The sequence below is a fragment of the Lacerta agilis genome, chromosome 2, assembly GCF_009819535.1.
Source record: "Lacerta agilis isolate rLacAgi1 chromosome 2, rLacAgi1.pri, whole genome shotgun sequence".
NCBI lineage: Eukaryota > Metazoa > Chordata > Lepidosauria > Squamata > Lacertidae > Lacerta > Lacerta agilis.
The window spans coordinates 106440287-106511774 of record NC_046313.1 but is presented as its reverse complement, the minus strand read 5'-3'; the positions used below and the strand labels follow the sequence as shown (position 1 = coordinate 106511774).

Genomic DNA, 71488 nt, shown 5'->3' with positions numbered 1-71488 from the left:
GAGGCTGACCTGAACTTGTGCCTTTCAGAGCAGCTTGATCTGCAGAAACCGGCAAGCAGAGCTTCTCAAGGTTATCAGCTGCTAAGATCTGCTCTGGAAGGCAAGGGAGCAAGGGTTGAGTCAAGGAGATCTGGGAAGTGTGGGAGACAAGATGGATTAACCCACCCACCCCTTTCACTCCTGCCTTGTCTCAAATGTTACAGACCAGAGGAGGAGCGGAACCCTTAACAATGGCAACTCTCTGAGCAGCATTTTAATAAAGCATCCCCAACAGCCAAAAATAGGGGCAAAAGACAGAGAGTGGGGGGAAAGACAGGAAGATGGGGGGGTAGAGGGTCTCTTGGCCTTCTTTCTTCTTCTTCTTCTTCTTCTTCTTCTTCTTCTTCTTCTTCTTCTTCTTCTTCTTCTTCTTCTTCTTCTTCTTCTTCCCCCCACAAAAGCTTATACCAAGAACAAACTTAGTTGGTCTCTAAGGTGTTACTTGGACAATTTTTTAATACATTTCGACTGCATCAGACCAACACGGCTACCTACCTGAATCTATTATTATTATAAGTAAGAGCTGTTGGACAGTGGAATTTGCTGCCAAGGAGTGTGGTGGAGTCTCCTTCTTTGGAGGTCTTTAAGCAGAGGCTTGACAGCCACCTGTCAGGAATGCTTTGATGGTGTTTCCTGCTTGGCAGGGGGTTGGACTGGATGGCCCTTGTGGTCTCTTCCAACTCTATGATTCTATGAAATTTTTCTTAAACAATCTCTGCCCTTTTCTCTGTAATAGATTCCTTGTCTGCAACAGCCTGGGTTCCTCTTTGAGTAGAATCAGATGGGCTGAGCACATGAGTTATACCCAGTGACTCAGCGGTTGTTTTACGCAGCATAATTTGCCCATGCAAATTGGTAAGCAACAATCACACCGATTCCCATCTTTAAAAGCTGCTGCCATGCAGAAGCAGGTGAAACTTGCCCAAAGGTCTTAAGTACATATGGGAAGTCCTGCTCGGTCAGACCAAAGACTGTCTACTCCTGACAGTGTCCAGCCAAAAGCAGGATATGAAGCCCTCTCCTGCTCGTGAGATGCAGCAATTGCCCCCCAGGCTCCACCCACGACTGCCAAATGGCCCCCATAAGCTTGCCCATGAAAGAATGTGGTCCCCAGGCTAGAAAATGCTTCTGCGCCACTTCCCCAAGGCCTTATGGGGTTCACACAGAAGTGGGGGGGAGAGTGTTACTCCTGGATCTGTTGCAGTCACTTGAGGCTCAGGTGGCCTCTGTGGCATTATATCAGCTTCGGCTGGTGGCCCAGCTATGCCCCTATCTGCATAAAGAGGTAAAGGGACCCCTGACCCGTGTCCGACTCTGGGGTTGCGGCGCTCATCTCGCTTTATTGGCTGAGGGAGCCAGTGTACTGCTTCTGGATCATGTGACCAGCATGACTAAGCCGCTTCTGGCGAACCAGAGCAGCGCACGGAAACGCCGTTTACCTTCCCGCTGGAGCGGTACCTATTTATCTACTTGCACTTTTACATGCTTTCAAACTGCTATGTGGGCAGGAGCTGGGACAGAGCAACGGGAGCTGGTCGCGGGGATTCGAACCACCAACCTTCTGATCAACAAGCCCAAGAGGCTCAGTGGTTTAGACCACAGTGCCACACGCGTCCGTCCCTATCTGCATAGGGATAACTACTGTTGTCTATGCTCTGGTAACCTCTAGGTTAGATTACTGCAACACGTTATATGTAGAGCTGCCTCTAAAGACGGTATGGAAACTTCAGCTGGTGCAGAATTCGGCGGCCAGGTTGCTCACCGGAGCAAGACGGTCTGAGCATATTACACCGATCCTGGTCCGACTGCACTGGCTACCAATTAGTTTCCAGGTGCAATTCAAAGAGCTGTTTTTGACCTCTAAAGTGCCACCTCTCTACATGTGAACCAATTTGGACTCTGCAACCATCATCTGAGGCCCTTCTTTGTGTGGCTCCTCCAAAAGAGGCCAAAAGGGTGGCAACACATTGATACCCCCAGAAAGTTAGGGTGAAGGCATAGCAACAGATTTGTGTTAAATCTAGGGGATGGGGTGTTGTTGGGGAGGAGGTTGGCTGGGATGTTGTTCCTGTTGTGGTTTATTTCTGATCTTGTGATTTCTGTGGAAAGTGTTCAGTTTGGTTGTGTATTTTTAATGGTTCATTTTTTTGTTTATGACTACTTTTATTATGTTATAGTTACATATATTTTCAGGTGAAGGGACGTGGGTGACGCTGTGGTCTAAAACACTCAGCCTCTTGGGCTTGCTCTCTCCCAGCTCCTGCCCACCTTGCAGTTCGAAAGAATGCCGGTGCAAGTAGATAAATAGGTACCACTGTGGCAGGAAGGTAAAAGGCGTTTCTGTGTGCTCTGGCTTCTGTCACAGTGTCCCGTTGCACCAGAAACAGTTTAGTCATGCTGGCCACATGACTCGGAAAGCACTCTGTGGACAAATGCTAGCTCCCTCGGCCGAAAAGCGAGATGAGCGCCGCAACACCATAGTCGCCTTTGACTGGACTCAACCATCCAGGGGTCCTTTACCTTTACCTTTTACATATTTTTTCATCCTGTAAGCCGCCTTGAGCATGGCTTGAACTGTGGAAAGGTACATTTGTTGTTGTTGTTGTTCAGTCGTTCAGTCGTGTCCGACTCTTCGTGACCCCATGGACCAGAGCACGCCAGGCACCCCTATCCTCCACTACCTCCTGCAGTTTGGCCAAACTCATGCCAGTCGCTTCGAGAACACTGTCCAACCACCTCATCCTCTGTCGTCCCCTTCTCCTTGTGCCCTCCATCTTTCCCAACATCAGGGTCTTTTCCAGGGAGTCTTCTCTTCTCATGAGGTGGCCAAAGTACTGGAGCCTCAGCTTCAGGATCTTCCTTCCAGTGAGCACTCAGGGCTGATTTCCTTAAGAATGGACAGGTTTGATCTTCTTGCAGTCCATAGGACTCTCAAGAGTCTCCTCCAGCACCATAATTCAAAAGCATCAATTCTTTGGCGATCAGCCTTCTTTATGGTCCAGCTCTCACTTCCGTACATTACTACTGGGAAAACCATAGCTTTAACTATACGGACCTTTGTCGGCAAGGTGATGTCTTTGCTTTTTAAGATGCTGTCTAGGTTTGTCATTGCTTTTCTCCCAAGAAGCAGGCGTCTTCTAATTTCGTGACTGCTGTCACCATCTGCAGTGATCGTGGAACCCAAGAAAGTGAAATCTCTCACTGCCTCCATTTCTTCCCCTTCTATTTGCCAGGAGGTGATGGGACCAGTGGCCATGATCTACAAATAAAATTATGTATGTATGTACGTTAAAGGGGGTGTATGCTAAAATAATTTGTATGATGCCGTTGCCCCCTGACTAATGAAGCAGGGGAGATGAACCACAGGCAAAACAAGTGGGGTTTCTACAGGGTCTTTCGGTAATCCTAGGTGAGATTATTGTTGAAAAGGCGACAAGCCCAACTTGTAAGGGAGAGTTAAGTGAGGCGTATTGCCGCTGAGATGTGATGTCACCAGCTGCTGAGGTAAAAAATACAGTGGTGTGACAGATTGCAAAGTAAAGCTACAAATTTATAGCAGTTGCTGTGGTGTAAAATAACTAATCCCTGCACTTAAATGGTTCTGTTCAGCTGCCTCAGTGGGCTGTAATGATTAGAATCGGAACAAGTGTGGTTTTACGTATGATTAAAAAAAAATGTCATTAGTTCTCTTGCAGCAACGATTATGAATACGGATGAAGGTGTGTAATATTTCAGTTCCCATTAAGAATGTCCGTTTGCAAATTAAAGGTTGCTGCAGTAGGTGGTTTTGGCTGGCGAGGTTTAGTAGTTTAAGGAGCCAAAAATGTAAGGAAGCCGAGGTTATGTAAGGGCTTCTGTGTATGCTGGAGATGCAACCCTCTAGCTCTCAAAGTTTCCTTTATCAGGGAATCCTGGTTAGGGTGTTGCATATTTAGCATTTGTGTTGTGGGGGTATATTTTTGCAGGCCGAATGCCACATTTCCGCCTTGGCAACCTTGAAAGAGCCACGCGGCAGTGGTGGGCGGGGCCTGGGGCAAAAGTGTGTGGGGCAAGTAATCAGGATTTTACCTTCGCACAGAAAGCCAGTCACTCACACTCACACACCTCTGCATTTCCCATCCAGACAAGCAAGAGGCATTTTCAGAGTCTAAGGACACATTCCAGACAGCTACAAACACCCAAAGGAGGGTGCAAAGCAGGACATGGGAAGGGGTGCAACTTGAGAGGAGATGCGGCCTGGGGAGACTCCCCAAGACCAAACAGAGAGTCCTGGGGCTCATCCGCACTGGAGTTTACTGTGTGTTTCCAGCTGTTTGTGTTCCCATTTAATTTGCATCCTCCACATTTTGCATTCTCTGTCAACACCGGCCTCAACGCTTTCCCCCTTATAAATCCAGTAAGCTGGGGGAAATCAGGCTCCAAACCTCTCCATTTGGGCCTCACACAATTTGTTTTAGTGTTTTGGGGTAAATGGATCGTCACTTTCTGCTACACTCCCCTCCCCTTCCTCAGTGTTTTCATTTATTTTCCCCATGCTCTACATGGGGCTACCTTGGAAGGTGACTCGGAAACTACAGCTAATCCAGAATGCGGCAGCCAGACTGGTGACTGGGAGTGGCCACCGAGACAGTATAACACTGGTCCCGAAAGACCTACATTGGCTCCCAGTACGTTTCCGAGCACAATTCAAAGTGTTGGTGCTGACCTTTAAAGCTCTAAACGGCCTTGGCCCAGTATACCTGAAGGAACGTCCCCACCCCCATTGTTCAGCTAGGACATTGAGGTCCAGCTCCGAGGGCCTTCTGGCGGTTCTCTCCCTGCAAGGTTACAGGGAATCAGGCACGGCCTTTTCGGTAGTGGCACCCGCCCTGTTGAACGCCCTCCCTTCAGAAGTCAAACAGATACAACAGAAACTATACAACATTTAGAAGATGTCTGAAGGCAACCCTGTGTAGGGAAGTTTTTAATGTTTCATGTAGCAATATATGTGTGTGTATAGGTTTGTGTGAGAGTGCGTGTGCTTCTCTTGATCTCTCAGATTTGCACAAAACCAGAAAAGGTACAAGCAAACCACATTTTTTAAAAAATCTGCACTAGATAAACTGAGCAGCAATCTGAAAATTTACAGTTGCTTTCATTTCATTTCCAGTCTTCCTGTTTCTGGAGCACTCCTGAAAGGACCTTATCCCTTTATATTGATCCCTCAGATTTGCACAAAACCAGAAAACTACACGAGCAAATTTGCCATTGCCCAGATATGTGGTTTTGTGCATTTCCTGTGGGGCGGGGTGGGGGTGGGAGGCGAGAATGTGAAGAAGAAGAAGAAGAAGAAGAAGAAGAAGAAGAAGAAGAAGAAGAAGAAGAAGCGTGCACAGCTATCTGTGTATCTGTTGGTAATTAATTGGCATCGTAGTATCAACAACTTAGAAGGTGAGGGCAAACACAGCATGCCTCCTGGAAACACCATGCTCCTTTGTAGTTCAGTCAGTAGATCATGGGCCTCTTAATCTTGGGGTTGTGGGTTTGAGCCCCGTGTTGGGCAAAAGCTTCCTGCCTTGCCTTCATGGTCCCTTCTAACTCTACAGTGATTCTTTGATTCTTTGATTCTACGAAATTCAAATATATGCAGGGGTGGTCCAATTCAAGGGGGGGGGAGATTAACAACTATACAGTGGTACCTTGGTTCTCAAACGCACACCAAAAACCCGGAAGTAAGAGTCCTGGTTTTCAAACGTTTTTCAGAAGCCGAACGTCCAATGTGGCTGTCGGCTACTGTTTCCAGGGCGCCTGCACCTATCAGAAGCTGCGCCTTGGTTTTCGAACATTCCGGAAGTCAAACGGACTTCCGCAACGGATTAAGTTTGAGAACCAAGGTATCACTGTATAATCCTAAAGAGTGGGCATGTCCCTGGAGGGTCACATTTGCCCACTTTAAACCGTGTCCAAGGCAGATGAACCTCTCTGCTTGCCTAGTCATGATCTCTCCAGGGGCCAAAGGCAGCAATTACTTTGCAATATCTTGAGGGCATTGCAGTTGTGACACAGCCGTGCATTTTATTTATGGGGCCAACGTGAGCTTGTGCTTAATATCCATGTGTGTCTTATCTCCCCAAATCAGGCTAATGGGTGACATATTCAGGACAGGAAGCTCTTTTACTGAACTAGACTGTTTCCTGCATTTGTCTCTCAGCTACTCTCAATTAAACACATAAAGGTTTATAGAGCACCGTACAGGGCAGGGAAAACTTACGAGGCTAATGTGAAGAACTCGTGACTAACCTCGCTGGTGGGCACATGACCAGCCGATTCAGGGCTTAAGGACCTGCGAACTTGGGTACATAAAGCCACCTGAATTTCCCAGAGGAACAGAACATCTCCAGGAGAAGACATCCAGGACAGGAGAAGCATCTCTGCCTTGTAAGTTGGAACCTCTTTACTCACTTGTAGAACGACTCTTAATCTCAGGGTTGTGGGTTCGAGCCGCATGTTGGGCCAAAGATTCCTGCATTGCAGCGGGGTTGGACTAGATGACCCTCATGGTCCCTTCCAACTCTACAGCTCTGTGCCAGTTGTGATAGCTGAGCATGCATTGTGCAAATTGGACACATATCTTGGAGTTATTGTTGTTTAAAAAAATCCTATAATTCTCTATGATTCTAGTACTAGTTGGTTGTGCCCCATTTTTCAGAAGCGCGACTGGCTTCAGCTAGAAGTCAGGCGTTTAGTTTCTCCACCTGCATGCTGTGGAAATCCTCTTCTGGCTGAGATTTGGCAGGCCAGGAGTCCTTGCTGCTAACTTTCATACATCTCTTGACATGCCTATTCAGTTGTTTAAATTTTCCCTTAAAGAGCCAGTCATTTCTTACAATCATTTTTTTTAAAATGGTATCTTATGTTTTATAGCACCTGCATACGTTGTCGTATTCTGTCTTGACATTTTATGCTAGTGGGCGGTTTATAAATAGTTTATTTTTATTTTTACAAAAAACAAAACAAAACAGAATAATGGGAAAGAATACATTTGGTTTCTGGACTGAACATGAAGGTCTTCTGGTCTCCAGCGCTTCCCTCCTGTGGGCTGAATCACAAAGCCCCTGCGATAGCCACATATATCTCTTTCCGGCTGTTTCATTTTATCACTTTATTTTAAACTATACCACAGACTGTGTATTATAATAACATTACTGTACTAATGTTATTATAATACACAATCTGCGGCACAGTCCCATGTTTTTATTCTCAGATTTTTCCTTTTATTAAAAACATGTTTTTGTACCCCGCCACTCTGGGCGGCTCCCAAATGAATGTTAAAACAATACAGCATTAAATATTAAAAACATCCCTAAACAGGGCTGCCTTCAGATGTCTCTTATAAATAGGGTAGCTGCTTATTTTCTTGACATCTGATGGAAGGGTGTTCCATAGGGTGGGTGCCACTACTGAGAAGGCCCTCTGTCTGGTTCCCTGTAACCTCACTTCTGACAGGGAGGGAACCGCCAGAAGGCCCTCAGCGCTGGATCTCAGTGTCCGGGCTGAACGATGGGGATGGAGACGCTCCTTTAGGTATACAGGACTGAGGCCATAACAACAGAGAAGGAGGGGAAGTGATGAAGACTAATTGATTTCTCATGCTGTCTATGTGCAGAGAAGAAAAATGTGTACCATTATACCTACTGGCTTTTTTTCTCTGAGAATTCAGGACTTTGGGATTGGTTTATTATTTAGCAAAGAACAGGTCGCCCTTTTTCCTTGAACCGCTCAAATCAACATTTAACATTGTGCTCGGGGTTGATTCAGGCTGCAGTCGGCTCACTCGGGAGTAAGCCCTACTGAACCCTGCGGGGCTTAATTCTGAGCAAAGACACATAGGATGAGCTGCTCGCCTTAAATGGTGTAAACGGTGTACTTGGATTGAAGATCACTTTTAAGAGGCATCTCCCTATCACAAAAGTTAGAGGGCAAAAACTTCTGAAGCAGAGCAAACTTTAGCAGGGTCAGCTTTTCTCCCTTGTTGTTGTTGTTCAGTTGTTCAGTCGTGTCCGTCTCTTCGTGACCCCATGGACCAGAGCACGCCAGGCACGCCTATCCTTCACTGCCTCTCGCAGTTTGGCCAAACTCATGTTAGTAGCTTCGAGAACATTGTCCAACCATCTCATCCTCTGTCGTCCCCTTCTCCTTGTGCCCTCCATCTTTCCCAACATCAGGGTCTTTTCCAGGGAGTCTTCTCTTCTCATGAGGTGGCCAAAGTACTGGAGCCTCAACTTCAGGATCTGCCCTTCCAGTGAGCACTCAGGGCTGATTTCTTTAAGGATGGATAAGTTTGATCTTTTTGCAGTCCATGGGACTCTCAAGAGTCTCCTCCAGCACCCTTGCTCTCTATCAAATCAATACACCAGTGCATGTTATGGAAGAGGTACCGTAAGGTGAACTTTTTAACAGCTCAGCCCCTGTACATCCAACAGCATCCCATAGCCAGAAAGAAACCAAGTGAAGCTTTTCCCAGCACACAGGTGAAGTTATGGCTTCGTTTCTGCATGCCGGCCTTCTGTTAAACACAAAGATACAAGGCTAGTTAACATAGCAGGGAATTCTAGGGAGGAGGGAGGATGCCACAGGCCTTTTTGCACCTCGGATGTCCTAGGGCCGCAGTGATACATTTCACCCCCATTTCTCCAAGCAGGTGAACCCAGGAAGCTGCCAAGATGTGTAACTGCTGCATGAGTATGTTTTCGGGTCAGTGTTCGGGTCAGTGTTCTCTCTGGGACTGTTTTGTGAATACAGTGAAGAGTTTCCTAAGGCCCTTGAAGCATCTTATCTTCGGGTTCAAAGGTAAGACCAGTGGTTTGAGGAAAACAGTATCAACGTACACCAGCTTTCCCCCAGCCTGGTTTCTTCCAGATGTCTTGGACTACAAATCCCATCATCCGTGAGAACTGGGGGTGATGAATGTTGTAGTCCAAAACATATGGGTGGCGGGCAGCAGATCAGAGAAAGCTGCTGTACAGACACGGAGTGTACTTCTAACAAAAACATACATAACATCTCTGGTTGCTTTTAAATGAGCTCCAAAGTCTTCTTTGTCATGCTTAGCACTCCCCGATGTTGTAAATGAAAGAATGATCTCTAGAAGACTGGGGCGAAACGTATGCTGTACGATAAGCAAAGGAAAGGTTTCTCCATTGAGACTTGTGGAACAACGAAAGAGCTTGGAAAGAGCTGGAAAGCAGCATCTCTCTGCCTACAAACAAAGGCGCCAGGAATCTTCTGGTCCATTGCTGGCACCTGTCCCTTGGAGTAGGTCCTGATCTGTGCCACCAGAAACCCAACCAAGCTTTGACTCCTGGGGTGACCGCAGCTGAACACCCCCTGGAGGCTCCACCAGTGGGAGAAGGGGCAAGGCAAGGCATTCACCTGCCTGAGAGGAAGGAAGGAGCTGAGTTGTTATCCCTCAGGGTGGTGAGGCAGGGAGTATACAGGGAGCCTCACAGGGAGGGAGGGAGATGGCAAGCAAGTCATCTAAATAAGCTCCTCTGCAGAGATGGAGGAGGTTTTGAGGACGTGCCTCTCTGGCAGAGGCTATCCTTAAGGTGGTTCCCCTCAAGCTTTGTTGGATAATGCCATGGAGGGAGCACCCACAGCCTAAGTTTACATAGCCCCCTGGTGCTATGGTGGGAAGGCACAGAAATCCCGGACTTGAGACTACCTAGGGCAAGGACATTGAGGCAGAACACCCTGGTTCTCCTGGGTGAGGAAGCTGGCAGATGAACCTTGCTTCAACATTGACAATAGGACAGCATCCGTCGCTGCCCCTGAGGGGAGCAGGCTAGCTAGAAGCAGGCAGGGAGGATGGGCAAGGTAGACTCCATATACTCCCATGACTTCTCCAAGAAGCTGGCAAAGGCCGATGGAAGCTGTAGTCCAAAACATCGGCAGTGCACCAGGTTGGCAAATGCTGCTCTGACACCTTGCCGCCCAAGGAACCTGCATCCTTTCTGGGCCTCTGGCCTTTTGTGCTTCTCCCCGGTTCACATGTGCGTGTGGTTTTTATTCCAGAACTGACTGAGCGTCCTCTTGAGGCTCCGAAGGTTCCCAAGGTTGCTGAGAAGGCAAAGTGAGGCGGGACAGAGCATCTGCTAATTCCCTTCCATGATGGACTCGGCCGCCTCCTCTCCTCCAACGCTGGCAGAACATGGATGGGTCTCCCCCTGACTGTCAAGGGGCTCTGTCATATTATGTTAGCCCCAAATTCCAAAGCAAAATAAAGCTTGCTTGGATCTGAACCTTTGTGTCTGGCGGTTTCTTTTCCGAGAGAATCACAACGGTACATTCCTAAGGAAGGGCCCACTCGGGCAAATTGTCTTAGGAAGCCGCGGGTGGGTTTTAAGAGACACAACAACATGATTTGGGTACAGGGAAGGTACAAGTTGTGTCAGGTTGCGACGGACCTCCCTGCCAACTACCCCTCTGTTACCAAGTGTATTACTTCTGAGGTGTTCAGGGTCACTTTTTTCCATACACCCCACCTCGATCCTTGAGGTCCGTCTGTGAGGATAATCCCCCTTTTATTATAACTAGGGATGACTTGGTAACGGGGTTCTCTTGTCCAGCTGTCGTGGCCCGTTTTATATGTATATATATTGCTCTGGGCTCCTGGGTTGGGAATACCTCTCAGCTCTATCAGTTCTGGGGCTCTCTCTCTCATTAGATCCCCCCCCCCCCGCTGCGTCAGTTATCTAAACCCTTTTAGTAACTGTGCAGCCTTACCGAGGTTTCTACCCTTTTGCCCCTCCTGAGGGAAACTCCAAGACACAAACTATCACCCTGCCGGTTAGTTTTGCCTTTTCCCTGAGTTCCCCTCCTCATGAGCATCCATATATCGCTGGACCAAATAAATGCCTCTTTTCTCTTGGCTCAACAGAAAAAACAAGACTTTTTTTTATTTCAGAACATCGTGCTTCACGTATTTCAATATTTCATCAGCTTAGTTACATCAAAAATATCAACTCTTTCAGTATAACTGACTAATCTTCATCCTATCCTATCCTAACCACCACTCTCCTGGCCCCACACCCCTCTTCTTCCAGTCACCACTCACACCCTCCCTCTTCTCCAACTGCCAAAACGGGCGTTCCCTCCTTTTTAAACCGGGGGATCGCCCCGCCCCCAAAGGATGAACTGTCCGTCACACATGAAGGTGGCTTAACTCTTTCGGCGCTGGGCTGTCATACCTCCTCCATATTAGGGCCAATCCGTCACACAGGTCCGCAAGGGGGTTGCTCACGAGTCACGACAAAGTCCAGCTTGTCTTTTAACAGTTTTATTGTGCCAAAGCTATTTACAGCGCGGAGCTACCTAAAAACATGACTGCCTAGTCGCTTGAAGAATCCGGAAGTGCCTGCTTTCTGCTACGACCCCAACATAGGAATTTCGGCACCCTAAAGTGCCGCCTCCCCGGTCTCTTGACCCCTCTGTGCAGCTCAGGCGGCGGAAGTGGCATCTCCCCCTCAGAGCGGGTCTGCCGGACGGTGCTGGGTCTCTGAGCAACATCCTGGAGCCCGCGCTCCACCTGGCTGCCTGAGGACAACTCCTCCTCCCCAGGGGAGGTGCTAGAAGAACTGCTGGGAGACAGTATCACTAGATAGGGGTGGCTAGGGCTGCCTGTACCCACCAAGACCTTGCCTGGCCGCAGAGGGCAGATCCCTGACAGGTTGTTTTCACTCCCCCTGTCCTTTCTTTAAAAGCAGACGGCCACAACTCAGGAAGCACACAAGTTGTATCCAATTTGTGGTTGTTTTTATTATCTGTTATTTATTCAATTTCTACACTGCCCTTCACCGGAGGATCACATTATGGTTTGCAATAGAAAAACACAAAGCTACATAACATAATTGGGAACAAAATAATAACCCTCTCCACAGTTTTAAAGGCTGTAGATTGTTTAATTAGCCAATGGCCTGGGAGAAGAGGAATGTTTTTGACTGGTGCCTAGAGATATATCTGTAAGGCGCCAGGTGAGCCTCCCTGGGGTTAGCCCTCCTCAGAATAGGTTCACTGAACTTTAGACATGACTAACTTATGTTCATTAATGTTAATGGGCCTCATCTGAGTTTAACTTAGTTGGATACAACCTCTAGGACTTTTTTATATTAAAAAAAATCAAAATAATTGCACATCCTCCCAATTATTATTATTACTATTATTATTATTATTATTATTATTATTATTATTATTATTATTAAATTTTGCATACCACCCTTCATCCAAAGATCAGAGGGCAGTTCACAACATAAAAATAAAAAATGAGAACACAAAATCTATATATATATAAATGTTCCCATTGCGTGTACGCCGGAAACCTATGTCCTCCGTAACCGCTGCACCAAGCAGCATCAAATTAGGACAAAGCGTAACTTGACCATCAAGGAAGGATCTGGCATAATAAAAATTTTAAAAACCCACACCTGTATTACCTAAAATAAAGGGATTTTGTCGCTGGGTGCGTAATTTTGAGACTGGGGTGGGGGAGAATGCTCTTTTTAATGGCGTAGAGCATGGGGCCAGTTAATTGTGAGGAGGGGGGTCTTTGTGGGGGGGTGCGCTTTTACAGTTAAAAAAACCATACAGCAAGGCCCACAGTAGGCCTCCATAAGGTGCCCAGTGCCCTCACTTAAAATGGCCGCTGCACACTCACATGCATTTTAAAATTTGCCAAGTGCCCTCATCTAAAATGGCTGTCGCAGCTTCGCATGTTCAACACACACAGTCCCAAGTGATCAATACCACCGACCAATGTGTTCTTTTATGTAAAATGCATATCTGGGTTATTTGTGGTGCATAGGAATTCGTTCATTCACATGGTCTGAGGGACAGTGGACCGGCCCACGGCTGAAAAAGGTTGCTGACCCCTGCTCTAGAGGGACAGGGAAGAACAAAAACAGGAGCTTCCAGAATACTTTCGGGGTCAGAATTTAAAAAAGCAAAAAACCCCACAGCAACGTGTGGACGGGCCAGCTAGTGCATATCACACAGTATAAGGCAAACACATATTTTATTTGCAAATCTATAGAGCCTCGAACCCGTGTCACATACTTCCTGTTAAAATTCTCAAAGTCTACGAGCAATGCAGGGAATCTGCAACCAGATCTCCCAACGTTCCTTTTCAAAGCTAAGAAGTAGTTTCCGCTCCTCATCAAAAGTTCTTACTTCATGGCTTGCCCCCCCCCCCCACCATTTTGGGGCAGCAATGCTTCTGAATACCAGTTATTGGAACCCATAGAAAGAGAGAGTGCTCTTGTGCTCAAAGGCCACTTGTAAGCAGGGCTGTCTTAAGAGTATTCGGTGCTGTGGTGCAAAGCTCCCTCTGGCGACACTCCCCCCCCCCCGTTTCCTAGAGTTGTTCACCTTTTTTTAGAGAGGACGGCGCTGCCGGCGGGGCTGGAAGAGGCGGGCAGTGGCTGGAGGGTGCAGGGCTGTCTTAGGCAGATTGGCCGCCGTGGCGCGGTGATCCCTCCGGCGCCCCCGACGTGCCGCCTCTCCGCCTCTGGGGCCACCTCCCTCCCGCGCTGGCCACCCCTCGGGAGGGGGGGTGGGCGAGTGGGGGATGAGGGGCGTGGCGCTGGAGCGGCGCAGGACTCTGCGCACCCTTCCAGCGCTCCAGCTGGGGCTCTATGCGCAGGGTGGGAGGCGAGGGTGGCCAGCTCGCAGCCCGCCTGGGACCAGCATCTGCGGCAGCGGCGCGCGAGCGCCCATCCGCCCATGGGGGCAGGGGCGGGTTGGGGAGGGGGCACACAGTATACCGGCGGGCTCGCGGGGGGTGCCCCTGGGGGGCCGGCGCCCTGGCGCACCGCGCCAGTAGCCCCTATGGATAAGGCGGCCCTGGGAGGGTGGCTCCTCTGGCACGGAAGAGGCGGAGGCTGGCCGCGGCGCCACCCAACTCAGCTGGCCACTTCATGTCACGGTGGCCACGGCAGATGGAGGCTCCGGGCACAGCGCCGCTTTAGCGCGGTACGTTGGAGGCAGGCGAGGGCGGTGAGCTGATGCCGGGAGGTGCCGCATCCAGCCTCCGCCTCTTCCCTGGCACCCTCCAGAACTTGGCGCCCTGGCACCCCGCACCACTAGCCTCTATGCCTATGGTTTGCAAAATCTCAAATATATGTATATAAGTTTTGGGGCTATTTTAAAGGAATTTCGCCAAAATCTACACCGAGTTGAAACTGACATTTCAGGACTGAGTTGAAATTGGCATTTCAATCAAGTGTGGTGTAGTGGTTAAGAGTGGTAGACTCGTAATCTGGGGCACCGGGTTCGTGTCTCCGCTCCTCCACATGCAGCTGCTGGGTGACCTTGGGCTAGTCACACTTCTCTGAAGTCTCTCAGCCCCACTCACCTCACAGAGTGTTTGTTGTGGGGGAGGAAGGGAAAGGAGAATGTTAGCCGCTTTGAGACTCCTTCGGGTAGTGAAAAGCGGGATATCAGATCCAAACTCTTCTTCTTCTTCTTCTTCTTCTTCTTCTTCTTCTTCTTCTTCTTACCCACCTACACAAGTCAGCAGGTTACAGCAGGTGGGGACCAGCTAAATCAGCGCAAGCTATCTTCAAGGTGATTGCGAAATTCCAACCAATGACGATGCCCACAGCCTCATTAGCGGCCGCCTACACAATCTGGGCAGGACAGAAGAGTCTGGGTACATAAAGCCGCCTAGAGGAGATTAAGACATCACAAAGAGAAGACAACCAGGACAGGATAAACATCGCAGCCTTGTAAGTTAGAACCACTTTCCCCACTTGTTGAGTAATGGGGAGAAGACTTGAGAGGCGAACGCTATCTGCTCCAGAAGTATTCGGAAGTCTGAAAGCCAAATGGGATTGTCGTATGGAGATAGAAAGGGATATGGGAAGAATTATTATAGGACCGCACAGACCTGGTGGTGCAGGAAGGCAGAAGCCCACTCTGTTTCTCAAGCGGTAGAGAAAGTGACTGCTAGACTGATGGGGTTGTTTTATTTTCTACAGGTAACACACATGGATCCCTTCATGGATCACTGCCTTGTCGTGGCGAAGGGGCTTGAATTACTCAGGAAGCTATGGACAGGTCAAGATGGACAGGTCATAGTGGAGAGTTTGGACCAAACGTGATCCACCTGGAGTAGGAACTGGCAAGCCACTCCAGTATCCCTGCCAAGAAAACTCCATGGACAAAGACAACAGGCATATAAAAGATATGACGCTGGAAGATGAGCCCCTCAGGTCGGAAGGCGTCCAACATGCTACTGGGGAAGAGCGGAGGACAAGTACAAGTAGATCCAGAGCTGATGAAGCGGCTGGGCCAAAGCCGAAAGGACGCACAGTTGCTGATATGCCTGGAAGCGAAAGGAAAGTCCAATGCTGTAAAGAAAAGTATTGCATAGGAACCTGGAATGTAAGAAGCATGAACCTTGGAAAGCTGGATGTGGTAAAAAATGAGATGGCAAGAATAAACATTGACATCCTAGGCATCAGTGAACTAAAATGGACAGGAATGGGCGAATTCAGTTCGGATGACTATCATATCTACTACTGTGGGCAGGAATCCCGTAAAAGAAATGGAGTGGCCCTCATAGTCAACAAAAGAGTGGCGAAAGCTGTACTGGGATGCAATTTCAAAAATGATCTCGATACGAATCCAAGGCAGACCTTTTAACATCACAGTAATCCAAGTTTATGCACCAACTACCAGTGCTGAAGAAACTGAAATTGATCAATTCTATGAAGACTTACAACACCTTATAGAAATGACACCAAAGAAGGATGTTCTTCTCATTATAGGGGATTGGAATGCTAAAGTAGGGAGTCAAGAGATAAAAGGAACAACTGGCAAGTTTGGCCTTGGAGTTCAAAATGAAGCAGGGCAAAGGCTAATAGAGTTCTGTCAAGAGAACAAGCTGGTCATCACAAACACTCTTTTCCAACAACACAAGAGACGACTCTACACATGGACATCACCAGATGGGCAACATCGAAATCAGATTGATTATATTCTCTGCAGCCAAAGATGGAGAAGCTCTATACACTCAGCAAAAACAAGACCTGGAGCTGACTGTGGCTCAGATCATCAGCTTCTTATAGCAAAATTCCAGCTTAAACTGAAGAAAATAGGAAAAACCACTGGGCCAGTAAGATGCAATCTAAATCAAATTCCTTATGAATACACAGTTGAAGTGAAGAACAGGTTTAAGGATTTAGATTTGGTGGATAGAGTGCCTGAAGAACTGTGGATGGAGGCTCGTAACATTATACAGGAGACAGCAACGAAAACCATCCCAATGAAAAAGAAATGCAAGAAAGCAAAGTGGCTGTCCAATGAGGCCTTACAAATTGCGGGGGAGAGAAGGCAAGCAAAATGCGAGGGAGATCGTGAAAGATACAGGAAATTGAATGCAGATTTCCAAAGAATAGCAAGGAGAGACAAGAGGGCCTTTCTAAACGAGCAATGCAAAGAAATAGAGGAAAATAACAGAATGGGAAAAACCAGAGATTTGTTCAAGAAAATTGGAGATATGAAAGGAAGATTTCGTACAAAGATTACCACAATTAAGGACAAAAGTGGAAAGGACCTAACAGAAGCAGAAGACATCAAGAAGAGGTGGCAAGAATACACAGAGGAATTATACCAGAAAGATATGGAGGTCTCATACACCCCAGGTAATGTGGTTGCTGACCTTGAGCCAGACATCCTGGAGAGTGAAGTCAAATGGGCCTTAGAAAGCCTCGCTAACAACAAGGCCAGTGGAAGTGATGATATTCCAGCTGAACTACTTAAAATTTTAAAAGATGATGCTGTTAAGGTGCTACACTCAATATGCCAGCAAATTTGGAAAACTCAGCAGTGGCCAGAGGATTGGAGAAGATCAGTCTACATCCCAATCCCAAAGAAGGGCAGTGCCAAAGAATGCTCCAACCACCGCACAATTGCACTCATTTCACACGCTAGCAAGGTTATGCTTAAAATTCTACAAGGCAGGCTTAAGCAGTATGTGGACCGAGAACTCCCAGAAGTGCAAGCTGGATTTCGAAGGGGCAGAGGAACCAGAGACCAAATTGCAAACATGCGCTGGATTATGGAGAAAGCTAGAGAGTTCCAGAAAAACATCTACTTCTGCTTCATTGACTACGCAAAAGCATTTGACTGTGTCGACCACAGCAAACTATGGCAAGTTCTTAAAGAAATGGGAGTGCCGGATCACCTCATTTGTCTCCTGAGAAATCTGTATGTGGGACAAGAAGCTACAGTTAGAACTGGATATGGAACAACTGATTGGTTCAAAATTGGGAAAGGAGTACGACAAGGCTGTATATTGTCTCCCTGCTTATTTAACTTATATGCAGAATTCATCATGCGAAAGGCTGGACTGGATGAATCCCAAACCGGAATTAAGATTGCCGGAAAAAATATCAACAACCTCAGATATGCTGATGATACTACCCTGATGGAAGAAAGTGAGGAGGAATTAAAGAACCTTTTAATGAGGGTGAAAGAGGAGAGCGCTAAATATGGTCTGAAGCTCAACATCAAAAAAACTAAGATCATGGCCACTGGTCCCATCACCTCCTGGCAAATAAAAGGGGAAGAAATGGAGGCAGTGAGAGATTTCACTTTCTTGGGTTCCATGATCACTGCAGATGGTGACAGCAGTCACGAAATTAGAAGACGCCTGCTTCTTGGGAGAAAAGCAATGACAAACCTAGACAGCATCTTAAAAAGCAGAGATATCACCTTGCCGACAAAGGTCCGTATAGTTAAAGCTATGGTTTTCCCAGTAGTAATGTATGGAAGTGAGAGCTGGACCATAAAGAAGGCTGATCGCCGAAGAATTGATGCTTTTGAATTATGGTGCTGGAGGAGACTCTTGAGAGTCCCATGGACTGCAAGAAGATCAAACCTATCCATTCTCAAAGAAATCAGCCCTGAGTGCTCACTAGAAGGACAGATCCTGAAGTTGAGGCTCCAGTACTTTGGCCACCTCATGAGAAGAGAAGACTCCCTAGAAAAGACCCTGATGTTGGGAAAGATGGAGGGCACAAGGAGAAGGGGACGACAGAGGATGAGATGGTTGGACAGTGTTCTCGAAGCTACTAACATGAGTTTGGCCAAACTGCGGGAGGCAGTGAAGGATAGGCGTGCCTGGCGTGCTCTGGTCCATGGGGTCACGAAGAGTCGGACACGACTGAACGACTGAACAACAACAACACACATCTTACACGGGGGTGATGTTCCTGGCCATCGCGTGTATAAGCCAAAATAGTGTGAAGCCGGAACGACCCATAGAAAACCTTTTAAAAATATCTGAAGAAGTGTGAATCTGAAGAAGTGTGCATGCACACGAAAGCTCATACCAAGAACAAACTTAGTTGGTCTCTAAGGTGCTACTGGAATGAATTTATTTAATTTTTTATTTTGTTTCTTTTAAAAATTGCCACACTTACCACTGAAGGATGAATGCCGCTCTTAGTCTTTCTCTCTCTCACTGGATGATGGATGATATGAGGACCAGGAAAGCTGACCGGAAGCCAGAAGAAGTGCTTGGCTGTGGTTCATATCCAGGGATGGGTTGTATGGGCAGACTTGGTGGTGCTGCTTTCTTTCTTTGTGAGTAATGTAGTGATTGGCATCTGTTGCTGTTGTCTCTTGAGCTCCTAAAACATTTCGTTGTGTGTCTCAGAGTGTCCGTAAGCTGTTCAGAAAATAGATAACAAAGAAAAACCAGCCTGTGAAGGAAGTTTTTCAGTGAACTGGAGAGAGATAAGAAGAATAGATTGCCAAGCAATGGGAGACAGGCACCTAGTGGTCCTTCAGGGTGTGATTTGCTGGAGAGAGGTTTGGAAGAGAGATTCCTACTCTCCAGTAGCTGAGTTAAGCAGAATCGCGATTGCTACCAAGCACATTAGAACTTTGTTAGATTTACTCCTGCCATTATCCACCTTTTAACAAAATACCTAGGCTAAAATAAATCACAGACACTTAGCTTTACAAATAAGCAAAGATTTCACTCAAAGAGTTTCCAGAAGTTACATCAAACAAGCCTTCATCTGCTGGCAGTAAAACAAAGACGAATAAAGATTCCAAATGACTTTTAAAAAAAAACAGACTTGGTTTCCTTATGAAAAGATCGTGCAATCTTTGAGTTAGCAAAGATGCAAGCTTTAAAATCTTCCTTTTTGGAGAGATTGCAGTATTTGCTGAGTTGAGAGCCAAAGCCGCATGGCTCCTTACTTGTTTCAGGAAGCAGGAAGAGAAAAAGACTAAGAAGGGAGGAGGGGGTTTTGTTGTTGTTCAGTCGTTCGTGACCCCATGGACCAGAGCACGCCAGGCACTCCTGTCTTCCACTGCCTCCCGCAGTTTGGCCAAACTCATGCCAGTTGCTTCGAGAACACTGTCCAGCCATCTCATCCTCTGTCGTCCCCTTCTCCTTGTGCCCTCCATCTTTCCCAACATCAGGGTCTTTTCTAGGGAGTCTTCTCTTCTCATGAGGTGGCCAAAGTACTGGAGCCTCAGCTTCAGGGTCTGTCCTTCCAGCGAGCACTCAGGGCTGATTTCTTTAAGGATGGATAAGTTTGATCAAAAGCATCGTAACTCTATATCACATGGTTGGTGGGGGAGCCTACATCACCAACCTTGGTTGTGCACATGTTGTTGGTTTGTTAAGGATGACTGGGAATTGTGGGTGCGTACACATTATACCCTTCGAGGCACATTCAAAACACACTCTTCCACTCCATGAAACCCCTCGCAGAATTACAATTCTCAGCAACGTTTAACCAACTACAGGGCCCAGAATTTTTTGAGGGGGAAATTGTGCTTTGAATGTGCTTTTTAGTATGTATAAGCATAGGTTGAGAGTCCCATGGACTGCAAAAAGATCAAACCTATCTATCCAGGGGCGTCGTAGGGGGGGGGCGGTGGGGGCGGTACGCCCCCAGTGACAGGGTGATAAGCGGTGCGTGGGGGTGACAAGCGGTGGCCCCTCCCGCCACTCCCACGCGCCGCCACTCCCTCCGTCACCCCGGGAGCAGCAGCGCTGCATGGACGGGGTGCTCGCTCGGCCGAGCGAGCACCCCATCCGTGCAGCGCTGCTGCTCCCGGGGTGACCGGTGGTGCGTGGGGAGTGGCAGGAGGGGCCGCCGCTTGTCACCCCCACGCACCACCACTCGCTCCGTCGCCATGGGAGCAGCAGCGCACAGTGCTCCTGGGGCGACGGACGAATGGCGACCAAGCGGGCGGGGAAGTGAAGCCAGCGCTTGAACGCGCCGCTTCATTTCCTTTTTTTCTCCCCTTTCGGCGCTGGCTGGGCTGTGTAGTCGCAGCCCAGCCAATGGCGAAAGAAGCAGCCGAAAGGGGCGAAAAAAGGAAGCAAAGCGGCGCGTTTAAGTGCCGGCTTTGCTCCCCCCCCCTTTCCCTTTCGGCTTCTTTCGGCGCTGGCTGGGCTGCAGAGTCACAGCCCAGCTAGCGCTGAAAGAGGAAGCGGGCGGGGAAGCAAAGCGGGCGCTTAAACGCGCCGCTTTGCTTCCTTTTTTCTCCCCTTTCGGCGCTGAAAGAAGCCGAAAGGGAAGGGGGCGTGGCGTCGCGCTGGGGGCGTGGCGTCGCTCTGTGAACGTGCGTCATGACACACGCACACGTCACGATGCCCCGCCCCCAGGGGTGCCTCTTGGCTTCCCGCCCCGGGCGGCCAAGGGGCTAGGAACGCCCCTGTATCTATCCTTAAAGAAATCAGCCCTGAGTGCTCACTAGAAGGGCAGATCCTGAAGTTGAGGCTCCAGTACTTTGGCCACCTCATGAGAAGAGAAGACTCCCTAGAAAAGACCCTGATGTTGGGAAAGATGGAGGGCACTAGGAGAAGGGGACGACAGAGGATGAGATGGTTGGACAGTGTTCTCGAAGCGACTGGCATGAGTTTGGCCAAACTGCGGGAGGCAGTGGAGGATAGGGGTGCCTGGCGTGCTCTGGTCCATGGGGTCACGAAGAGTCGGACACGACTGAACGACTGAACAACAACAACAAGCATAGGTTGTTCTCTCTCTCTCTCTTTTTAAAAAAATATGTATGCTTTTCAGGTTTATACTTTTCACTAATTTTACAATCATTTTAACATTTCAAAACTCAGCTTCCTTCCCCCTCTTTCTCCGGTACCTTAAATTTATTTTTATTATCTTCTGCATATCCAAATTAACTTAATTTGCTCATTTATTCATCAACTTTAAATACCGGTATATACTCTTATAAAACTGCAGGTTATTACAACAACCCTGCCAATGTTCTTACCTGTTTACAATTTATCTGTAAATATTCAATAAACCCTTTCCATTCTTTTATTAAAAGTTTGTTATCTTGATTTCTTATTCTTCTGGTAAATATTGCCATTTCTGCATAAGTTTTTGTATCCATTCTTCCTTTGCTGGGACTTCTGCTTCTTTCCATTTTGGGGCGAGTAACATTCTTGCCGCTGTAGTAGCAGCATACATAAATAAGTTTCTATACAGTTTAGGTAGTTCTGTCCCTATAATTCCCGGAAGAAAAAGAAAAGAAGAAATTGAGAAAAAGTTTTTTTTCTCAATTTGGTCAAAGCTGGTTTGAGGGGAAATGCACACAGCCATTTCATAATAAATGGCAGGATAGATACAGGATAGTTAGAGGAGAGATACAGAATAGATCTGGGGATGCGGGTGGCACTGTGGGTTAAACCACAGAGCCCAGGGCTTGCCGATCAGAAGGTCGGCGGTTCGAATCCCCATGACGGGGTGAGCTCCCATTGCTCGGTCCCTGCTCCTGCCAACCTAGCAGCAGCGGTGGAGCTTCATGCTCCGGCACCGGGGGGGGGGGGAAGCAGGTGGGGGCAGGGCTGGTGCCGTTCTGGGAGCGTGGCACACCACCCGCAGGGGCGTGGCGTGCGTTCTGGGGACGGGGCGCGCTGAGATGGAACCCTATCGGGATCCTGCTACCCGAGGCTTCCCGCCCCCTACGCCCTGCCCTTCCTACGCCAGTGCCTAGCAGTTTGAAAGCACGAAGTGCAAGCAGATAAATAGATACCACTCTGGCAGGAAGGTAAACGGCGTTTCTATGCGTTGCTCTGGTTCACCAGAAGCAGCTTAGTCATGCTGGCCACATGATCCAGAAGCTGTACGCCGGCTCCCTCAGCCAGTAACATGAGATGAGCGCCGCAACCCCAGAGTCGGACACGACTGGACCTAATGGTCAGGGGTACCTTTACCTTTACAGAATAGATCTAGACTAACATTGTGTGTACTGTACTCTGCTTTCCAAGTCAGCAGTGGAAGCGTATTGGCTGCAGAGTAAAAGAGAACGTGTGTACACAGCCCCCACGGCCCAATGTTGTATTGCTTCCTGAGCTCCAAACAGGGTGATTGTTACATCGCTAGACTGAGAGCGCTGAGCCTCCTAAATACTACGTGTGGGACGTTTGCAGGGGAAGAACATGGTTTGATAATCAGAGAATGAATAGCAGGCACTGGCGCTAATGAGTTTCACTGGAGCCTCGAGATGCAGATAATAGGACTGTAAACAAGCGGGGAGAATGCCCACGGAATACCTGGAAGATGCTCGAAAGCTGGATCTGAGTCAGCAAGGTGTCATGGCTGAGAAGTGGCAATTTTGGAATGCATGTATGTGGCATGGTTTTCAAGGAGGGTAGAAAGAGAGGGGGAGAGGGGAGGGGAGGGAGGGGAGAGGGAGAAGGGAAGAAGAGAGAGGTGGGGAGAGGGGGAAGAGAGGAGAGGGGGAGAGGAGGGGGAGAGGGGGCATGATTCTACAAAGTACTGTTTAGGTATCCCAGACAAGACCCGGCTATATAACTGCTGCCCCCCCCCCACCAATGTTCTCTAGGACTCTGTGGGGCTGGTGTCTTCCCCTTTGGAGCTTTTTGTTGTTTAGTCATGTCTGGCTAGCTATGTACACACAATTGCCGTGATTTGCCCAACTGGAACAGCCAGCACAAATTACTGCTCCCATTGGTGTCACCCAAGCTGGCGAGTCCAATCCATGCAAACTGGTGGCTTAGCACAATCCTGGCGGGGTTGTGAGACCACCAGCCACCCCATGTACCTCTTGGGGCGGGGGCTTGTGATAAGAGTGCCACAGGGCTCCCAGGCTGAGCGGAGCCGGGGCATGGAGAGGGGCAGGCCAGCGAGGAGGGGTGTCACGCCAGCCACAAGCGTGACGCCCCTTCTCGGTGGCCTGGGCGGAGGCGTCGCTCCGTGTGCATGCGTCATGACGTCATGCGCACAGAGCGACGCCCTGCCCCCGGGGGTGCCGCTTGGCTTGCCGCCCCCGGCAGCCCAGCGGCTTGCTACACCCCTGGTTATAATCAGAGAATCGTAGAATTGGAAGGGGACCTGAGGGTCATCTAGTCCAACCCCCTGCAATGCAGGAATCTCAGCTTAAGCGCCCATGACAGAAGACCATCCAAACTCTGCTTAAAAACCTCCTCGGAAGGAGAGCCCACAATCTCCCGAGGGAGACAGCTTCACTGTGCAACAGCTCTATTACTGTCAGAAGGTTCTTCCTGATGTTTAGTCGTAATCTCCTTTCTTGTAACTTGAAGCCATGGGTTCAAATCCTACGCTCCAGAGCAGGAGAAAACAAGCTTGCTCCCTCTTCCATGTGACACAGCCCTTCAGATATCTGACGGTGGCTACCCTGTCTCCTCACAGTCTCCTCTTGAGCAGGCTAACCCCACCCAACTCCTTCAACCGTTCCCCATAAGGGTTGGCTCCGAGGCACTTTCGCATCTTGGCCGCCCACCTCTGAGCACGTTCCAGCTTGTCGAAGAATGGAGCCAAATATGATAAACTAAGCTGCTTAAAGCAAGCAGTGAAAGGATTAAGGGCACCCGAAGGAGAGGCTCAGATTGAGCCTTGAGATCTCAATGACTCAGTGTGGGAGGAGACATTCTGCTGCCTGAGGTAAAGGGCAAGATGGCGGCCCTTCCCATCCCATCAGTAACAGCTGCCCGGACGTTGAATCTCAATCCAACACGGGCGATGGGACAGCGTCTTACACTGGTACATGGGAGCCTAGAAAGCTGCCTTAAGACCTTGAGCCAGGCACTGCCTCTCAGTCCGGCCTACTCCCCAGGGTTGTTGTGGGGATTAAATGATGAGAGGGAGAGCACCACTGTGAGCTGCTTGAGGGAAAAGGTGGGATTTAAAAGCGGTAGAAAGATGGGCTGCCACAGAACTGCAACACTGCACCTGACAGGAGCAGACAGGTTGAGCAGGTGAAGGGAAGGGCTCTAAGACACAAGCAGATCTCTCCCCTAGCACTGCCTTTCCCAACCTGGTGCCCTCCAGTTGTCTTGGACGATGACTCCATCAGACCAAGGCGTGGGAAGTTATAGGTCAAGGCATCGTGGGGGCACCAGGTTGGCAAAGGCTGCTCTAACACAGGGGTAGGCAACCTAAGGCCCGTGGGCCGGATGCGGCCCAATCGCCTTCTCAATCCGGCCTGCGTACGGTTTGGGAATCAGCGTGTTTTTACATGAGTAGAATGTGTCCTTTTATTTAAAATGCATCTCTGGGTTATTTGTGGGGCATAGGAATTCGTTCTTTTTTCCCTCTTCAAAATATTGTCCCGCCTGTCTGAGGGACAGTGGACTGGCCCACGGCTGAAAAAGGTTGCTGATCTCTGCTCTAACACCTTGCCACCCTCTCCCGCCCACAATGCGTTTATTTCCTTTCCAGGTCTGTGGTCTTGGATGTTTTTGCCTACTCCTCATGTGTGTGTTTTGTTTCAGAACTGGCTGAGCATCCTTCTGAGGCGTCCACGCCGGCAAATGAAACAGGAGACTGGAGCAGCGGGACGGGTGCAGCACTTGCAAGAGCATAGATATCCCCCCCTCAGGGGAATCTGCGTTACATTAACCCAAAATTCCAAAGGAAATAAAGATCTTTTGGAGCTGAACCTTTGCGTCTGGTAGCTTTTCTTTTCCAAGTGAATCACATCCTCCCATTTCACATTCCATACAGATCTTCGCATAAACACCCCGCAGCCTGATCAGAGTTTAACGCATAGTTTAAAAGGCATTGGGAGTGCATATTTCATTTGCATTTTTATTTGTCTGCCTTTGCATATTTATTTGCCTTTTTTTTTTTGCTGCCGAGCCTTGTAAACAAGCCACATGCTTCCTATTAAAATCCTCGAAAGCGGAACTGTGAGACGCAGAAAATCCTCAATCCCATTGTCCGGTGCCTATGTTTTAAAGCAAAGTTTCACAGACGTGGGTCTCCGGCTGTTTTTGGACTACAGTTCCTATCTTCCCTGACTGGTCTTGCTAGCTAGGGATGGTGGGAGTTGTAGTCCAAAAACAGCTGGAGAAATGTGCTTTGAAGGTAGCGTGTGCGCACAGCCTTGGTTTGTATCTCTGAGGCACCATGATCACCTACCACAACCAAGAAGAAGAAGAAGAGTTTGGATTTGATATCCCGCTTTATCACTACCTGAAGGAGTCTCAAAGCGGCTAACAATCTCCTTTCCCTTCCTCCCCCACAACAAACACTCTGTGAGGTGAGTGGGGCTGGGAGACTTCAGAGAAGTGTGACTAGCCCAAGGTCACCCAGCAGCTGCATGTGAAGGAGCGGGGACACGAACCCGGTTCACCAGATTACAAGTCCACCGCTCTTAACCACTACACCACGCTGGCTCCACGCAACACACATCACGACCTGTTCTATTGACTACGATGCAAGAAGAAGGGGAGGAGACCCTGGGAGCACCAAAAGAGGACTCTGTCTCTGTGGGCAGAAGTGCATGATGGATGCCATGTTGGCAACTCCTCTGTCACATTAGCCCTGGTGCCCTGCTTCTAGTGTTATAGAAGCATTGTTGTTGTTGTTGTTGTTTAGTTGTGTTCGACTCTCCGTGACCCCATGCACCAGAGCATGCCTCTCACTTTCTTCTCAAAGCTTCTCCTTTTTATGTCCATGGAGTTTTCTTGGCAAAATACTGGAGTGGATTGCCAGTTCCTTCTCTAGGTGGATCACATTTAGTCTAAACTCTCGGCTATGACCTGTCTGTCTTGGGTTGCCCTGCATGGCATAGCTCATAGCTTCTTGGAGTTATTCAAGCCCCTTCGCCACGACAAGGTAGTGATCCATGAAGGGGTATAGAAGCATAGAATCACAGAATCACGGAGTGGGAAGGGACCCTGAGGGTCATCTAGTCCTACCCCCTGCAATGCAGGAATCTCAGCTAAAGCATCCATGACAGATGGCCATCCGACCTCTGCTTAAAATCCTCCAGGGAAGGAGAGTCCACCACCTCCCAAGGGATTCTGTCCCACTATCAAACGGCCCTTACTGTCAGAAAGCTTTTCCGTATGTCTATTCGGAATCTCCTTTCCTGCAACTTGAAGCCATTGGTTCGAGTCCTACCCTCCAGAGCAGGTGAAAACGAGCTTGCTCCATCCTCCATGTCACAGCCCTTCAAATATCTGAAGATGGCTATCATATCTCCTCTCAGTCTCCTCCTTTCCAGGCTAAACATACCCAGTTCCTTCAACTGTTCCTCATATGGCTTAGCTTCCAGACCCTTAATCATCCTAGTTTCTCTCCTCTACACACCTTCCAGCTTGTCAACATCCTTTTCAAATTGTGGTGCCCAGAATTGGACACAGTATTCCAGGTGTGGCCTGCCCGAGGCTGATGGACTTAGCTTTGGTACCTTTAGGTAACTATCTCCAGAGACTTGGACAGTAAATGCTTTGTGTTCTCTTGAAGCATCGCAATGGTGACACAGTCTGTTTGCTGCCCAGGAATCATCATCATTACCATTCTTTATTACGGTCAAAGACCAGCTCTTAACTGCTCAGGAATGCATTTGATTTATTGGACCAACCCGAGTGTGAATTTCATATTAACGTGTGGCTAATCTTCCCAAATCTAGCCAATTAGTGACTCACCCAAGACAGAGAAGCCTTTTTGAGAACTGCTTTATCTTCAGCATTTCCTCTTTTAATCTCTGAACAATTTCCAATTGCACATTAGATTCATGGAGCACCAAGGGCTGGAATACCGGTGGTTGAGTTGAAATTAGACAACCCACACAAGTCAGTAGTAGGTGACAGTAAATGGAGACCAGTCGAACCGGCACCAACCTCCCTGTGGATTATTGCAAAAGATCAATCAATCACTCCACCCCAAACGGAATTAGCAGCCACCTACCATTTCTGGGAAGGAAAGGAGAAGCTGTGTACATAAAGGCAGCTGAGATTCTTAGACAACTGGGACATCACCAGGAGAAGGCATCCAAGACAGAAGAATAAACACCGCCACCTTGTAAGTTAGAACTTCTTTGTTCGCCAGTTGAAAAGAGGGGAAGAAGACTTCAGAGGTGAACGTGATTTGCTGCAGAAGCATTAGGAATCCCGCAGGTCCAACAGGATGGTGATTGCTTGGAGAGAGAAAGGGAAATGGGGAAAAATTATTACAGGGCTGCACAGATTGGTGGTGCAAGATGGTGGAAGCCTACCCTGTTCCTCGTGCAGTAGGAAAATGGACTGCTAGACAGATGGGGTTGTTTTAGTGTCTAATTATGGATGCTCATAATTTTAATCTTTGTGTAACTGTCTTTTTATATTTTCCAAGCCGCTTAAAAGCCTATTTAGGAATTAAGCAGTAAATAAATAACTAAGCAAGCAAGCAACATAAAACTGGGTTTTAATTAATTAAAGAGGATAGGGAGACAAATCAAATTTATTTGGAACGAGAAACAGCGTGGAGGAAGAGGGTCTTCCCAAATCTGCTGGTCTAGGAACACGGTGATTTTGCCTTCCACTTAGGGAGGTTGGATTGGCTCGCTTGCCAGAGCCATCCATTTCTGGCCTCTAGCGCTTCCATTCCGGTGGCTGAAATGCAAACTACCTTTGCTGTAATGAAATTAACAAAACCACTATAACTGGCGAACGGTAGTTTTATTAATCCCATGTGGGTAATTCTGATTTGCTTTTACAACAAAATAAACATGAAAGTCATCTTTAAATGTATTAAATTTGTTCAGTTATCACGGGCAGCATTCAACTACTTTTAATTATTATTATTTTTGCACTAGGATTATCACTAGTGCAGTGTGGTGTAGTGGTTAAGAGCGGTAGACTCGTAATCTGGTGAGCCGGGTTCGCGTCCCCGCTCCTCCACATGCAGCTGCTGGGTGACCTTGGGCCAGTCACACTTCTCTGAAGTCTCTCAGCCCCACTCACCTCACAGAGTGTTTGTTGTGGGGGGAGGAAGGGAAAGGAGAATGTTAGCCGCTTGGAGACTCCTTCGGGTAGTGATAAAGCGGGATATCAAATCCAAACTCTTCTCTTCTTCTTCTTCTTCTTCTTCTTCTTCTTCTTCTTCTTCTTCTTCTTCTTCTTCTTCTAGTGCAATGAGATTTTGACCCTCTCCTATCTCAAATCTTCCCCAGAGGGTTGCGGGGGCTGGAGATGGGGAGAGCATTTCATTGCGCACAAGGAAATCCTTGCGCAAGTCTCACCTTAGTGCAACATTGAATACAATGCAATGCTTCTTAGCTCCTATTTACCGGTAACCTCAATTAATAAATAACATCAATGTGGACTTGGGAAATTGGGGTGGAGCCTCAACTAAGACTGAAGTAATTTGCCTTCATAAAACAACAGTCGGATGTTGTAAACAGTGGAGACTCTTCCATTACGGCTTGCCGGGGCACATCTCTGTCAATCAGAATATCGAGAAATGTTTTTAACACTGCAAAAAGAAAGAAATCTCAAAGCCACATTTCCCCGCCCAGCACACATTTTATACTTCTATGAATTTGCAGAGGCTTGTGGAGGCATTTTTGTCAGCGTTCTGTTTCCTGGCCAATCAGCTGCCCGGCGGCACCACTCAGCCAACCCTAATCCAGAAATATAGCCAGGGCCGTCCTGTCCATAAGGCAGATGGAGGAAGCCGCCTCAGGCGGCAGAATCCAAGGGGTGTCTCTGCATGTGTGGCCAATGCCGGAGAAGCAAAGAGAGGCGGCTGCAGTGGCTTCCAACTTCCGGCGAGATCACCCTGGGCTCCTGCATGATCTTGCAGGAATAATCATGTCACTGACATTTGAATATTAGGATTGTTGTTGTTGTTCAGTCGTTCAGTCGTGTCCGACTCTTCGTGACCCCATGGACCAGACCACGCCAGGCACCCCTATCCTCCACTGCCTCCCGCAGTTTGGCAGTTTAGCAGTTTGGCAGTTAGGATTATTGAGTATTAAAAGGACTGCTGGCTTTTTACCTAGTGATGACCACACAGCTTCTCTTGCTATTTTATTATTATTATTATTATTTGAGAAATTTCTATTTCGGTGTATCTGAAGAAGTGTGCATGCACATGAAAGCTCATACCAAGACCAAACTTAGTCGGTCTCTAAGGTGCTACTGGAAGGATTTTTTTTTAATTTTTATTTATTATTTTTTTAGGGCTATTTAGTAGCCACTATAATGGAGGAAAGCCTTGAAAGCCTAGCACCATGAGGATGTTCAGAGCTGTTTCCTTGAAGGCCACGGCTCCTCATAATTTTTTGTTTGTACTGGCAACCAGAGAAGTGTGTGTGTGTGTGTGTGTGTGTGTGTGTGTTTCCCACTTTGAGGAACTTTTTGTTCTGTTTAATACCGTATTGACCTGAATATAAGCCTCACTTCCCCCCCCCCCCAAAAAAAAAATCCAACTGTGAAAAGTTAAAGTGTGGCTTAAATTCACGACCTTGCAAAAACTGGCTTTTACAATATCGCTGCTGGAACAGACATACTGTAAAACGGAACGGGTGCGAGCGCCTGTGGAATTTTAAGGAAGCGGCTCATATTTGAGTATTGTCTTTCACACACACCCTTTGAATTTTAAAGGTGTGGCTTATATTCGGGTGCGGCTTATATTCGGGTCAATATGGTATTTGTTTGTGGTCTTGTGTGTGTGTGTGTGTACAGGAGTGGGAGACAGACAGAGAGAGAGAGAGAGAGAGAGCATGGACACAGGGTCTGTAAACTGAAGTGTGTGTGTGTGTGTGTGTGTGTGTGTCCATCCTTCTGTAATAAATATCTATAGATTTTTCTGAATAATTTTGCATTTATTTTTGTGAATTAAATTGGAAGGAGATATGGTGGGTGGCTTGCAAAGCAACAAACTCAGGTACTCAGGTGTCCCTGCACTCACCCATTAAAAGCTGCATCAGCGGCTGGGTGGAGCAGGGCAAGGCACAGTAGCTTGATCTGAGTGACATGCAATTCCCAAGTATTTCCCAAATAGGTGTGTGAATTTGCTTCAACAAGTCCCTTCCTTAGCTCTGCACAATCCTGCCAGGGTTGTGAGCACACCAGGGGCCCCATGTGCTTGTCTGTCCTTTGTCAAGTGCTCCTGTATGGTCCCTGTGTACAAAATGTTCTTGTATTTTTAGGGGATATTTTACTATCACTGGAGTTAGGGGAGGAAAAACCTCAGAAGCAAAGTTACATTGCTCAGGTAGACATCTGTGCCGGAAGGCAAGTCAATACAGCATGCAAAGGGGATGGTGACTGTAAGGTGAACAAGAACGACAGTCCACTGAACTCAGCTACATTAGTGAAAAAACAGCACTTTGAGTGCATTATAAACATGCAGCACCAGATGGTGCTGGAGAGCACAAAAAAAAATATTTGCGATTTTGCATAGTGCTTTTTCCCTTTTGTCATAATGATTTAATTTCTGATTTATTTATACAGTGGTACCTCAGGTTAAGAAATTAATTTGTTCTGGAGGTCCGTTCTTAACCTGAAACTGTTCTTAACCTGAGGTACCACTTTAGCTAATGGGGCCTCCCGCTGCTGCCACGCCGCCGCCACACGATTTCTGTTCACATCCTGAAGCAAAGTTCTTAATCTGAGGTACTATTTCTGGGTTAGCGGAGTCTATAACCTGAAGTGTCTGTAACCTGAAGTATCTGTAACATGAGGTACCACAGTAGCAGGGTTCCCCCCCCACCCGTGTGTAGATCCACCCTAAATGTACTAAATTTATACCCTGCCCTTCCTCCCAATGGAGGCCAATGGGCCTGGCAAACAACGAGTGATAAAACAGTAAATACATCTTAGAAACAAAATTTTAAAACCCCAAAGGAAAAAGCAATTCTATTTCAGATGCAGACTATGAAAGATAACAAGTGAAGCCTTTTTCTGGCATGGAGACGAAGCATGGAGGAACCGTTGGTCGGTTTAATTTCTGCATGTTGGCCTACTGTTATAAATGATAAAGAGCAAGGACAGTAAAAACTGTGGGAAATACTATGCAGAAAGGAGGGCGCTTACTCTGGTTATGTCTTGGAGCAGGTCTGTGACTTATTTCTTCCCAATGTCTACCTGCAGGTAAAGGTGAACCCAGCAAGCTGCCAAGATGTGCAACTTTAAATTTCTTACCAACATACTGAAATGTATGTTTAAGACGATACAGTGGATTTGTAACAAGGCCAAAGGTAAGAGGAGTGGGCTGAGGCAGGGGGACTTATCATTCACCCACCTTTCCCAAGGTGGTATTCCTTTAGATGTTCTGTACTACAAAACCCATCAGTGGCAGCCAGCATGGCCGCGAGAGCTGGGGCTGGTGGAAGTTGTAGTATGTAACAGCTGAAGTGTGTGTGGTTTGGGAGTTGCACGGTCAGGGAAAGAACAATGCTGTCCAGGGTTGTAAAGACTGCGGAGAGAATAATTGGGTGTGCTCTTCCCACCTTGGATCAAATCTATGCCTCCAGGTGCCATAAGAAAGCTGCAGAGATAGTGCAGGACAGTGCACAGCACCCCGGAAATGATCTCTTTCAGCTTCTGCCTTCTGGAAGAAGGTACAGGGTTATAAAGACCAGGACTAGCCGCCTGAGAAACAGTTTCCATCCAAAAGTGATTTTGGTTTTAAACGCAGTGTAAGGCAGTCTCTAAGGGAGTCTTGTATTTCGTTGTGGGGCATCCGAGTTTCTTAGGGGGCTAACCAGGTAGGGTATTAAAGTTTAGGAGGTTAATTATGCATAGGCAGGATGGGGAATGCGTCAACAGGCATTTTCAGAATAGTAGCCTTGTTGGTTTTTGCATGTTTGATGTAGATTTTTCAATTTCGTTGTTCTGTATGGGACAATGACAATAAAGATTATCGTATCGAAGGGCACCAGGTTGGGTAAGGTTCCAGCACATTCAGAGTCTGATCCTGATACACTTCTGTTAAAAACATATAGAATACCCTCTCTGGATCCTTTTTTACCATGTTTAAGGCTTCCCTGGTTCTGTTCTTCAACCTTTTCTCAAAAACCTCATATTCTACCCGATGCTTAGTTTTAAATTACTTTTTTTAAAAAATTATACAGTATTATTTTTACCTATTTCTGGAAATTGCCTCATGAAGACCTGGTCCTAGGAGACAGGATAGAAACATTTTGGAAAAATTAATAAAAATATACAAAAGTCAGGGAGGATGGGGGTAGAATTAACTTAGAAATAAATAAAAAAGAGAAAGGGCTTGTATCTCTGGGCATTTTACCTACAAGCACAATGGGCTCTGAAAGGTTGTTTTCTGCTGCTCCAGAGAAGCGGACACGGAGCAATGGATTCAAACTACAAGAAAGAAGATTCCACCTAAACATTAGGAAGAACTTCCTGACAGTGAGAGCTGTTTGACAGTGGAATTTGCTGCCAAGGAGTGTGGTGGAGTCTCCTTCTTTGGAGGTCTTTAAACAGAGGCTTGACAGCCATCTGTCAGGAATGCTTTGATGGTGTTTCCTGCTTGGCAGGGGGTTGGACTGGATGGCCCTTGTGGTCTCTTCCAACTCTATGATTCTATGATTTCCAACCACTTTTTATTGAAGGGGTGGAGCAGATATTTGCCAATTAAATATAATGGAGACAAACATGATACTCTGAGCTAAGATGTTTAAATTAAACACTAAGAAGATAAGGGCACCCAAAGGAGAGGCTCAGAGAAAGATCTTGGTGACTGGGTGGCCCCAGCACAGGAGAAGGGACAACGTCATTAGAAACATAGGGAGCTCAGTATTGCGCACACGGACTGGCAGTAGCTGTCCAAGGTTTCAGGCAGAGACCATTCCCAGCTCTACCTGCAGATGCTGGGGACTGAACCTGGAACCTTCTGCATGCAAAGCCCTGAGCTATGGTATCTCCACATTTTGCTGCCTGAGGACAAGATGCATCCTGCTCCCATCTTCCTTCCCGTCTTCCTTCCCTTGTCCCATCTTCCTTCCCTTGTCCTTAAGGGCAAACAGCCTACAGTGGTACCTTGGTTCTCAAACTTAATCCTTCCCGGAAGTCCATTCCAAAACCAAAACGTTCCAAAACCAAGGCGCGCTTTCCGTTCCAGACTTTTAAAAACAACCCCCCCAAAAAACATCAATTTAACATGAATTTTACTATCTAACGTGGCCATTGATCCATAAAATGCAAGCAATAATCAATGTACTGTACTATAAAATAAATAAGACAGTATTGTTGATTGATAAACATTAAAATTATTCTTTTTTCTTACCTGCACTGATGATAGTCATTGTTTGGATGGGGGGCTTTTATCCATTTCCGCAGTCACACAATCAATCAATCAATCAGTAGCTGAACTGGGTTCCACAGAGTTACAAAAACAAATTAACCGAAAAAGCTTCGAAAACAAAAACGCAAAATAAATAGCAAAAACAAAAGTGCCAAACTTAATCCGTTCCGTAAGTCATTTGACTTCTGAAATGTTCGAAAACGCAAGGCGCAGCTTCTGATTGGTGCAGGCGCCCTGGAAACAACAGCCAACATTTGCATCGGACGTTTGGCTTCTGAAAAACGTTTGAAAACCGGAACACTTACTTCCAGGTTTTCAGCGTTTGGGAGCCAAGGCGTTTGAGAACCAAGGTACCACTGTAGATGCACAGATTAAGGTTTCTCCAATGAGATTTTCTGGAAACGAGCAGCGCAAGCCTGGATACGTTTACTCAGAAGTAAGTCCCTCTGAATTCAGTGGGACTTCCTGCTCAGGAATTTGTTTAAGGATTTGCCCCAGTAGGCCAGGTTCCCTTCCTGGCCTTTTATGCTTTTCCCATGGTCTTCATGTGTGTTTCTTTTACAGAATGCAGGAGGCGACACAAGCCAGCAATTGAAAAACCACCCAAGCCAGAAACTGGGAAACCACCCAAGCCGGAAACTGGGAAACCACCCAAGCCGGAAACTGGGAAACCACCCAAGCCAGAAACTGAAAAGGAAGACTGAAGAGGGAAAGATGGACCTCCACCATCCCGTCTTCTCCAACACTGGCAGTAACATCCCTCTGACTGTCAAGGCACACCATCTTATTTTGTTGATGCAATAAAGCTTGTATGGAGCCGAACATTTGAGTTTAAGGATTTTCTTTTCAAGCGAACGATGTCTAAGAGGCAATGGAAAAACAATTTTATTTATTTATTTGCATTTGCATATTGCTAGGAAGGCCTCTCTGTGCCCCCCTGCCCACAGCAAAAGCTAGTGGGCTTTTGATGTACAGTGGTACCTCTGGTTACGTACTTAATTTGTTCCTGAGGCCCGTTCTTAAACTGAAACTGTTCTTAACCTGAAGCACCACTTTAGCTAATGGGGCCTCCCGCTGCCGTTGCGCCGCCAGAGCGCGATTTCTGTTCTTATCCTGAAGCAAAGTTCTTCTTTTTTTTCAAATGATTTTTATTGATTTTTCCTTTAATTTTAACAAACAAAAACAAAAAAAGAAGTTTGCAACATACAACTTATAGAGACAAATAATATAGAAAACTTATCTTACAACAAGTATATATCATTCTTATCTTATACACTTACAATTTTCATCCCTTCCCTTCTTCCTTCTTATGTCTTCTCTAGATCATATTTCTATGTTTAGCACGTCAATTCCTTTTACCTCTAATAAAATTTTTCTTATCAGCTTTCATTTTGTTCTAACATTCTCATTTTCATCTTTAATATCCTTCCTTATTTCTTAAATATTCTTTTATATGAAATAACTATACGCCGAGTGTTCTATGCCATCCATTTATATCTTACACACCTTGTCCAAATAATCTATATATTTTCCCCATTCTTTTCTAAATGTTTCCTCCCCTTGCTGTCTGACTCTCATTGTAATTTTTGCAATTTCCATGTATTCTGTGATTTTCTGTTGCCATTGCTGCACAGTGGGTACTGTTTTCTGTTTCCAGACCTGTGCTAGCAAAAGTCTCGCCCCTGTGGTCGCATATAAGAAAATCTTTTGATCGCATTTCTTTATCTCTCCCCCTACCATTCCTAGAAGGAAAGCCTCCGGTGTTTTTTTAAAGGTGTATTTAAGTATTTTTTTAAGTTCATTATATATATTTTGCCAATACTGTTTTACTAAGTCACATGACCACCACAAATGAAAATATTCCCCGTCTTTCACCTCACACTTCCAACACCTTTTACTGAAGCAAAGTTCTTAACCTGAAGCGTTATTTCTGGGTTTGCGGAGTCTGTAACCTGAAGCGTATGTAACCTGAAGCGTATGTAACCTGAAGCATATGTAACCCGAGGTACCACTGTACTGAATTTTAATTCTCTAATTCTCTAGACCCAAGCACCATCACTCCCCACAGAACTATTTGCCCTGTGTGTTAAGACCAAAAGGTGGTCTGCTGTGGGGCAAACAGGTCCAAAGGAACATTTTTCAGACTAGTGGTAAAGATCAACAGAAAGAGTTAAACCTCACCTCCCCAGCACCACAACCCGAATCAGGGCGTTTTTATTAAAAAAATTCTTTTTAGGCTATTTTCGGCACTGCCGGGGTGGAGCCAGCAGCGCCGAAAATAGCCCCCCCTTCCAGCGGCACAGCTCGGCATGGAAGCAAGGGGCGGGCCAGCGAGGTGGGGTGCCACCCCCTCCTCGCTGGCCCGCCCCTTGCCTCTTTGCCGAGCTCCACTGCTGGCTGGCTTGCGGAGCCGGGGCATGGAGAGGGGCGGGCCAGCGAGGAGGGACACCCCTCCTCACTGGCCCGTCCCTCTCCCTGCCCCGACTTGCGCTCCACCAAGGGAGCCCGGGCAACGGATTCGGGAGTCTTTGCAGCCCGCAAAGACTCCCGAATCCGCCGCCCAGCACCCCCGTGGCGGGGCGTCGCGTGCATCATGACGTCATGACGCACTCACGCACCGCAATGCCCTGCCCCCAGGGGTGCCTCTTGGCTTCCTGCCCCCGGCAGCCAAGGGGCTAAGAACGCCCCTGACCCGAATTTAAATACAGCCCCACTCAGTTGCATTCCTCCTTAAGAAGGGAGGAAAGGAACTTTAGTCACAGATCTCCTTCTAGGACAAAGTACACGTGACTCACTGTGTGCATTGCAGAACTTAATGGAGTATATAGGTCTGGGATATATTAGAACAGCCCCCTGTAACAATGCACAGAACATCAACAGGGTTAGATTATCTTTTATTCAGAAGAACAGCTTTATTTATTTATGCCATTAAAATCTTGTCCCAGTCAGAAGACCTTCACCCATATAGCTCTAAGTGAAAGGCTTTGTAAAGATTTCTCACAGGCCACGTGTAAAGGAATTCTTTCAAACCCATATCAGCTATCGTAGTTCAAAAATATATCTGTACACAGAGGTTGGAACTGATTGGTTGTTGTTGTTTTTTAATTTTGAAGCCAAACTGTTATGCATCTAGCTGAAAGAGTTATATTCAGAATCCCAGCATTTACATTTATTTAAACGTATAATAGAAGATATTTCAGTGGCTTAGTGTGTGTGTGTGTGTGTGTGTGTGTGTGTGTAATATTCAGGTTCAATATTTTGTATGATTACACTCGAAAATGCCAGGAAAAACAGTTTGGAGCCAGGATACCTGAAAGATCCTCTCATCATTTATTCACCCAAACAATCACTGCGCTCAGGTGGTCCGTTCAATCACATGTAAGAATGAACCTTTTAGTGAAGCAGCATCTGTGAACATCCCCTCCAGTTAGATATCTGGCAAGCACTGTTTTGACTGTTATTGTTGTTGTTGTTTTAGTTTCAACAGATCTTCCTTTTCCAACAAGCCTGATAAGTGGTGATTTTTATTCCGGTCTGTATCCGTATCGGATTTGAAATTTTTTTCAATGTACGCTTTTATTGAGTTTTCATTTATTTATTGTTAAATTGCTTTGGAATGTTTCCTGTGAAGAGATTAATAAATGAAACAAACAAACGAGCAAAAAAAAAAAAAAAAGATGCCGCAATTTGCATTTGCCCTACTCCCTTTCCTGCTAATATTCCCATCTGGAACTTTTGTTATTCATGGTTTTTCCATCCCCATTAATCCATCAATAGGTTGCATCATCCTTTAGGAGGAAGCCCGGTTCCCCTCCCCCGCCCTTTGCCATCCCATTACCATGACAACTGCAAGAGTCCAAGCTGGAGGAATTTACAGTATGGCAACCATGAGAGGCGGTTACTATGGCAACCATTGGCGTGGAAGTAGAGAGGAGATGGCTGCGCTAGGCCTCACTAACCGAGGAAAGGGCTTGGGGAGTTGCTAGCTGTTTCCCTCCTTCCCTCCTGCAGGGACCTGTGCCAGAAGATTTGCATTACAATTCAGAAATTCAACAGGTGAAGCTTTCCTCCCATTGGCACAACTCTGTGCTGGGATAAGATGCACCTGTTTGATTTCTAACCTGTCACACATATAGGCAACTTGCAGGAAAAGAGGTGGCAAGACTAACTGGGGACTCTTGAGTTCTTCCAGAGGCATTTTCTATATTCCAAAAAAGGGCCAGGATTCCTGGCTCCTTTGTGGAAAACGAGGTCATCTGTAGAAAATGTATTTACTAGCATCTGCTCACTGTGGGTAGATGTGTCTCCATGGAGACTCCAAGTATTCTTGTTGACCTGACTTGGGTTTTACCCTTGAGTGGACAGTGAAACAGCAAATGCTCTTAAATCTGTTACTTCCCTCAGTGGATTTTTTAAAATTATTTGTATCCCAACTTTCAGGATACAAACGTTTCTAAGAGACTTACATCATTTTTTAAAAGCCACAATAAACAACATCAACATATTAAAATCCTTGTTGATAGGTGGGAAGTGGTTAGCTCACTTGAGGCAATGTGGTGTAGTGGTTAGGGTGTCAAGACTAGGGTTTGAATCCCCACTTTGGGCATGAAGCCCACTGGGTGTCAATGTGTCAATCACTGCCTCTCAGCCTGGGCATTGGGGGGGGGGGGGTTCCCAAAAGGTTGTGCCGTCTTGTTGTGGTTGTAATGGTTGTTGTTGTTGTTGTGTGTGTTGAAAATAAAAAGCTCAACAATTTTGGGGTGTTCCTTAGAAAAGCTCAACAACTTTCGTTTTCGGGGTGTCCTGGAGAATGTTAGCTCCAGGTTCTGCCTTCTTATACTTTATAAATAACTTTGTGTATGTAAAGTGTTTTTGTTTGTTTTATAGACGTACTGATAATGAAGAGATGGAGGGTGGTCTTGGAAATCTGAACGCCAGGAAATTGCTCCTTCATAAATCTGGGGTTATTGCTGCAGGCATGAATGGATGTTGGGTGATTCATCGCAGAATCAGAAGCAATAATTTCAATGCATGTTGCTATGCTTTAGCTTACAGTCCTAGACACACATCTACCTGGAAGTAAATCCTGGATAGCTCAGTTGGTGGAGCATGTGACTCTTAATCTCAGGGTACTGGGTTCAAGCCCCATGTTGGGCAAAAGATTCCTGTGTTGCAGGGGGCTGGATAGATGGTCCTTCAGTCCTTTCCAACTCTACAATTCAGTGGGGCTTACTTCTGAATTGGCATGAATAAAATTCCACCACTAAACTGGAACCATATACAGTACACACTTTTCCTGGGAGGAGCAACTTCGTGGAACATAAACACGTCATTGTTTGAGCATTTGTTCCAGGAATGCAAATATGTTTTGTATCAAACTGCATTAAGAAATCGCTAGATGAATCACACAGGGATGCCTGCCTGTGTGTGCATCGGCATTCACTTTTAAGTTCATGTTTTGTGTTTAAAGCAATATTCTTATGCAAAGGCTTTGCAAATATTATCTTAAGCTTTTGGGGGTGGGGTGTTAATCTTTATGTTTCTTAAAGAACAAACGCAAAAAGTGTACAGTCCTATCCCTAAAATTTTAGATTAAGAAATCCATTATGTTAGAGCTAGTGTGGCATAGTGATTAGGACCTGGGAGACCTGGGTTCAAATCCCTGTTCAGCCATGAAGCTCACTGGGTGACCTTGGGCCAGCCACAGCCTCTCAGCCTAACCTACCTCACAGGGTTGTTGTGGGGGTTAAATGAGGAGGGGGAAGAGCCATGTATACCACCTTGAGCTCCTTGAAGAAAAGTTGGGATGTAATTGCAAGAAATAAACAAGTAAACATTACCACTCTTCAAAAATATTAGACTAAAAAGCTGGGGATTCTTGAAAGCAATTATACATATATTTTTTTCATGGTATGTGCGCCAAAATGTACAAGGGGAGGAAAACACCACCTCCGTCTCCCAGCTGTGGGCCTGCGACTTACCTAATCTCTATACCCCATCTGTACTTTCATTGACTCATATCCATTATATCTGCTATATATCAAGCCTCCATCTCTGTCTCCAATCAACCTGTCAATCCATCCAGCTATTCATCAATAAGTCTGTCCCCCCACTCCTCCACCACCTTGACAAGCACTCAGCATTTTCCTTCCACCTATCTAATTCTCCATTCCTGCCTTTCTCTCTCCCCCCCCACGCACCCCACTCCTTACACCCTCCCATCCTCAGTTCATTCATAAAGATCCGCAGTCCCTCTACCGGCCAGCGCCAGGTCTTCTCACGGATCCGACTACATGCCAGCAGCTGCAAAGGGGGGGACAACCCCTTGCGATAACTGGTTTGGGGTGGGGGGGAAGTCTTTGCTCACCCCACCCACCTCGATTCATCTTGAAAGGAGATGCAGGGCAAAGCGATACGATGGCTGGGGTTCTTCGCCGCCCTGATAGCTACGGGGGCCAACTGGGAAGCAGGTGAGGGGGGCACCTGGCTGGGGGTTGTGTGGGGGGGGGGGAAGGATGCAGAATCGTGGGGATAGCGGGGTGGGGAGGAGGGAATGGGAGCAGAAATGGATGTGAGTGACAGGTGAAAACAGGAGAAGAAAGGGGCAGATGTGGGAAAGAAGGAGGGGAACAAAAAGGGAGGTAAATATCCAGCCCATTAGAGCGGAGGAAAAAATGGGGGCGAGCAGGAGAACAATAAAGGAGATAAAGGGGACCGAAGGTTGAATGGGAAAGCATGCGAGGTCCGGTCACCTAGAGCGCAGACCCGGCTCTGGTGCTAGGGAACCCGGGAGTCTTGGCACCAGCCCTTTCTGGACCCTTTGGCTCTACGAACTTATTAGTGCTGCCTGTTTATAATCCATCCCATTGGACCTGAAGCCCCTTTCAGCTAAATGCCAAATTGGTTCGGGGCTGGGTGAGGTGAGAGTGGGAGCACTCTGTACATGCTCTTGCCCTGATTATTATACCGTGCGTTCCGAAAATGAATCCTGGCATCAAAGCCCAGGCTCAGATTAATTCCTGACTGCTTTTGACCCAGAATTCTGTTCTCTGGTGTAAAGCGCTAGACCCTTTTCGGATAACTTTGGACATCTTGCTTTTCACCTTCATTGGCGCGACCCTGGAGACTGAAATGTTGTTAAAGGACAAAGACGTCGTGGTTGCCAGCTGTATACAAATTCCCCAAACTGCTAGCCCTCCCTGCTTCGTATACCCACCCCTTTGGAGAGAGGAAAAAGTTGGCTCTTCCCTTGCTTCGTTTCCTTCAGAGATTAACAGCTCTGTGATAGGCAACCGTTCAACAGGTGCAGTTCCTCCCCATATGGAGATACTGAGATGGCAAATGCTCTCTACCTGTTTGATTCCCTGCTTTGGGGAAGCCCGCAGAAGCCCTGGGTGAGGAAAAAGAAGGTGGCAGTCCTGTTTTCTGACCACGCTTACCCTTCTGCACATTGAAATGAAAAAATATGACAAAACCACCCACAGAGAGGATTTTTGTTCAAAATGAAATGCTGAAGACAGGGATGTGATAAAACTTCCATGCTTGAACAATGCTGGTTAGTGCATCTGGGTGCCCCTGATGCAACTTTTTTCAGAAAGCCATATCTTTTTTCCCCCCAGACCCCCTCTGCCCAGCCAAGTACAAAGTCAACTGTCTGCTCCGTCAACGTCTAGGCTGCGGGCCGGAAGGAGCCCCTACCTGTGGCCCTTGCTTCCCCAATTACGAGGAGAACTCTAGTGGAGACTGCGTGCAGAAGAAGGTCCCTAAGCATGGTGAGGAGGGGAGAGGGACCTGGGGGAAAGTCTCAAGGGCTTTAGAGGGACAGCTGAATGGCTGAGAAGACTGGGATCTTTAAAAAAGGTAAAGGTAAATGACCCCTGGACGGTTAAGTCCAGTCAAAGGTGACTATGGGGTGCGGCGCTCATCTTGCTTTCAGGCCAAGGGAGCCGGCATTTGTCCACAGACAGCTTTTCCAGGTCATGTGGCCAGCATGACTAAACCGCTTCTGGCGCAACAGAACACCGTGACGGAAACCAGAGCGCACAGAAACACCGTTTACCTTCCTGCCGCAGCGGTACCTATTTATCTACTTGCACTGGCGTGCTTTCGAACTGCTAGGTTGGCAGGAGCTGGGACAGAGCAACGAGAGCTCACCCCGCCGTGCAGATTGTGACTAAAGGCCTGGTTTTCTCTCTCAATACCTTCTCTATTTTTTTTTTTTATTTTTAGAAAGCAAAACAAAAGGCCAGAAGAAGCCCAAAGACCTGCTCGCTCTCATCCTTTCCCTCCTGGCCAAGCATGAGAAAGGGCTGAAGCCATCAGACATGGAGACCACTTGGCCTGGTAGGCGGAGCCAACAAACGCACCTCTTCTTCCCAGCATGCCAAACATGGGGAGCTGCCTTATACCAAGTTAGATGATTTGGTCCATCAAGCTCACTCCCAGCATTCCAGACCCACTGGCTGTGCTGATGGGAGTTGGAGTCCATGATGGGAGTTGGAGTCCATGAACATCTGGGAAGGCCACCGTTTAGCTTACTGCTAGTGTTGTTCTGAGGGCTAGAAACTATGACTGTCATATGAGCTATTTAAATTTGAGGGGCTGGGGAGAATACAACACAAAAACAGCCCGGGTGGTCATCCCACTGTTAAGTACTACGTGTTTTCCCATCAGTCCCTTTTTGATAGCTCCCTGGACCACATCTCCTTACCTTTGATGAAGGGGTTCTCCTGGAGATTCAGATTGGTTGTTCTGAAGGGTTCCCCTGAAGAAGAGCCTCATTTGAAACATATTGGGTCTAGTAACTGGTTAGCCAGTGTGGTGTAGTGGTTAAGAGCAGTGGACTCGTAATCTGGTGAACTGGGTTCAATTCCCCGCTCCTCCACATGCAGCTGCTGGGTGACCTTGGGCTAGTCACACTTCTCTGGAGTCTCTCAGCCCCACTCACCTCACAGAGTGTTTGTTGTGGGGGAGTAAGGGAATGGAGATTGTGAACTGCTTTGAGACTCTTTCGGGTAGTGATAAAGTGGGATATCAAACCCAACTCTTCTTCTTGTTGTTGTTGATTTATTCAAAGTATATTGACCATGCTCTTCAGCAAAAGTGTCTCAGGGAGCCTTTTTAGCTGTTCCACTAGGGGGTGATATAATGCAGGGAGTAAGGGAAAAGAATTTCCAACTAAATTAAGGTGCCTCCAGACTGTCACTATTTGCCGGGCACAAGTACATACTAGAAGTCTAGGTTTATGCAGTTGAAGAGCTTCTGTCGTCCTATCCACTTAAAACAACAACATCAGACTTCGAGTGGTTTGGAAAGGGATGGTGCACTGAAAAATCTGGGATGAGCAAATGATTAATGGGAAGGTGCAGAAATACCCCCACAAGTAAATAAACAGGAATTCTGGATGACTGCTCACAATATTGTATAACCTCTCTTGCCAACTAATCAGAATGAATACTTGATAAAGAGCAGACTTAGTGCACAGGAACTTCCTCCCTTCCTCATTTGTGCATCACCACACCCTCCTCAAATCTGCTGGGGGGGGGTCAGGAGAACCCCCAGAACAGAATATGGGCGGAGGAGAGGAGAGATGGTTCTGTTGACGAGCAGAAATGCTTGGGCTGGTGGCACAATCTAATTAGCACCAGGTTGAATACAAAATCATAGTATCAACTCCTCTGTTAGGTCTAATTAGAGGCAAACAAACTCTCATAGCTCAGTTGGTAGAGCATGAGACTCTTAATCCCGGGGTCGTGGGTTCGAGTCCCGCATTGGGCAGAAGATTCCTGCATTGCAGGGGGTTGGACTAGATGAACCTTGTGGTCCCTTCCGGCTTTACGATTCTACGAACGCAACTCATTGTCTAACCTCCACACAAGCTTTGTGCAAGTAAATCAGGATGAGAGCTCCATAAATAAGGAGACTTTATTTATATTGACACCTTGCTTTTCAGGCAGCATGGAGGGGTTTGAACCACCCAGCTCCCCCACTTCCTTCCCCACCTCTTTCCCCCCAAATGCCTCCTACTCCGTGAGCGGCAGTCCAGATTCTTCCGAGTCATATGAAGACACCCCAGTCTCAGCCACCACGCCCCCGACAAGAGTGAAAGTAGATTTCAAGCAAAGGTCCCGACCTCCGGCTACAAGTCTGAACAAAGCGGTGTCACTTAGTGAGTAGGAGCGATTCTGCCAAGATGGAGTGGGGGGGGGGAGCAAGCCAGACAAAGGAACTGGGCTGCTTGGAGAGGGGAATGTGGGATTTAGCGAATGGATGCCTTTAAAAGAGGGTTAGACGATATCGTTGGAGTGCATGGGGTGTTAGAGGAGGGTTTGTGCCTCTGGTGGGGGGTACATCATGCTTCTTCTAGGTTGGTTTGTCCACCTTTGGTCCCCACCCTGCACTTGGCTCTCACCTGCGGCTCCTAGAAGCTGCCAGCATGCGACAGCAGCCACACCTGGGAACGGCTTTGAGTGGCTGGCTAAACCAGTATCTGAAGATGTGTGCATGCACACAAAAGCTGATACCCAGAACAAACTTAGTTGGTCTCTAAGGTGCTATTGGACAATTTTTTAAAAAAAAATTATTTCGACTGCGTCAGACCAACATGGCTACCTACCTGAATCTGGCTAAACCAGGTGTGGTGGAGCCTACGGGTCTCAAACCCTCGGTGAGTTAGGGTCCTCCCCTGCATGCAAAGACAGGCTTCAGGGGACTGAGCAGATGAGACCAGTTGTGGGCCAACCAGTCAAGAAGGCGGTTTCTGCACATGCTGTAGAGGGGGCAGATGGGGCTCGCCCACCTGGGAAAAGAGCCCATCTAGGAGACGGAAAGCTGTGATCCTAAACCTCCGCTGCCTTGTGGGAGAAGAAAGGCCTAAGGAGTAAACCCTACACAAATCCAGAGTGGGGGCCCTAAGACGTTTGGACGGCACCTTGTACGCCTCCTTCCGGCAACTCCTGCAGCCAAGCTGGTGCCAGATGTCCTGCTCTGCTTTCCTTTAGACCACATCAGCTAGACCGAGAGGGTGGTCTTGTCATCTGGGCAGACCAGGACCTCCATACACACGGCCCAGGCTTGGGGAGGTCACTTTCGTGCTGCTAATGCTGTGGTCTGACTTCACCCCATGAGGCACACTCCAGCTGCCCCCCTAGATCAAGCAAACCAAGAGAAATACTTAACTAACTGACCAATCGTGTCGGTTCTGGGCCCCCTCCCCAACAAAAACCCTGGCTACGTCCATTATAGTCCACCTCCACTGTTGAGAGGCTGGATGCTTCTGAATACCAGTGCAGTGGTACCTTGGTTCTCAAACTTAATCCGTTCCGGGAGTCCGTCCGACTCCTGAAACCGTTCGAAAACCAAGGCGCGGCTTCCGATTGGCTGCAAGAGCTTCCTGCACTGAAGCGGAAGCTGCGTCGGATGTTCGGCTTCCGAAAAACGTTCGCAAACCGGAACACTCATTTCCGGGTTTTTGGCATTCAGGAGCCGAATTGTTCAATAACTAAGCCGTTCGAGAACCAAGTTACCACTGTAGCTGGAAATCGCAGGAAGGGAGAGTTCTGTTGTGCTTAGGTCTCCCGTTTGCAGCTGACCACTGTGAGAACAGGACTCTGGATCAGATCGGCCACTGGTCTGATCCTGCAGGCTCCTCTTCTGTCCTTATGTGTTTGTTTCTAGAGGTGCTCCTTTATATCTGACACTCAAAGGGTTAACTGTGGTCCTTACAGCTCTCGTGGTGATGTGCACAGTGACAGGGGTTTCCGGACTGGTAGTTGCTGCTATGTGCTGGTACAGGTAGGAAATGTCCTTCCCCCATATTTGTTGCTATTATTATTATTATTATTATTATTATTATTATTATTATTATTATTATTTTAGCACAACGATGTCATTGGTACTTTACAAAGTTCCGCAAGCCAAAACACCAGTCGTTACCCCCAATGAGATTAAAATCTAAATTCAATCAGGGACGAAGTCAGTATGCAAAAGAGAGAAGCAAAAACAAGAGAAAGGAGTGAGGCCTGCAACAAAATGTTGCAGCACCGAGAGCCTTTTGTTCAGGATTCCAGCTGCTCCCTCGCCATTGGTTTTACATTCTTTTCCCCAGCAGTCAGCCTGTGTACACACTCCGGATGGAATTCAACATAGTGCAAGGAATGAGGTTGGCTTGCACAATGGGACATTCCCTCCTCTCTTCCCCCACCCCACCACCCCGTACCTCCTAAACCTGTTCTGGGATCTCCCCCAACCCTCCAGAGCACAATTGGGGGGGGCATGGTGGGTGGGGGAGTCCTGTTACACAAACCAAACTTGTTCCACACGCACAGCAACTTACTCGAATCCTGCCCCACACATTTGAAGCACATGATTTCCCCCAAAGGATTTTGGGAACCACAGTTTGTTGACGGTGCGGGAAACTGTAGCCCTGCAAGGGGTGAACTGAAGTTCCCAGGATTCTCTCGCGAGAAGCAATGCACTTTAAATGTATGAAACAAAAAAATAAAAATTAATTTCCCCCCCCTTCCAGTAGCACCTTAAAGACCAACTAAGTTTGTTCTTGGTATGAGCTTTTGTGTGCATGCACATGAAAGCTCATACCAAGAACAAACTTAGTTGGTCTTTAAGGTGCTACTGGAAGGAATTTTTATTTATTTTTTATTTTGTTTCGACTATGGCAGACCAACACGGCTACCTACCTGTAACTTTAAATGTTTGGTTTGTATGCAGCCCAACATCCAGTATTCTGTGAATACGGAGCATGTTCAGTATACATTAGAGTTGTCAGGTTCCCATCATCACAATTACATTCCCCCCCCCCACTTTAAATGTATTTTGAACTCTTCCAAATCTTGGGACTCCCCCAACTCTGCTGATACATTGCTATTGTGCATAATGCAAGTCCTCGATTTCTTATCACATATCAACAATGCCCAAGTATGATTCTGTAGAAAATCTATAATTTGTTGCCTTCAGACCATAATTTCATTTGCCTGTTAATGTGAATGGGAGATAATATCTAACTGAGATCTCTGCAGGCTGTGTGTGTTTTCCCCCCAATTTGAGTAAGTATACACAAGTTTATATGCAATTTGTATGTAATTAATTGCATTTGTTTTTAAATGTTGAGCATTCATGTGAGGGATTGCCTTTGGTTTTTATAGCTCCTTTGAATAATAATTGACCCAAACAAACGAGACGGTTTTGAAAACCAAATTCTCGAATGTTTGTTTGTTGTTGTTTTTTTGCAGTATCTCGAGATACAGTTGCTTTAGGGGCTGGCTTTTGTTTTGTTTTGTTTTGTTTTGTTTTGTTTTGTTTTTTTGCTAGATAGCCATCTGCACTCACAACATTGAGCATTTGAAATACAGTAAAGGGAATGAGATTAGATAGGTGAATACACAGTTACCTAGGGTTGGCTTCCATAGGGGATGATGAAACAGTTCTGAGACAAAAGGTTTTGTGAAAGAGATGAAGCGACAGAGAAAATGAGTGCAGCAACAGAAGGCCAGAAGGGAGAAGGAAGGTGGCTTGCTTCTTCCAATGTTTTTATTTAGTATATCTTTTAATTGCCCTTCCTGCCAGGGTTGCACACATTGTCTCCCCCACCCTACCCCCAGATTACCCTAGTAAGGACCCTTTGACGTAGATTACAAACTTCATGGGGACAGCTGCTAAAGGACCTCTGGGGTCCCCTCCAACTCTACAATTCTATGATTCTACGCAGGGCATAGCAAGGTAAATTGGTACCCGGGGGCAAAAAATTTTTTGTCACCCCCCCCCCCGAGGCATGGGAAGGTCAGGTGGTACCCGGTGCAGAAAATTTCTTGTCAACCCCCCCATTGATCCCCCCCTCCGCAAAAATGGTTTTATGTTATTTCATATTTTCTTACAAAGGAATAATAACAAGTAATAATAATAATAATAAACTTTTATTTATATCCCACCCTCCCCGGCCGAAGTCGGGCTCAGGGTGGCTAACATCAGATATATAACATTGGTATAAAATCAAGCAATAATTAAATTACCTCCTAAAAACATCTCAAAATCAAATTAAAGTCTAATTAGATGGCTTTCCACAGGGTTAGAGTTGAGAACAGTAAGTGCTCCACTGAACTGAAATTTCAGCCTTCACGACATAGGAAAACAGCCAAGTGGAGGAGGGTCAAGATATTAACCGATATGCATGAAATTTCATATATAGCTATATAATCCCTAGTGTAGGAAGATAAGACCTTCGGAGCAGGCATTTTTTTAAAAAAAATCGTTCCTTGATAATTTGTCACCCCCTCCATTATGGAAAACGGGGTGGCCCACCCCCACCCCCACCCCCATGCTACGCCCCTGATTCTACGACTGAGTGGGGATTTGAACTTACGTCTTTCTAGCCAAAGAGCAACATTCTAGCATCACTCCACCTTGGGGGCAGGGTTCACATCATATCTAGAAGTCTTTTTTCTTTTTGCAAAAGGTATCGACCATTTCTTTCACTCTGCACATGCCCCAGGGCACTCTTTTTTTTTTAAATCGTACTCTTGCCAATCTGGTCTCAAAAGGCCCATATGCTGCAAGCAAAATATCTCCCTCCCTTCTTCTTTGGCAGTCACTCATAGCCGATTAGGATTGTCTTCCATAAACACAGTTTTAACAATGAGTCCGTAAGTGATTGTGGAGGCCAATTCTGGAACCACACGTCCTTCCACAGTGGGGACATTGGTTCCCAGGTGGGAGTTGATCACGGTGTGGATTTGCCAAGCGTGCCTTCCTCTTAGCACGTTTCTCCCTTGCGTCCTGAGTTTGAGTGTCTTCAAAGTCCATGACACCTTTGGTAAAGGCTGTTCTCCAACTGGAGCGCTCGCAGGTTAGTGTCTCCCAGTTGTCGGTGTTTATACTACATTTTTAAAGATTTGCCTTGAGACAGTCTTTAAACCTCTTTTGTTGACCACCAGCATTACACTTTCCATCTTTAAGTTTGGAATAGAGTAGTTGCTTTGGAAGGCATCCGCACAACATGACCAGTCCAACGAAGTTGATGTTGAAGAATCATTGCTTCAACACTGGTGATCTTTGCTTCATCCAGTACACTGGTATTAGTTCGCCTGTCTTCTCAATTGATGTGTAAGATTTTTCGGAGACACCGTTGATGGAATCTTTTGAGGAGTTGGAGACGGCTTTTATAAGTGGTCCACATTTCACAAGCATACAGTAAGGTTGGTAGTACAATAGCTTTGTAAACAAGCATTTTGGTTTCCCGGTGAATGTCCCAGTCCTCAAACAATCTGCACTTCAGTCGGGAGAAAGCCGCACTCGCAGAGCTCAGGCGATGCTAGATTTTGGCATCAATGTTGACCCTTGTGGAAAGATAACTCGGTTATCATAACTGACCCCCCCCCCTCCACACAGAAGAAAATGTGGCCTCCCCAGGTTTAAAAAGCAGGAATATGAAAACTACGCAGGGAGGTTCTTCTCACAAGAGCTTTTGTGGTGATGCTGTAAACATGTGCCAAAATTCATATTGCAGACTGTGGGGTTGTTTGCTTGCCATCTGTAAAAAAAAACACAAAAAACCCACCATACAATTCATTTCCAGGCTACAGAAGGAAGTACACTTGACTCAGAAGATGACCTATGCGGGCAGCCGGGGGAACCAATACCGATATCATCAGCCCAGCGCAGTATGTGACTTTGCCATTGGTTGAATGCTCACTTGGGGCAGGGGGTGCTGGGAGCCCCCTGCCCCCCTGACAGCCCTCAGATCATCACTTTAGAACCCAAGGGGGACATCCAGTGAACCTGAACGGGGGGGGGGGGATTCAGGGGCAGGCGGAAGCCTGCAATTCTTTAAACGCAGTTAAACTTCGGAACTCGCTGCCACAAGATGCAGCGGCCACCAACTAACTCACCACCCTGAGAGTTATATATTACCCCTCGTATCTGGAGCAGCTTCTCAGCTTCAGTTCGGCTACTGTGGGAAATGGGAAGCTGTGTGCTAAATAAGCCTTTGTTTTGGTCCAGGCCGGGCTATTCTTACATTCTCTCTGATGCCTTCTAGTACATGGACTCCCGACTAGCTCAGTCGTGCCAAGTTCACCACTATCAACACCAGAAGAAGCTTCTCACCACAACCAGTGAGGAGTAAGTGTGCTCTTTTCCACATCTCTCCATGGGAGTGGGAAGGTGGGTGCCAAGCAATCACTAAGAGAGCCAGTGTGGTGTAGTGGTTAAGAGCGGTAGACTCGTAATCTGGGGAACCGGGTTCGCGTCTCCACTCCTCCACATGCAGCTGCTGGGTGACCTTGGGCTAGTCACACTTCTTTGAAGTCTCTCAGCCCCACTCACCTCACAGAGTGTTTGTTGTGGGGGAGGAAGGGAAAGGAGAATGTTAGCCGCTTTGAGACTCCTTCGGGTAGTGAAAAGCGGGATATCAAATCCAAACACCTCCTCCTCCTCCTCCTCTTCTTCTTCTTCTTCTTCTTCTTCTTCTTCTTCTTCTTCTTCTTCTTCTTCTTCTTCTGGCAGAAAGGGTTCTGAGCTCAGTGGAGCTAGCTTAAAGGCTCTCTGGTGAAACTTTCAAGTCCCTGAAAGCAGCTGGATCACCACCACCCATCCTGGGGCCATTCCAGATGTTTTGCTGGGTGGGGCGGGTGAAAGTTGCCATTCAAAACATCTGGCTGGATAAATTTCACACTGAATGTCTTTTCAGACTCCAGGCATAGGCCTGATTATTCTCCCCCATCTTTTTAATCACCTTTTAAAGTGATTTAATTGTTTTAACTTTGAAGTGGGTTTCCCCCACTTTAATCTCTGTTTCCTTCAATTTGTTCCCAATCTTCTATTATTATTATTATTATTATTATTATTATTATTATTATTATTATTATTATTATTATATTTTTGGTTTTCCAAATTATAATTTTACAGAAATATATCAAACATAAAAACAAGATTCCAAGGAATCTCCTGGACTTCCATCCTCCCCTTTGTGGGTCCTGTTATATATCATTTCCTCCTGCATCTTTTATGATAGTCCAAATCTTTTGAATCTCCATTGTATCTGGAATTCACCCTTAAACTACAAGTGATATTCCAATCCTACTAACGATTTTAACTGTTTACAATGGTCTTTAAAATAAGTTATAAATTTTCCCTAATTCGTTCCCAGTCTTAATTGATGTCATTTCCCCTTTTTATCTCACTGGATACTTGTATATTTTATGTTGCGAGCTGCTCAGAGAACTTCTTTGTAGCTTGTGGGGTAGCTCAGTCGGTAGAGCACGAGACTCTTAATCTCAAGGTTGTGGGTTTGAGCCCCACGTTAGGCAAAATATTTCTGCATTGCAGGGGGTTGAACCATCTCACCCTTCGGGTCCCTTCCAACTCTACCATTCTATGATCACATCAACACAAATAAATCGTTCTTTTTTCTGATCCTGATCCTATACAGTCATACCTCGGGTCAGTGTGGTGCAGTGGTTAAGAGTGGTAGACTCGTAATCTGGGGAACCGGGTTCACTTCCCCGCTCCTCCACATGCAGCTGCTGGGTGACCTTGGGCTAGTCACACTTCTCTGAAGTCTCTCAGCCCCACTCACCTCACAGAGTGTTTGTTGTGGGGGGAGGAAGGGAAAGGAGAATGTTAGCCGCTTTGAGACTCCTTAGGGTAGTGATAAAGTGGGATATCAAAACCAAACTCCAAACTCTTCTATGTGTGCTTCAGGTTGCGTTTTTTCGGGTTCCAGACACGGCAAACCCGGAAGTGTTTGCTTCTGGGTTTCACCCGGCGAGCATGTGCAGAAGCTTTTTGCGCAGTTTGCACATGCGCAGAAGCATTCTGCGCAAGTCGCACATGCGCAGAAGTGTGATATCGCTGCTTGGGTTACAGACTTTTCGGGGTGTGAACAGCACCCCGGAATGGATCGGGTCCGTAACCCGAGGTACCACTGTACTAGAATATGCTATGCCAACATGTTTAAATGTTTCTTTGATTGTCTTTGAATCTTCCCACCCCACTTGCCATCCTTTCCTGCCACACCACAGGAGTAAATCCAGGAGCTGGGGAGGATATATATTTTTAGAAAGCGGGTGGAACCTCTAGGGGTTTCCATCTCCTGAGGTCCCTCATCTCACACTGTTGCCTCCTTCCTTCAGCAGAGAACCCCCCAAACCAGTAGAACAGCTCTCCACAGAGTCAGAGACTGAGAACGGAGATTACACCGTGTACGAGTGTCCGGGACTGGCGCCGGTATGTATGGCAAGGTCCTAGGTTCAGTTTCTTGGCATCGCTAGGTAAGGCCAGTGTTGGCCTAGACGAACCAAAGAACTGGCTCCATATAAGGCAGCTTCTTATGTCTTTCGGAATACTTCAGTGTGTGGTGTGTGAAGGGCCAACCCAGGGAATTTTGCCGCCCTGGCGCCACCCCTGCCCTCCTGCTTCTTGCTGCCACCTGGCACCTGACACTCACCTCTACAGGGCACTCACCTGTGCCAGGTGCTTGCTGCCACCTGCTCCTGGACCCTGGTTGCAGTGGGGCAGTCCTTTAAAAGGTAAAGAAAGGGTAAAGGTAAGGGACTCCTGGACAGTTAAGTCCAGTCAAAGGTGACACAGGTGGGACTGTGGTCTAAACCACAGAGCCTAGGGCTTGCCGATCGGAAGGTCGGCGGTTTGAATCCCTGCGACGGGGTGAGCTCCCGTTGCTCGGTCCCTGCTCCTGCCCACCTAGCAGTTCGAAAGCACATCAAAGTGCAAGTAGATAAATAGGTACCGCTCCAGCGGGAAGGTAAACGGCGTTTCCGTGCACTGCTCTATTTCGCCAGAAGCGGCTTGGTCATGCTGGCCACATGACCCCCAGAAGCTGTACGCCGGCTCCCTCGGCCTATAGAGTGAGATGAGCGCCGCAACCACAGAGTTGTCCGCGACTGGACCTGACGGTCAGGGGTACCTTTACCTAAAGGACTCCTGGACAGTTAAGTCCAGTCAAAGGCGACTATGGGGTTGGAGCGCTCATCTCTCTTTCAGGCCGAGGGAGTTGGCGTTTGTCCACAGACAGGCTTCTGTGTCATGACTAAACGGCTTCTGGCGCAATGGGACACCGTGACAGAAGCCAGAGTGCACAGAAACACCGTTTACCTTCCCGCCACAGCGGTACCTATTTATCTACTTGCACTGGTGTGCTTTCGAACTGCTAGGTTGGCAGGAGCAGGGACCAAGCAACGGGAGCTCACCCCGTCGCGGGGATTCGAACCGCCGACCTTCTGATCGGCAAGCCCAAGAGGCTCAGTGGTTTAGACCACAGCGCCACACACACACACCTTTACTCACCCCCCGGGTTGCTCAAAAGAAGGCAAGCGGGAGGAAGATGGCCGCCCAGGGGCAAGTAGAGGAGCAGGCTGTTGCAGCTGCTGGGATCGGGGAGCAGGTGGCAGCAAGTACCTGGCAGAGGTGAGTGCTGGGCACTGGGCACAAGTCATGCAGCAGTGAGGGGAGGAAGTGGCAGTGGGGGTACCAGCTCTGCTTGAGGGGTACAGGGTGTGGTATTGCTGCTGCCGGTGGCAAGGCAGCGGGAGGTTCAGCTCCCGCCCCCCAACCACAGCTGTCAACTTTCCCCCTTTTTTTTTTTTAAGGGAAATTCCCTTATTCTGAATAGGATTCCTCGCAAGAAAAGGGGAAAGTTGACAGCTCTGCCCCCAACCAAGCTCTTCCTTCTCTCTCCTCTTTGGGCAATGGCTTCTCCTCTTCCTCTCAGGGTGACACCCTGAAGCAGCTGGCTTTAGACTGGGGCTTGCCAGGGGTGGGTACTTTGCATTGGCGCATGAACCCTGTCCTCAGAATACCCTTACGCCTTTCCACCAAAAAAGAAGCAGAAATAATCCAGCATAGAAGAAAAAGAAATAATCTAGTATGGCGTGGGTGTGAAATGGTTCACCTTGGCTGCAGCGGTCGAAATTCTGGCAGTGGAGTTCTGCCCCGACTGAAGCTTCCATGTCGTCTCTGAGGGCAGCCCCATGTATAAACGCATTACAGTAATCTAGCCCGGAGGTTACCAGAGGCACGAATCACGCTAACAAGGCAAGATTCATTTACTGAAGCTGGTGAAAGGCACTTCAGCAATGCTGGTTCGATACCTACTCTTTCAGGGCGTGCATAATCTTATCTACAACTAGTCAAATGTCAATTTCCCAGACATGAGAACTACCTACCCCCAGTGCCTCCATTTTATCAGAATTCAGTATTGGTTGACTGGCCCTCCCGTTGCCGAGTCCAGGCATAAATTTAACACCTGCCTCAGGTAACAAAGAGAAACAGAGCCAGTGGCATATGGATGGCACCCCACAACAGTGGGGAGACTGTGGCTCTCCAGATATCCTCACCCCTGACCACTGGCTGTGCTAAGTGGGGCTGAGGGGGGCAGGAGTCCAAGAACATCTACAGAGCCACAGTTTCCCCATGCAGTTAAAGAGTGTGGAGGACAAAATGAAACTTTGCAGAGCTCTATAGCATGGGCTAAGAAAGGTGAAGCAGCAAACTCCCAATGTTACTTTCTGAAACCAATCCTGCAGCTGGGAGTGGGGCCACTCTATCACTGCGCCCCCTGCTCCAACCCACACAGCAGATCCAGTAGGAGATCATGGTTGGGCCTCCCAAAAGCCTCCGAGATGAGATTGAAGATAAAGCAATCATCCTTACTGCCTGTCTCTCTTGCACAAGAGGTCACACACGGGGCGGTGGGAGCTATTCTGGTGCCACACCTTGGCCTGAACCCGGATTGAAATGTCTAGAGATAATATATCTTCCAACTGTGCCTGGAGCCAGACGCTTGCAATCTTCTTGGAACACCTCACCTGCAAAAAAACAAAAAACAAAAAAAACGGGCTATTTGGAACAGGGTTGTTACAATCTTCTGAATTCAGGGTGGGTTTCTTAAGAAGTGGCCACACAGCTGCCTCTTTCAAGTAGGCCAGGACCTCGCCCTCTTGAGATGTGGCATTGATTATCTCTGGGAACCTACTCAGCCAATCACTTTGGGCTAGTTGCAAATTAGTCAAGGTGGGCAAGAGGCAGGCCAAGGGCAGACCTGAGCCGGGGGGGGGGGGAACCTGGCCAGGTGATCCCGCCTGGTGCCGCAAACACCGCCCACCTGGGAAGGGAGGGCGGAAATTGTCAGCCAAACGTACCATGTCTGCACCGACTGAAACCGATGCCGTAAACTCAGACTAGACTTCATATTGAATATCTGCACACACAGGAATCACACCAGGACAGTCACGGAGGCCAGAGGGGATATGAGGTTCTGCTGCACGTGTGGGTTGGCCACTGGGAATTTGGTTCCTTTTCTTTTCCAAGAATGCTTTGATTAACAACTCCTCCTCTTCTCTTTCTGCAGAGTGGAGAGATGGAGATCCACAACCCACTCTTCGATACCTCCACACTAAACCGATGCCCTCCCTAAGTGCATATCCTCTCTCTCTCTCTCTCTCTCTCTCTCTCTCTCTCTCTCTCTCTCTCTCTCTTTCCTTTCTCTTCTCATCCGCATCTCCAGCTCCTGGATTAATAGAGGGATGATGCAGCTTCAGATTCATAAAAAAAAACAAAAACAACCCACTCCCATTAGATGCAGATTGTCCGCCTTTCCTCTTTAAAGAAAGGCAGCTTTGGAATGACTCATCCATCAGCCACACACACACACACACACACACACACACACCATCATCTCACCTTCATCTTCTGGGAATGGTTCAAAAGGGGGGGGGGGAACCGGCCATTAGGATCTATATTTTTAGGAGATATAGATCACCTTCAAATCCACATCTAGAGTCTCTGGTATTTCTGTCTTTGCTAGAAAACCCTTTTTTTTTTTCAAGCTCTCCTGATTCTATCTACCTGGAAGCATTTAGTCTGTAAAGCTGTGCAAGCCAGGGGCGAAACGAGGCTTTATTTCACCCAGGGTCAAAGACCCAGTTTGGCACACCCACACATCTGTGCACACACAGAGACTGAGAGCCTGAATAGTTCCCCTCTGGAGGCTTCACCCTGGGCAAAAAAAACTGGCTAGCCCTCCTGTAGCTATGGCTCTGTGTAAGCGGAATAAGACTCCCCCGTGTGTAACTGATATAGATGCCCTCTGTATTCAGATTGAGGTGTGCGTCCCCCCACAGATGTTGCAGTGCCCTTCGGCAGGAAGCTACTGATGTGGATACATGCGCTGCACTGAGCTTCTGGGCTCTGTTGAACGCGCTGGGTCCATCTTTTGATGCAAAAGGGAGCCTGCATGCGTCTCCGAGAACTGGTGACGTCTGATGGCGCAGCTGGCAGCTGGGCCACCCTTTGTTACATCTGACCTCATACCCTCGGTTGAGTTGAGGCCATGGGCTTCATTTCATTTCTTTATAGAGCACACCGGTTGCTTCCCCCCCCCCTTTACCCAACCCCAAGTGATGTACAGTGTTAACAGGTCGCACTCAGCGGAAACTGAAGCAACAGCATCAGGATCGTTATTGCTGCCAGACGTAACGGTGGCAAACATTACAGGAAAAGTAAGAGAAAAGGTATACAGAGAAGACACCCGGTGGGTCTTTGTGGAGAGACTGTTCCCTACTTACGGTGCCACTGCTGGAAAGGCCCTGCTCCATATCCTTAGGTATCATCTCTGAGTGGACTATAGAATCCTGGGTTCAAGCTCCTTTCCCCAGATGTGCATGTGTGTCACCATGTTTTTATATGACTGCCTAATTCCGTGTCTATCAACGATGTGGAATCTGCACACGTAAGAAGCTTGCACGACCTTCCCTGCCAGACTTGGAATTGCCTCTTGCTAATGCCTTTCCCGCCTTCTGGTCTTGTGGCTGCCCATGCTCCAGAAGCCAAGCATGGGTTGGGATCCGTGCACTGTATGTAATTGCACTGTACCTGTGTCTCAGTCAAATGTGTTGTTCTATTACTTCCTCCGCAGCACGTGACCTGGCTCACTTGCTCGAGTCGCTCATAGCCGCAACGACGCTCGCTCGCTCGCAACTGCTCTCTGCTTGTGAGTTATGTGGGTTGATGGGGAATGGACAAGCAGGGTATTGTGTTGACAAATAACCACAACACGTAGCATCTTTGTACAGCGCTTTCCCCAATGTGCTGAAAAGACTTCAGCTTTATACATCCTGTTGGTAGCCTTAACTACAACCCTCCTGTGGAGTCCAGCATTACTATCCCCATTTTACAGATCTAGGCTCTCAAAGGTAGAGGGAGATGATTTCATGGCAGCACTGAGATCTGAGCAAAACGCTTCCAGCTCACCTGTGCTCTATATGGTTGCCATACGTCCGGAATTTTGTGGACATATCTGGAATACTGCAGTTAGCAGCAGTGTCCAGGTGGAAATTGGCAAATGTCTGGGGAAAGCTGGACGTATGGCAACCCATGTCTGCAGTGTCGTTTTTGCCAATTCCCCATTAAAATAGCTCAAATATCCTCAACAACTTTGGCCAAAACAAAGCTCAACAACGTTTCTGTCTGGATTTTCATTGTCAACCCTATCCTAGACCAGCCTACCTGGTGATTTCCAGCTGTTTTGGACTACAACTCCCATCTGTGCTGTCTGAGTCTGACGGGAGTTGTAGCCCAAAACATCTGGAGGGCACCAGGTTGGAAAACGGCTGGTCTAGAGCCAGACAGGTACGTGGCTTTATACAGCGGCTTCTAACCCACTGGCAGCCACACTACAAGCCCCAAAACGGATGAGGACCTCCTGGAATTCTGGCTTTCAACCAGCAAATTCTGCCAGATGTTAAATCCTACTGCATGACAATAACGGAGTCTTGCAAAATACAACATACCAGTGGTTCTCAACCAGTATCCAGGGGAATCCCGGCTTTGGAAGCTAGACAGTAATGTCAGGGAAGCTTCCGAGACTAATGGTGAGGCTCAGCATTTTAAACATTGGCTGAATCAGCTGTTAAGTCACATCGCCTTTTTCCGACTTCCAAAGCATCCCTTCTCCTGATTCCTGCCTGTCAATAGCTAAGGATTACTAACAAACAGAATGGAAAGTGAGAACTGAGTTAGGCCTTAAAGGTAAAGGGTAAAGGGACACCTGACCATTAGGTCCAGTCGCGTCTGACTCTGGGGTTGCGGCGCTCATCTCGCGTTACTGGCCGAGGGTACAGCTTCCGGGTCATGTGGCCAGCATGACTAAGCCGCTTCTGGCGAAGCAGAGCAGCGCACGGAAACGGCGTTTACCTTCCCGCCAGAGCGGTACCTATTTATCTACTTGCACTTTTGACGTGCTTTCGAACGGCTAGGTGGGCAGGAGGTGGGACCGAGCAAAGGGCGCTCACCCCGTCGCGGGGATTCGAACCGCTGACCTTCTGATCAGCAACCCCTAAGCTCTGTGGTTTAACCCACAGCGCCACCTGCGTCCCCGAGTTAGGCCTTGGTTGAGCCAAAACTATGGCCTACCATTTATGAGCAAGCGTGCTGGTGCCCGGGGGGGGGGGGATCACAGCTGCTTTGCTCCTGCTGCTCCTGATCTACCGAGAGATAAACTATGGTTTAGTGTTGCATTTGAATCCAGGTTCAAGATCCAACCATGTCCCCATTTTCCAGGGACAGTCCTGGATTTACAGAAGCCGTCCTGGTTTCTGATTCGATCCTGGAATGTCCTGTTTTTCCATAGGATGTCCCTAGTTTCATCAGGGAAATGTTGGAGGGTATGGAGTTTTGCGATCAACAAGCCAAGAAGATAGAAGTTTTTTAAGTGCTTAATGTTTTATTATTATTTTTATATATGTTGGAAGCTGGCCTGAGTGGCTGGGGCAACCCAGTCAGATGGGTGGAGTTTAAATAATAAAATTATTATTATTATTATTGAATGGGATGTCCCCATTTTCTTCAGAGAAATGTTGGGAGGGTATGGTTCCCCCCTGCCCATGGTAGGTCAAAGAATAAACCTTGGTTATATCTTGTGGATCGTTTGGGGTGAGAAAACTGAAAAGCCTGGTACAGTGGAACCTTGGTTTTCAAACTTTATCCGTTCTGGAAGACCGTTCGGCTTCTGAAAAGTTTGAAAACCAAGAATCAATGGGCTGGCTGCAAAGTCAATGGGGGAGGGGATGAAAAACACGGCTCAGAAGCCGTTTGGTTTCCGGAAATTGTTTGAAAACCAGAGCAGTTACTTCCGGATTTTCATCGTTCAGGGGCCGAAACGTTCCAAAACGGAGGCGTTCGGGAACCGAGGTTTGACTGTAACACTAAGCCAAACAATGGTTAACTCTCGATAGTACGGCAACAGCAGGTCTTGGGGAGGAATGAAGCAGCCATGGTCTTCCCCTCCTACCGGTAGTTTAACAGCAAGTTTGCTCCTTCACGGTAAGCCATAATTTGGCTTCCCATGACCTGTCAATCAGGCCTTAAGCAACCCTAAGACACCACGTCAAAATGACTAATCTGTAGTACAGAAGCCTCTCCAAATTCTCAAACACCCACAGCATGTCTGTTTGTTTGCCTCTTCAGCCAAATAAAAAATAAAAAGGTCCCAGAGGAGTTTACAAAACAACCCCCACATGTCTCACAATGCAACAATACCCATCTCTATAAAGGAGAAAGCTCAGGCTCAGGGTACAAACTTCTCGTATGCTCACCTGCTCTTATTTTCTGGTACCTTATGAAGTGGACTTCCTACTCCACAAAGGCTTTTACCGTAATAAATTTGTTAGTCTTCAATGTGCCACTGGACTCTTGGTTATTTCTGGTACAAACACTAGCTCTTCCCCGAGACCCCGGCTAGTAGGGGCTAAAATGTTGTTACGGTTGACATTGTTCAGATTTGAGTTGTTCCCCCTCAGTAACATGAGGGTAAACATCTCGGCACCGTGCCACGAGCAGACTGCCATTGCGCATAAAGCATCTGCTGAAATAGCAAACAAAAACAACATCTACAACAACAACAACAACAACAACAACAACAACAATAATGGAATTGGTTTGCCCATAGCGTTATGCTAAAGCAAAGCTTAGCACAAACAGGTGGATTTCTAGAGCAGAGATAGGAGTGCAGTCGCCGCAAATGTCTCTCCGGGAACCTGCGTGTTTGCTTGTTTGTGTGAAACCATGGTTTGGCTGGAAATGGGCAGAAATGTTATCAGTTGGAAGCATGTGAATTGCAAAATGCAGAATATAAGACTATGCAATAGGAAACAGGCTTTGGATAGCAGCCCTTGAGATGAAGTCTTGTACAAGCAGGTCTCTCTTTTCAGATGTGAAATGTTGATGGTATACTTTCTTCAGGAGGAGCAACACACACACACACACACACACACACACACACACACACACACACACACACTTCCCCATACCTCTGAACACACACCTGTGGTGTTTCCTGCATCTGAGATGCAACAGCCAAGTTTGGTGAATTTGAGTGTGCATCAAAACTCTCTGCAAACCACTGTCTCTTCAAGGCAACATTCCCAACTGCACCGGCCGGCAAATAAGATTGGGTAACCTCGGGTTTGTCCTTGACATTTCTCACATCCTCCTTTAGGAAGCAGGCAAAAACAAGAACAGGAAGTTGCCTGTTCTTATGGGTTGCCTGCCACAGTTCCTCCCGTCCACAGAGTTCCACGCATCTGGCTGATTTCTGATTGTTCTTGCAGCTAATAAAGCCTTGAAACACTTGCCAGGGGTGAAAAGAGGGTGTGTGTGGGGGAATTGTATCTGTAAGCCATCTTCCCACCATCGCTCCAGCCACTTCCTTCCCTTTCCATGGCTCCTTCCCAGTCTGTTAAAAGGTAAAGGTACCCCTGACCATTAGGTCCGGTCACGGAAGACTCTGGGGTTGCGGCGCTCATCTCGCTTTATTGGCCGAGGAAGCCGGCGTTTGTTCGCAGACAGCTTCCAGGGCATGTGGGCAGCATGACTAAGCCGCTTCTGGCGAGCCAGAGCAGCGCACGGAAACGCCGTTTACCTTCCCGCCGAAGCGGTACCTATTTATCTACTTGCACTTTGATGTGCTTTCGAACTGCTAGGTTGGCAGGAGCAGGGACCGAGCGGGGATTCGAACCACTGACCTTCTGATCGGCAAGCCCTAGGCTCAGTGGTTCAGACCACAGCGCCACCCGTGTCCCTACACAACAGACACGTTACATTAGCTTAAATACTGTACAGTATACTATTTTGTGACACTTTGGTAGAGCTAATGAAGATATTCCTCCGATACAGATTTCTGGATTTATTCTCTTTTTTTCCTGTTTAGTCCCTTTAATCTGTCCAAGCATGACACAAATGATAAAACCTTTTTTGCATTTTTACATTGAGGGGGAAAAAACACCCAAAAATGAAAAACCCAACAGAAATGTATAAGGAAGTTAATTTTGTACATGGAGTAAAATGTTATAAATTCAGGACAATGCACTGGCACAGGTCAACTCCCAAATTTCTTGTTGCTTTTTAAAAGTACATATGCGTGGCCAGCCAGTCTGGTGACAGTTTCTTCACTGAAAGGGATTTTTCCAAAGGTTCAAACCCCTGTACAGCCATGAAGCCCACTGGGTGATCTTGGGCCAAGCCACTGTCTCTCTGCCAGACCTCACAGGGTTGTTGTGAGGATAGAATCGGGAAGGGATTCTATTGGCCAGTGTTTTGTTAGCCCCAAAATGGAAAAAATGAGGGAGGTCCCAAGTAAAGAAGAATGGTCACTTTGTTGTTCAGTCGTTCAGTTGTGTCTGACTCTTTGTGACCCCATAGACCAGAGCACGCCAGGCACGCCTATCCTCCACTGCCTCCCGCAGTTTGGCCAAACTCATGCTAGTCGCTTCGAGAACACTGTCCAACCATCTCATCCTCTGTCGTTCCCTTCTCCTTGTGCCCTCCATCTTTCCCAACATCAGGGTCTTTTCTAGGGAGTCTTCTCTTCTCATGAGGTGGCCAAAGTACTGGAGCCTCAACCTCAGGATCTGTCCTTCCAGTGAGCACTCAGGGCTGATTTATTTAAGGATAGATAAGTTTGATCTTTTTGCAGTCCATGGGACTCTCAAGACTCTCCTCCAGCACCATAATTCAAAAATGGTCACTTAAGCTTATGGAATATGCACAGCTTCCAGATTTAACATACAGAATAAGAGGAGAAGAAGAGCATATGTTTAAAGAAGATAGGTAAATGTTTCAGTTACAGGTGGGTAGCCGTGTTGGTCTGCCATAGTCAAAACAAAATCGAAAATTCTTTCTAGTAGCACCTTAGAGACCAACTGAGTTTGTTCCTGGTATGAGCTTTCGTGTGCATGCACACTTCTTCAGATACACTGAAGAAGGTAAATGTTTGTTGAATATATTGGGGGGGGGGGAATTGTGTACACTTGAAAACACTGGCAGCATTAAGATAAATCCAAGATTGTAAATAAGTTTTGATGGATATAATAGTGGAATACTGAATGGTTTAATTTATGTAAAATATGCAGCGATTAATGGCATGCAAAATGAACCATGGAAAGAGAAGAAGGGAAGTCATTGATATTTTATGGATGTTTCAATGTTTATTCAAAACTGTAAAACAGAATACAGTGTATATATGTATATATATGTGTGTGAGAAAGAGACATGCATGCCACCTTCAGCTCCTTGCAGGAAAAGGTGGGTTAAAAATGTGATGATGATGATGATGATGATGATGATGATTATTATTATTTTCCCCCATGTTGAAGATGCAATGAGACTTTGTGGCAGAAGTGAGATCTGAATTCGGATCCTGTCATAAAAAAGAGAGAGTGAATAGACCACTGAATAGATAATAAGGTACACTAGGTGGGTGATCAGGGTTTTTTTTTGGGGGGGGGTCAGCTGACCTTGATTTCCACCAGGCTGAGGTTGTTTACAACAGGAGCAGAGTAAATTTGGGGAGGGGGCACTGTCAAAGAGTAGGGAGGTGTGAATGCCCCATTGTTGGAGGAAAGATGATGGGTCCTTTTGGAGGTGGGCAGTGGAGAGGGGTGTGTGCAACCCCCCCTCATAGGCCAGAGAGAGGATAAGGAGTCCAGGAAACCAACCCAACAGGAGAGCTATCAAGGCTTTGGCAAGAGCCATTGATAAGGTGACAGCTCACTCTGCAAGACAATGGGGACCTAAGGCCCTTTGATACATTGTCCTGGTCCCAGAACATTGACACCTCTAGGGCCAAGGGGAGGGAGGTGCTGAGAGAGGAGGGAGAGAACTTGACTCCTGCGGTTTTATCTCTTGCCCACATCAGTTGGGTTTTGTTCCTTTTATAGGCCTTGATGAGTACTAAATGTCAATCCAGGGTAGTACTGGAAGTCTGGGGAGGGAGACCTGAAGGATTCCACAGCCCTCTGGGAAGGGTTTAGCCATTTCCAGGGGTACCTGTGGAAGAAAGGAAATAAGGACTTTTGGAATCCCAGGCTCCCATCATCTCCAGCCAGCAGGTTCAATGGTGAGCGATGATGAAGTCCCATTAGCTCCAACACCTTCTGGTGGCTCACAGCTTCCCCACCCTCACAGCCCTGACGTAAGAAATCCTATATATCTGCATTCCAAGCGGATTCTTAGACAACTGAACAAAAAATCCAGTTACAGGTGGGTAGCCGTGTTGGTCTGCCATAGTCAAAACAAAATCGAAAATTCTTTCTAGTAGCACCTTAGAGACCAACTGAGTTAGTTGCTGGTATGAGCTTTCGTGTGCATGCACACTTCTTCAGATACACAGTGTATCTGAAGAAGTGTATCTGAAGAAGTGTGCATGCACACGAAAGCTCATACCAGCAACTAACTCAGTTGGTCTCTAAGGTGCTACTAGAAAGAATTTTCGATTTTGTTTTGAACAAAAAATAAATTTTAAAACTGAATATTGAATTATTAATGTATTATTAATGTATTAGTAACTTATTACCCATAGTTCTTCAAGCAGCTTACAACACATTTAAAAACATGAACACATTATACCATTAAAAGAATTCATTCTAAATACCTTCTGTTAAGAAAAAACACCCATAGCAGCCACAGGAGAGCTGCTATAGAAGATTTTTACAACACAACCCTAGGCATGTCTACTCGGAAGTAAGTTCCTCTGGGTTCAGCAGGGCTTACTCCCGTGTAAGCGCAGCTGCAATCATTTCAAGTGTATTGTTTTGGGAAACATTAACTGACCCAACCAACGGGACTTTTCCTGAAGAGGATCAACTCCATGCTTCCAGTTATAGGTAGGTAGCCGTGTTGGTCTGCCATAGTCAAGAACAAAATAAAAAATAAAAAATAAAAAATTCCTTCCAGTAGCACCTTAAGAGGCCAACTAAGTTTGTTCTTGGTATGAGTGCACACTTCTTCAGATACTTGAAACCATTTAATTAAATGGGATTGCTTTCTGAGTAGACCTGCTTTAGGTAGCATTGCTCTGAGCATCTTAAATATAGCCCAAGCAGGGTTGCTGTTGTTTTTGTAAACTGCTTTGTAGGGGCGGTGTACAAATATTTTAAATAAAATAAAATATATAATAACGCAGGCAGAGAAGCGGTGCTGTGAATCTTGCTCCACCCACCCACAATGATTTTTTTCTTCTCTTGAAACATTGAACAGGGTCTTTGCCAATATTATACATTCTCTTCTCCTTCTCTGGCGATCACTCGTAGCCGAGTAGGATTGTCTTCCATGAGCACGATCTTAACCGTGTGTCCATAAGTGACTGTGGAGGCCAGTTCTGGATCCACAGGTCCTTCCACAGTGGGGAAATAGGTTTTCGTGAGAGAGCTGATCATGGTGAGGGTTTGCCAAGTGTGCCTTCCTCTTAGCACGTTTTCCCCTTTAGTCCTGAGTTCAAGCGCCTTCGAAGCCCATGACTCCTTTGATAGAGGCTGTTCTCCAATTGGAGCGCTCGCAGGCCAGTGTTTCCCAATTATCTGTGCTTATACAGTACTGTACTGCATTTTTAAAGATTTGCCTTGAGAGCATCTTTAAACCTCTTTTGTTGTCCACTGGCATTTCACTTCCATTCTTAAATTGGAATAGAGTAGTAGTAGTAATAGTTTTGTTTGTTTGTTTGTTTGTTTGTTTGTTTGTTTGTTTGTTTCTACCCTGCCCATCTGGCTGGGTTTCCTGCTTGGCAGGGAGTTGGACAGGATGGCCCTGGGGAAACCATAGAATTCTATGATTCTATGGTTTCCCCAGCCATTCTGGGCAGCTTTCAACAGAACATTAAAAACAGATAACATTAAAAACATTAGGTAAAGGGACCCCTGACCATTAGGTCCAGTCGTGGACAACTCTGGGGTTGTGACGCTCATCTTGCTTTATTGGCCGAGGGAGCCGGCGTACAGCTGCAGCTAGGTTCAGTTCTGTGAATCATCTCTAAGGCCATGATCCCATGCATACTTACTTAGGAGTAAGATAAAGGGACCCCTGACCATTAGATCCAGTCGTGGACGACTCTGGGGTTGTGGCACTCATCTCGCTTTATTGGCTGAGGGAGCCAGCGTACAGCTTCCGGGTCATGTGGCCAGCATGACTAAGCCGCTTCTGGCGAACGAGAGCAGCGCACGGAAACGCCGTTTACCTTCCCGCCGGAGCGGTACCTATTTATCTACTTGCACTTTGACGTGCTTTTGAACTGCTAGGTTGGTAAGAGCTGGGACTGAGCTCACCCCGTCGCGGGGATTCGAACCGCCGACCTTCTGATCGGCAAGCCCTAGGCTCTGTGGTTTAACCGACAGCACCACCCGCGTCCAATTAAAAACATTAAGGGACATTAAAAACTTTTCTAAACAGGGCTGCCTTCAGATGTCTTCGAAAAGTCAGATAGTAGTTGTTTATTTCCTTGACATCTAATGGGAGGGCGTTCCACAGGGCAGGCGCCAATACTGAGAAGGCCCTCTGCCTGGTTCTTTGGAAGACGATAATCAGGCATCTGCACAACATGACCAGTCCAATGAAGTTGATGTTGAAGAATCATTGCTTCGACGCTGGTGATCTTTGCTTCTTCCAGTACACTGGCATAAGTTCGCCTGTCTTCCCAGATTTTTGGAGATGCTGTTGATGGAAGCTTTCGAGGAGTGTGTGTATGTGTGGGGGGACGGACAGACTTTTTTTTCCAACCAGAGGGCCACATTAACTTCTGGAGGCCAGGTGCCAGCAGAATGCAGGACAAGAGGCAGAAGCGGGCAGAGTAATGACTGAATTTCAGGTATGCGCAGTGCATTGGTTTCTGTGCATTCACTCATACCATTCTATCCTCCATTCAGATTTTGAATAAGCATTATCACGGGAAAGTCCTACCAGGGCAATGCATTTCAGAAGTACAAAGAAGGGCTGGTGAGGAATGTGGTTCATGAAGGGTGTGGCTTAGTTCTGAGAGAAGAGTCCAAGGGCGGATACAAAGATCTGAAGGGCTGCACCTGGGTGAGATTTTTGCCCATCCCTGTTCTACAAGATAATGGAGATTGACAACAATGCATTGTGTAGTAAAGTGGTACTTCAGGTTACATACACTTCAGGTTACATACTCCGCTAACCCAGAAATAACGCTTCAGGTTAAGAACTTTACTTCAGGATAAGAACAGAAATCGTGCTCTGGTGGTGCAGCGGCAGCGAGGGGTCCCATTAGCTAAAGTGGTGCTTCAGGTTAAGAACAGTTTCAGGTTAAGAATGGACCTCTGGAACGAATTAAGTACTTAACCAGAGGTACCACTGTAGTTCATGCCAGGAAGCCAGGAAAGAAGAAGAAGAAGAAGAAGAAGAAGAAGAGGAGGAGTTTGGATTTGATATCCCGCTTTATCACTACCCGAAGGAGTCTCAAAGTGGCTAACATTCTCCTTTCCCTTCCTCCCCCACAACAAACACTCTGTGAGGTGAGTGGGGCTGAGAGACTTCAGAGAAGTGTGACTAGCCCAAGGTCACCCAGCAGCTGCATATGGAGGAGTGGAGACATGAACCCGGTTCCCCAGATTACGAGTCTACCACTCTTAACCACTACACCACACTGGGAGATTCTTGGTTTCTGCCAGAAAAGGGGGGGCAGTTAATATGTCCAAAATCCAGTGATAAGCAGGTTAGCGAGTTCATTGCACCATGACAAAATGCCACCGATTTAGACCAACCACACAACTTGTGGCTGCTGGTGCAAAAAGTTACCTTGTCAATGTCATGCAATTAAAACCAACAGATCTGGCTAAACGAGGGTGTAATCCGGAATAGGGTAGTGTAGTTGTGGTTTTACAGTACAGTACAGTATTGACTAGTGAGAACAGGATTCAAAACCCCTCCTCGGCCTGTGATGCTTCCCTGGCGGCACCTTTGGCTAGTCAAACACACACACACACTCCTGCAAGTCTAAAACAAGGATTACCTCCATAAATATCGCTCTGAGCTCCACAGGGAGACAGGGTGGGACTTAAAAGCAAGAAATCAATAGCCACACTGCAGCGCAGGAAGATATACAGTAATGCGCCTAATGCTCATTTCTAACGTTTCATTAATTTTACTCTCCTTTTTTGCCTGCCCTCCTGTTTCAGCCTAGCCTATCACGCAAGGTATAAAAATGGGGGGGCGGGGCGGGGGGGAAGCCCATTTTCTTGGAGGTGCCTGGGTTTATGGGCAGCTTAGAGGTCACATCCTGTAACTTAGATATCACTGACGTGTGGGGAAAGGTGTTGCTGCTCAACTGGTAGCATTAAGACACACCGTGCAAAGTCTCAGTTTCAAAGGCCGATTCTATGTGCAGGCCTCCTCTCAGTTTTTAATTTAATTCTTTTTGTTTAACATTTTATTTATCACTTTACATTTTACAACAAACAAACATAACATTTTCCACATCTGTTTTCAATATCTCATTTCGACCTCCTTCTATTTTTAGTGGTAAGCCATATGCCCAGATATTTAATCTTTTTTCACTGCCATAATTTCTATTTTATTTTGTAGATCTTCTATTCGTTTTGGATCCGTGTTTTTGACCAATATTTTTTTTTTTTGGCTTTATTTAATTTGTAACCTGATTTTTTTTTCTTTTCTAATTTTTTTCTTTTATTTAATCTTTATTTAATTCATCTTTATTTAATTTGAAACCTGAATTTTTTAATTTTTTTCCTATTTTTTTTCTTTTAGTTTTCTCTTAAGATATAAACAATAAGACACAGATACGACTATGTGGGATGTTAAATTTTATTTAGTTTTAAATTTTATTTAGTAATATTATATAACAGCAGTTGTAATATTTTGTTACCTTTTTTTCTCTTTGTTTGTTAAACAAAATGAATTAATAAAAAAAAAAAACCCGCCAATTGCCCGAATTCTTCAATTGCTTCCAGTGCTCCAATTACACTGGTCTGAGGCTCTTCCAATGTTAATACCACATTGTCTGCAAATCCTTTAAGCTTGTATTCATTTGTGCACAAATGAAAAATAAAATAAAAATTGTCCAGTAGCACCTTAGACCAACTAAGTTGTATCTGAAGAAGTGTGCATGCACACGAAAGCTTATACCAGAACAAACTTAGTTGGTCTATAAGGTACTACTGGACAATATTTTTTTTAAAAATTATGCTTATATTTATAATACTTTTACTGCATTCCAAGTTAAACCTAATTATTATTTATCTCATTTCATTCAATATTTGTTATGTCAATGCACGTCGTTCCATCAATCCTGCTAATGACTTAATCTGTTTACAACGATTCTGAAAATATACCCTAAATGATTTCCACTATCTATTAAATACTTTGTCGTCTTGATTTCTTATTCTTCCGGTAAGTTTCGCCATTTCTGCGTATTCCAATAGTTTTTGTTGCCATTCTCCTTTAGCTGGGACTGTTGTCTTATTTCCATCTTTGGGCAAATATCGTATAGGCTGCCGTGGTCGCATACATAAACAAACTTTTATATTGTTTAGGTATCTCTAATCTCATTATCCCCCAAAAGGAAAGCTTATGGTTTATTAAGAAAAGTTATCTTAAACTCCCCCCCAATTTTAAATTTAATCCTTAATGTAACTTAACTCAAGATACAGCTGCAGCTAGGTTCAGTTCTGTGAATCATCTCTAAGGCCATGATCCCATGCATACTTACGTAGGAGTAAGATAAAGGGACCCCTGACCATTAGATCCAGTCGCGGACGACTCTGGGGTTGCGGCGCTCATCTCGCTTTATTGGCCGAGGGAGCCGGCATACAGCTTCTGGGTCATGTGGCCAGCATGACTAAGCCGCTTTCTGGCGAACCAGAGCAGCGCACGGAAACACCGTTTACCTTCCCGCCAGAGCGGTACCTATTTATCTACTTGCGCTTTGACATGTTCTCAAACTGCTAGGTTGGCAGGAGCAGGGACCGAGCAACCGGAGCTCACCCCGTCATGGGGATTCAAACCGCTGACCTTCTGATGGCAAACCCTAGGCTCTGTGGTTTAGACCACAGCTCCTCCCACTTATGAGTAAACCCCAGCAATGCAGTAGGACACACTAAAGAGGCATTAAGAGGTGCAGGGTTGTGCTACAGGTTAGGTGAAATTATTATTATTATTATTATTATTATTATTATTATTATTATTATTATTATGGGTTTTCTTGATTTACAAAGGTAGTGCAATGTCTCTCTCATATTTTTTCCCATGTAACATTTTTACAAGTCAGTTTCGTTTGTTGGGATGGGGAGAAACTGCACACAGCTCCGTTGGTAGAGCACAATTATCTTAATCTGAGGGTCATGGGTTCAAGTCCCACTTGGGCAAAAGATTCCTGCATTGCCGGGGGTTGGCCTAGAGGACCCTTCTGGATCTCTTCCAACTTTATGATTCTTGTCTATGATAAGCCTGAGAGGAAAAAGACATACTTGGGAAGGCATCAACTCCAAAACACTGCCCAGTTTGGATTTCATGGCACATCTTAGATATGCATTGTGGTGTGGTCACGGGAACTAGGAATAACAGACTCAACACTAATGTCTCATACTGAATGTAACTGATTCGCAGAAAAGACTTTACAAGCTGAAAAAAAGAGACAATGCGTGTTCTTTTGTAATCCAAGAAAATCAATAATAATAATAATAATAATAATAATAATAACAACAACAACAACAGTGAAATTTATACCCATTACTTGGGAGTAAACCCAAGAAGTAGAAGTAAGGTAACAGATATGCCTAGGATTGCATTGTAAGTATTTATTACTATTGTTTGGAAATAAGACTCTTAAGTTCCAAAATTTCTGGGAGACAGAAAATTATTCAAATTCTTCACACTCACATAATTTGATACACCTCTATCATGGCTGCACACACCCCTGGTCATCTTTTTATTAAATTTCCTCTCTGTTCACTGACAGGAACTCAGGCTGCAAACCTAACCATGACTACTCAAAGGTAAGCTCCACTGAATTCAATGGGACTTACTCCCAGGTAAGCAGGACTGGAACTGCAGCCTCAGTTAAGTTTTACTTCTGAGTAAACAGGCACAGGACTTGGCTTCAAGTTCACACCTGCAGTTGAAATGTTTGTACTGTGGGAATGTACTGATTTAATGTTTATGAATTATATACTCATGTTTTTTAATTGTTGAATGGAATCCCCCCCCCCACAACAATTAGGTAGCAAATTGAAATTTTATTGTGTTTCATTTTTGTTATGTTCCCCGCACTTCTTGCTTAACTTGCAATCTCAGATAGATATACTGAAGACCAAAGCTCCAAATCTATCCACCTCTTTTAGCTCAATTAGAAATTCTGAGAACACATGTATAGGATCCTGCTGTTAGGCTGTGTAGCTGTTAGCAAAGACATGGGAGAAATTGCTCTTGAGTAAGCTTACTCAGCTATTGAGATTCCTGGGAAGTAAGATGCAGTTCAGAAGACCAATTATTTTCATTCATCCAAACTGGGATCAATATAACCTAAAAGCATTAGCAAAAAATAAGCAGCCTGGCAATAGTTTAGAAATGGGATTTTGTTTAGCTGCAGAATTTAATCTGGTTTCTTGGACAACCTGGCACTTTTTTTTATAATTAAAATGGCAATTATTTTTATCCTATTATTTATTGCATGGTTGCAGAGGATGGGGAATGATTTTTCTTCTAATTGTCTATTTTATTCTGTACCAAATAAAAATAAAAATTAAAAGCTCTTAAATTTTATATATAATTCCAGCCAGCTCCAACCTGTGCAGTGGTCAAGAGCATTGGCCTAGGATTCGAGGAGTCCCGGGTTCCAATCCCCACTTACACATGAAACTTGCTGGCTGACCCACTTTTCACCACTAGGCAACACTTCCAACACATCCATTCCCCCAGACTGGAGGGTCAGCCAGATCAGGGATAGGCAACTTGTGGCCCTCCGGTGTCTGACTCCCAGCAGGCCCAATGGTCACAGATGGATGGGGATTGTAGACCAAAATCTTCTGGAGGGCCACAAGTGCCCCTACTCCTGAGTGAGATGGGAATCTTGACCTGTTGAACCTCTGACTGCCTGCCTGCCATTGACATAGCTCTGCCAGAAAGAAAAAATGCCAACCATCGTTCCCCCTATAAACCAAGAAATGATGGTATTTCTTCTGGCCATTGTTCACAACCGATGTTTTTTTCTTCTTCTTGGGGTGACGTAGGGGACGCACACTCCTAAACATTTTGTGAATCTAGGTTTGGCCCAGGGCCGGATTTGGGTTTGACGAGGCCCTAAGCTACAGAAGGTAACAGGGGCCCTTTATATGTCCAACTGTCCTTTGTCAACAACAAATTGTTGCTGTTTCTTGCGTGGTACATATGCTATATGGTAATTTATGGAGCTAATAAGTATCTAAAGCCATTTGCATATAACAAAATATGTATTTTTTGGAAACACGTTTCCCCCTTTATTTTGGGGCCCCCAAGAGACCCCTAAGCTACATCTTGTTTAGCTTATACGTAAATCCGGCACTGGTTTGGCTTCATTGAGGGGCAGTATTTCAATATGA

General features: G+C 46.6%; 1 protein-coding gene and 1 long non-coding RNA gene across 3 annotated transcripts; both read left to right on the top strand.

Moving 5' to 3' along the window:
- Positions 1-27185: 27185 nt before the first annotated feature.
- Positions 27186-34204, top strand: LOC117042969. Its single transcript, XR_004426123.1, has 3 exons — positions 27186-27359; positions 31415-31521; positions 34152-34204. It is a non-coding gene; the product is annotated as an uncharacterized LOC117042969 (long non-coding RNA).
- Positions 34205-39791: 5587 nt separating this feature from the next.
- LOC117042123 (neural proliferation differentiation and control protein 1-like) lies at positions 39792-55081 on the top strand. 2 transcript variants are annotated; one of them, XM_033141608.1, is made up of 9 exons: positions 39792-40057; positions 41207-41359; positions 41817-41930; positions 43540-43755; positions 45314-45380; positions 49174-49258; positions 49636-49718; positions 51734-51824; positions 54964-55081. In XM_033141608.1, the coding sequence occupies exons 1-9, from the start codon at positions 39985-39987 to the stop codon at positions 55027-55029; spliced, it is 948 nt and encodes a 315-aa protein (XP_032997499.1). In that variant the 5' UTR covers positions 39792-39984; the 3' UTR covers positions 55030-55081. The 2 variants fall into 2 exon arrangements, with proteins under 2 accessions (XP_032997499.1, XP_032997498.1); XM_033141607.1 differs by having other exon boundaries at positions 39794-40057; positions 51731-51824.
- The last annotated feature ends 16407 nt before the right edge of the window (positions 55082-71488 follow it).

Coding starts and splice junctions, on each gene's coding strand:
- LOC117042123 (XM_033141607.1), top strand. CDS start 39,985: ATGCAGGGCAAAGCGATACGATGGCTGGGGTTCTTCGCCGCCCTGATA. Junction 41,931..43,539: donor CATGGAGACCACTTGGCCTG/GTAGGCGGAGCC, acceptor CTTGCTTTTCAG/GCAGCATGGAGGGGTTTGAA. Junction 49,259..49,635: donor GATATCATCAGCCCAGCGCA/GTATGTGACTTT, acceptor GATGCCTTCTAG/TACATGGACTCCCGACTAGC.